Consider the following 72,089-nt stretch of genomic DNA (forward strand, 5'->3'; position numbering starts at 1 on the left):
CTCTGTTTCATGTTGGTAAATTACATCTCTGTGATGAAACAAAATCAGATTTCAGGCTATCCTCCATTTCATTTTTCATATTGATTCTGGAACTGTCTAATTAGACTGAAGGACTGTGTAAACATCAAAGAAAAAGGGATTTGTTGCTAACTGAATTGTGAGAAAAATCTGAACTGAGAAATTGTTAGAAGTTCAGACTAATAAAAATAAAAACTGAATACAACTTCTTATTTAATTAATAGACAAAAAACATTTTCTTTTAAGGCAAAAAAAAGCCAGGTTAATTTACTTTTAAAATAGAATAGGACAAAATTTACAGAAAAACACAATTCACTTAAGTGACAGGAGCAAAATTTGTTAAAAATCATTGAAATCAATGCCTGCTGCAGAGTGGCTCTTTAGCAAAAATTGTGGGTGTATGTTTTCACAGAATCATCAACTGAAAACAACTGCTGTTTCATGATCTTTCTGCAAACTAAATTGTAAGGTGGAATATTCCACATTCAGCAAGAGATTAACTGCTTTGTGCATTGTGGGATAAAAGCATGCAAATGTATATATATCACATAGCACTTAACAATATATATAGAGAGAAGCCTCCTTTGTGTTAATTTGTTTGTGTAGCTATATCCCATCATTCATGAGACATACTCCTGAATTGAAACACTTAAAAAAAAATCCCAACCCAAAACAAACAAAAAATAATCCTCTCAAAACCCTTTAATTTGAAAATTCAGGACCAAGTTACTTAGTAATGTTTTGTACAATTAGTGACTTGAAAGTGACATTAAGTTGGTACTGGGAGCATCAAGTAAATGAGGTATAGAATTTTCTGCTGTGGTCTTTCCCGTCTAACTTGGGCTATGAAGATGACTGAAAATATTTCTGTGTGCAGGATACTCAGTGATATTTTTTTTCTTTTTAGTGAAGTACGTTCACTTTCTAGCAAATACCTATGTACATAATGGTCCATGTCCCATTACAGAGCTTGAAATTAAATTTTCTCCTGAATATTCACATCCTTTTATTACTACTTGCCTAGGTCTGGTTATCTTTTTTAACCCAACTATTCTCTTGAAGTTTAGAAAGTTCTAGAGCTATGCTACTGATAGGGACAAAATAATTAATTCTGGGATCCTTTCAACAAGGCAAATGTAATAAGCTGAAAACTAGACTTTGGGAACAAGTGCAAATATATAGAGAATGTTCCAACTGAAACCCTCAACAACATTCAGGGGAAAAAACTGCAAAGATTGCTGCATGCTTTTTTGATCAAACATAGGCACTTAAAAAGACTGAGGCATGATTCTCTGAAAAATCCTTTCATTTCCTAGGCATTGACATTGATCAAGGCAGTATTAAACAAGCTCACTTTTTTTTAGCAATCTGTTATTTTGCAGTGCATTGCAAAGTTTTTTGCAAGAATGTCATATATTTGCAGTTGTCACCAAGCTGCAGTGAGGCAGAGAACGTGGCACTGTGAGGAATGATTCCCTGCCACTTGTCTCACATCTTAAACGCATGGAAGAGGAGGAATATGTCCATGTAGGTTTAAGAAGCTGGAACTGCCTATTGAAACATACTCACATAATTAAGATAGTGAAGGCAAAGACAGAAGCACATGCTCCATTCCTAGTGACATGGACAGTATGTACCTATACTAGGTAAGTATGACACTTTTGATATGTCACCATCAGATCCAGTGTGTCCTGTGTTAGTGTGTAGTACCCAATCACCTGGGAGATGTTATAATGTCTTATCCATTCAAAATTACCTGTGAATAATGATCTTTTTTCCTCATTTGTTTTCCTTCTATCTATATCCTCTGTGAGTCTTGTTTGGGCTGCCTGCAGTTTCCTTCTTGGCTTACTCCTGATGCCTTGGGAAGGCTGTACAGAGCTAGAGAATAAAGTAGGTATTTATTAAAGGGCCTTTAAGGATACACCTTGGGCAGTACAAGAACCTGGCCAGGGCTACACACAGGGTGGACCCAAAATGATCACAAAATGGATGAGTGGTCATGAGGTCTCACTCTTTTATAAGCTTTGGTCCATCTGCATATTGGGTTTAATTGTCCAATTACAGTTTCAGATTATGAAGTCACATCCTTCTTTTCTCTCTTCAGTCCAGTGTTGTTTATGCTTTTGCAACTGAAAATTTGTAACAGTTGTCCTTGGTCTCCAGCAGGAAAGGATTTGCTTTGTCTATGTACTCTCTGAAGAGAGCTCACTAACACTTAATGTGAGGCTCAGAACTACACACCTACACAGAATCTGGAAAACATGAAAGCTAAAACTGAAGGCATCACTCCCATGTGTCCAGTAGCATCACGGAAATGGTCTCCCTGTTTCTTCTCTGGTTGAGCCCTGCACACTAACTCAGGATACTTCAAGTTAACCCTGAGCGTACCACCACAGCTCATCCAGCTGCTGCTTAGACACAACCTGTTTGGTTAGAGATTCCTTTCTTACATCATAGTTTATTGCTTTTAAAACATCATTAGCAGTGTCAACCATGTTCTGCTAAAAACTGATTCCGTTTTTCTTCATATGATCAAATGAAGTAATCAGTAATTGTAAAGTGACAATTTTAAAAAAGCCATTTATGTCGGCAGCAGTTTAACTTTTAATTTTTATTGTCCACATTAGTGTTTCTTTTCACTTCTTTGTGATTAGCTAATCCATGAGATATTTTAAGTATAACTTGTCCCAAAGTTAGGATACATCTGTTGTAGGGTACACATGGTGACACTTTAAGGAAAGAAGCTTAACTCATCTGTGCAGTTTGTGTAACTGCATGTGCATGCATTTTCTAAAGATTAGTGCAAATTACCAATGATGTGTAATCATTTAAGGAGCAAATATTAGGAGCTAATACTGGATTTGTGTTTGTAACTGTGACAGTGGCCTAGACAGCTTGCAAATTTGATCAGAAAAAAAATGTAGGCATAAGTTGACATCTGCTCTTTAACTATGAGAATTTTATTCAGATACATTGCTGAAAAACACACACAAAAAAATTACTGCAACAGAACCCAGACTGGAACACTGCAGTTGGCAAAACTTTTATACATATCTATGCTGATGAAATATGTCACGTATTAGTGGTGAATGTGAATTCACAAATAAGTTCTTAAAAACTGAACTTTCTCATTATTAACATTGGATGTAAAAATTAGATTTCAGACTGGGATCTGGGAGATATATTCCCTGACTATGTGAGACCACAGTATGCACTGGATTTTCACCCAAAGATTTCTGAGAATGTACAGGTCTGTCGGCCAGAGTATAGCTGAGCCAGGTCACTTTATCCAGGCAATCAGGGAGTCACAAGGACAATAACTCATACTGTAAAGTATTTCTGTCCCCCCGTGTACAGGGAACCATATCAGGTACCTTTCTGTTTGACGCTATCCCACATCTATATGTTGTGGAAGAAGTAAAATCTTATATATCCTTTGTGATATACAGTTTTGCAAAGCTTCTCCAAGTCTCCCTTCATGGAAAATTCTGGGGTGGTTAATATGGCCCTCAAGCAGTAAATTCCACAGTTACCTACATAATTATAGGAACTCACTTTGTCAGATGTTTTTGATAAAAGGAGCTATAAAACAAGCCATGTAATCAATACATGAATTCAACACATTCAGATATGGATTTGCTAGGAAAAAAAACCCACCACCAAACTATCATATCTTTATATCTGTTGCAGAGATGTTCCTGTGTAATCAAAATCCTAATGCAGGAACAGAACTCTTCCAGAATGCTCTCTGCACTCTTTTACTGCTACTGAGAGTGCAAGGAACAGAGGCCTGGTTCTCTGTCATGCCAGTCAGGTTCCAGAATCCTGTATCCTGGAAAGGAAAAGCAGCTAAGGCATATAAATGCCAGGTAGCTGCTCCAAGCATTGGCCTTGGATGAGAGAGAACACACCACTACCAAAAATCACTCAAACCAAGTAGAACAGGGAGTGAGTTAGATTTAATACAACACAGCCTTTCAGAAAGATTGGACTTCCCTACTCCCACATGCACTATCATGAGCCACCCCTCCAAACAGGGAAATCCTTTTGAAACGAGTACTACCATGGTCACAGAATTTTTCTAGTTCTTTTTCTATTTACAGCTTGACCTCTATTTATTTCCTTCCTACCCACCTCTACCCGCCCCCATCCCACTCCTCCTAGACTCAGAGTAAATATCAAGCATAATTGAGTAAACTGTTTCTTCTTTTGGCATCTTTTAAGTTAGCTGGAGCCTAAGGGGCATTACAGAGTTAAAAATCAAGTAAGAGCAGTGGAAAAGAGAAAAATTTTGTAGTAATAGATGAGGAAGGAAGAATAGAGATTTGAACACAGACAGAGGGGCAATGAAGCAGTGAGATATAAGAAGGCTGTTCCAGATGGCAGAAGCAGCAGTTGGGAAGGCTCTGGCACCAACAGTGGCAAGATTGCGGGCAGGGACAGTGAAGAACCAGGCACTCTGCAGAGAGAAGAGGGAGAGAAAAATACAAGGTCAGGGAAACAGTCTGGCTCAGCTGCATGGAAAATTATAAAACCCAGGCTGATGATACTCTGTCACTGAATCTTGTGCTGCTGATAAGCACCTCTACAGACAGAACTGTATGAAATGGTGACTGCAAGGTACTAATCATTCACCACTATGGCAGGCACCCTGCACTGGTCAGGAGATGTTGAGCAGGGCAGCAGTCATTCAAACCTCAGAGATGCAGCTGGAGAAAGTCTTGAGGGAGGGATCTGCTCCTTATGTTTGTGAATGGAATGGAACAAAATATCTAGATTTAAGTAAGAGGTTTAGTAAGATTTTTGAAAACAGCTATTGCTTTTTCAGCTTTGAAATTTGCTCTCATATAAGCCACTTCCACAAGAACGTCATTGTGTTACACAGGTGATGGGACCATACCCTCTAGTAAGGTCATTTCCTCTTGGATGCTGTAAAAAATACCATGTCTTCACTTTAAAAGAAACTGCTTTTTTTGTAGCTTTTCTATAGCTCAGGCAAGTGTAAAAGGCTTTTCAAATGCGCATGCAAGAAGTTTCCTTATTTGAATTAAACAAGTGGTATATTGTGCACAAACTCAGGAAAGAAACCTCTTTGAAAAGTCTGTGGATGATTTTATGACAAGTTTATTGTCTGCAGCACAGTTTTGCATAGATTAGTCTGCACTGTCTGACTGCTTCACTCATGGCTCTTGCCAGAATAGCACCAGGGACCTTTCAATGGAATCTGGGGTCAGGCTCTGCTGGGATCTTCATTTCACCACTGCTGACTTAGGAATCCATGAATCTGCATCTGGGCACCCAGCAGATACAAACAGCACCATTATGAACTATCCCCTCCTAGCTGAAATAAAGGTCTGAGTGTGCTGGTCAAATGCCAAGACCACATACGTGGTGAGGTTCTGCCCTGTGCTGTAAGCCCTGTGAGGCAGATGTCAGGTAGGGATGTGTGTGAGCAGATGGATCCTTCCTCTCCTGGCAAGACAGACCTTTGAGGCTTTAGCACTTGAGGCTAAGTCTCAGCCCCACAATCTCTAAGTGTTTAAAACTAACATCAGAATGCAGTCAGTGCTACACTAGTTGGACCACCATGTTTATAGATTGTACTGTACTTTTTATATGACAGCGCCTAATAGACAACTCAGAAAATGTACTTTGCAGTTAAGAAGCTGGGAAATAAGTCATCCAGACAAAAAAATGTGTTCCTAAATTGCTTTTTACTTCGGGTATTTTTTTGTATATCTGAAACTCCTGATTTTTTGGAGGAAGTGCCTACAACACTACAGATGTTGCAAGCTTTCCCCTTGATTTAAACAAGGGTTGGAGTAAGTGATTAATCTTTTTTGTCACATTTTGAGATACTCTTGTTTGCACATCTGTCTAATCATATTGCATAAAATGCTTAAGAACACAGAAAACAGAAGGAAGGAAAGGTTGGATATGTTGATTGTGGACTTAATTACATTTAACTGTTGAGAAACTATTTCTGATAAGATAGGATTTTGCATGGGGTATTTTTAGTGTGCTCTCAGGGAGTATCCCAGTTGACCTGGACTCTGGAAAGTTGCTGTCACTTACTCAAACAGCAGTTCTACACTCTATTGTTTTGGGAGTTTCTTGACAACTAGGAGGTAGCCAAAAGTTTCAGTCTGATTTGTGATGTCAATTCTGGCTTTTAAAATAAGAAAGTTCGTTAAATAACCTTTGTGCCTATGTATCCCATACGAATACACAAACGGATTATTAGTGATACACTAAGGAAGAAGGGAAGCTATTATCTGGTGCTTCATAATTTTCTTTTGGTTTAAACTACAGCTTAGTGTAAGTCTGACATGAATTTGCACTTATATGTGTATGCAATAGGAAATTTTATAAAGCATGAGGACCAAATTTTTTCTTGAAAGTGACTGATGTAGTTAGATTGGCAGATCCTGATGATGGGTTTGGGTATTCATAAGAATTGGCTTTACTCTTTGACTTCACTGGTCCAAGTAGTCTTACCTTTCTTCATATGAAAACTCTACGTAGGATAAATGGTGTCAAATTTTCCCTTATCTCCCACAGAACCAATTAAGCAGCATAGTGCAGCATCCAGCACAAGAAATGGCCAGTAATGACTACTGCACACCATTCATTTCATACTTTCACTCAATTCCCTCTGCAACTGTAATTTAATTAATTTCACCTCGTCTTATTAATCTTCAGATAACATCTTGATATGGACTAGAGTACAGCTTCATCGTGTTCATTGGATTTGTTCTAAGTGCCTCTTTGTGAATAGTTTTTGTCTTTTTCCTCCCTGGAAGATTATGCAAATAGATGTTTAGTTGTCTGAGTTCACAATTACTAATGTCACATCTGTAATACTAGGCCATGAAAAAATGCATTTATACTTCTTTAAAATATGATGCTAAGTCTACTCCTGCTTTTTTCTCTCATTTTGAATTTGACTTAGTTGCCCAGGGTGCTGTACCACTGGCTTCAGACACTGATTCAGTGCCTGCGTGGCTTGAGAGGGTTTGGAGAACTGTTGCTGTCTAACAGTGCTCTCTACTGATGAAGACTAGAAAAAACATTTCATTTTGTGCTTTTCTACATGTTCTTAATTTTTCTCAGAAACTGTGAAGTTGAACTAAAATAAGTATTTTAAGTATTGTGACAAAGTAACAATTTCAAGCTGATCCATACTACTTTTTGATTTGCTTTCATTTAATTATATATGGTATATCCATATCTTATGCTTGTGCAATAGTCACAGTAATGTACCAAAATATTCAAGTATTTCCAAGCAGGACATAGGTATTTGGGAAGAGCAGAATTCCCACAATCTGTGTTTCCTAAATGCTTGTAGGTTTCTAGGCAAGATTTTCCCACCATTTAAAAGTTTACAGCAGAGATAAATCAAATAAATATTAGAGACCATGCTCACTTTTCAGAGAAATCTACCACAGCACACACAAAAAATTGCATCTGCTGAAAGTTGTGAAAGTGACTCTCTTAGTTTTCCAAATACTTAGTGTATTTCAGCTACATGAAATCTTCAAGATTAGGCACAGCATGTGGCTTTAAGTAATCTCATTAATTTAATATGGAGTCAAATTGAAAGAACTGCCATAGAATATTGCTTGGGCCTTTTATGACATCAGAGGATCTTGTAAGAAGTTGGAGAAAGACTTAACTAAGGCCTGTAGTGACAGGAAAAGGAGCAGTGGTCTTAAACTGAAAGATCTCAGATTTAGGCTGCACGTAAAGAAGACATTTTTTATGGCGAAAGCGGTGAGACCATGGAACAGATTGCCCATAGAAGTTATGGATCCCCCATCACTGGTCAGGTTGGATGGGCCTTTGAGAAACATGGCCTAGAGAAAAATCACTAGATCTAGAGAAAGGGGCTAACCTTTAGAGGTTTAGAGGTCCCTTTCAATCCAAATTTTTCTGTCATTCTATGCACAGGAAGAAAGAGACAGAAACAAAGAGTGGGACAGCCAATATAAATATATGAAATCACTGTTTTGGGTCTATTACTGAAGGAGACACCAGAGACTCCAAGTCACACTGGCTCAGATGCCCAGCACTCAGAATCTTACTGAAACATCAAGCCCAAACTGGTAATTATTACTGGGAAGGAGGAAGGGATGGAGATGCCAGAGCCTGTCCAATGCTCCACAGAGCACTGGGGGTCCCTCTGGTTTTGTCTGCATTCTCCCTGTTGCATTAATATTGTGCAGGGCTTCTCTTTCCTGGGGGTGTTACTGTTACTGCTTTTTGTTGCCCTTATGTGAGAAAGATATTGTGTGTCTGCCCACTGCATACTAAACTTGCTTAGTCATTTTCTGAGAGCCTTTAAGCCATCTTCTGTGAGGTGATATGTAAATCGGTTGGCAACATGGGGCCACAGTCCTAATGATAATACTCAATCACATTTCTCCAATTGCTCGTCCCTTTAATGCCTGATTATGAAACCACGTAATAATAACTTCATAGTCTTTGGCAAATCAGACTGAAATTGAGTATGGGGACAAAAAACAACACAGCACAAGCCCTACCTTATTTGCAGTACTGATGCTGTCTGAATGTGTTTTATAAATATTTCTTTGCATTGATTTTTGTAGTTTTAATCTATTTCTCTGTTTAAGTCAATACAGAAAAAAGAAGAGCTGGATCATAACCTCTTTCCTTGAGTAAACTACAATCACAACAATGCTGAGACTTCTCCTCCCTCCTCTTTTCATTTCTGCAAATGAATTTAGTCTCAAGCACACAAATTCCTTGGTCCATTTGGAATTCATGTGACATTTTGCATGAAAAACAGTATGAAATGCTGGGGTTTTTTCTGCTCCTATGCTATAAATTATTCATCTTTTTGATTTATCAGACAGCTTTTTCTTGTAGATAAGAAGTCACCTCTCATTTGCTCCACAGATCACATAGCCTAAACAATAGAAAATGGCTTGAATCCAGCAGAAAAAAAGGAGACCTGAGTATCTGTAGTTTGTGTTAGGATTATTAAAAGAAAACGCTATAGCTCCAAACCTGCTTACCTTTGAATGAAGTTGTTTATGCATGAACTAGGTTATCCAGAGTGCAATAAAAATGCAGGTGGTACAAAAGTAGATGTCCAGTTTTGAAGGGTAGCAAAAGAAGTTACAAAATTACTGTGCAATAGCTATGGTCTGAGGCTTATAAAGGGGTCTAAATGTAAGTATATTAAGATAAATAATGACAGGAGGATATTATTAATTCTAGGCAGGTTTTCTTTTGAAGACATTTCAGAAGATTTTTTTTTTTTTGCTATTTTATTTTTGTAGGACATTGTACACAACATCAAGTGGTGACCTTGCTAAAAGAATCACACAAGTGCCTGGAGATCTGTGGTGGAAGGATTGTCATGGTTGAATGCTCAGTTCTTCCTCAGACAGTCCCTCAGTCAGGAATTGTTTTCCTTGTTCTTCCACTGTTTTCCACATTTCCACTGTCAGTTTCTGTCTGAGGCATGGCACAGGGCCAGCTGCACAGTTAGCCTAAAGCAATACCATCATGTTTCAGTTTTGCATTTCTTGAGATTTGAAATGAATACTAAAATATTGTGTGCATGGAGAATTCTTCTTGCTTATGAATTTTCCAGCTTCTGACAGATGTTTTGGTGTTTCTCTTCATAATCCAGTTGATGCAGTTTCCTGCTGGCCTTCAGTTTCTTATCCAGCAGTGTGTCAGCAAGCCAAAGTGGCCCCTGTTCCCTGGGCTTGATGGCATATAGTAGTTCTTCAAGAAGAAAAATTCTCTTGTCCCCCTCAAAACAGTCTGACCTTATTCATTCAATTGTGAATGATACTTGGGTTTGGCTATCCCCAGAGTAAACTTTGCATTGCCAGGGAAGGTGTTAACAGGCATAAGTCAAAATTGGATTGTTGTTGACCTATAGTAAAGCTGTGCTTTGATGATGTTTGGCTTACTGACATAGATGTACACCAGTGGGTCCAGCAAAGAGAATCCTAAAGGTTTCATCATCTGGAGAAATATATTTTGTATGCAGTGAAACTGAGGCTGGGTTGTTGAGGAAATACATAAAATTAGCATCAAATGTAGAAAACCATAGAAGCTGTGTGCTTTCTCCACAGCTTTCACTGAATATTAACAATAATTTATGTAGATAATATGAAGACAGTAATATGCTCTTGAATTGCTCCATTTTTTCTCTCAACTCAAAAGCTGCTGCTGCAGCTGTTGCATTTTACAGTAGTATGACAGAATCACAGTCATAGAATGGTTTGGTTACAAGCAGCTTTAAAGGTCATCATATTCCAGCTTTCCTGCATTGTGCAGGGACATCTTTCACTGGACCAGGTTACTCAAAGCTGCATCCAACCTGTTTTTGAACACTTCCAGCCATGGGGCTTCCACAGCTCTGGGCAACATGTTTCAGAGTCTCACCACCCTCAAAATAAAGAAATTTTCCTTCTATCTAATCTAGACTTACCCTCTTTCAATTTAAAGCCATTTCCACTTGTTCTAACAATACAACCCCTTGTTAAAAGCCCTTCTGCTGCTCTCTTGTAGGTACCGAAGAGCTGCAATAAGTTCAGCCCAGATCTTTCTCTTCTCCAGGTTGAACAATGCCAACACTTTCAGCCTTTCACTGAAGCAGTGCTCCAGTCCTCTAACCATCTTCATGGCCCTCCTTCATACTCACTCCTACAAGTCTATGTCCAAGTAGATTTTGCTGTCTGTGGTTTGATGAGAAGCTGTGGTTTCTTCAGTTGAAATGGTGAAGGCGCCTCAAGTTTCTGTCAATTTCCATAAAAATTTCCTTTTGAGTACTGAAAAAGATTAAACCTCATGGAAGCTGCTTGAGGAGACCACTCAGAATCGAAAAACTACATAGTTCATGGTGCTGGTGACAGCAGCTAAGCAAAATATTTTTCATCTGAAAAAAAGAAATATTTCTATTCCTTTCCAACAGTTGCTTTCTTTACATCTGTGAATTACTGAGGCATTTAAATCTTGTTTCAGATTTAAAAAACAACCAAAGCTGTTTGTTGTGTCAGTCAGTGGAGGAGGGTTGTGTCATCATGTACGCATCCCATGGATAATGACCTCAAAGAGAAGACACGGGCAAAAACTCAGAGAGAGCACACTTTGGTCAGCAGCAATGACTGGCTATCCAACATTAACATGTGAAGAAGTGAGTTTTGGCCAAGAATTATATGTATTTTTCTCAATTTTTACACACAAACAGGATGAAATCAAGACCCTGTGAGACAAAAGCTTGATATTTAAAGTTCTTAATGCTCCTTTTTTTTTTTTTTTCCCCCAGGTGTATTAAATGGGGCTTACAAAGACAAACTTCACAGTGGGCAGTGGGTTTAGTGTAAGATCCCAAATCTAAATGAACTTGCAAAATGTGCACAACAGGAGACAGATTTGAATTCAGCACAGGCAACAGTGCAATCAGGTCTTTTGTATCAATGATAACTTTTTCTCACTGAAAGAGCTGTGTAACATCATAGGTAGAAATATTTGTACAGCTGCCTTCAGATATACTGTTTTTAATCCTCTTTCTCATTACTTAAAACTGTTAAATTTTAATTCCTCAAGGCAGACATTTTCCATGCCATGTGTTTGCCTGAGGACACATTTTTAATTGATCTTGAATGTAGATTAAAGCAGGTTTTTGGCTTAAAAGTCTTGGCTATTTCTCAGAATGAATCACAAGCAAAATATGCTTTCCTCACATTAAGATGCCCGAAGTGCCAGCACCTCTGCATTTGAGCTGCTGACTCAGAAAGCCTGGCAATGGATTCTACTCAGAGATGCATTTTTTTCTCCAAAATATTATCTGCAAACTTACCACAAAATCAGCAGCTCAGGAGTTACATTTTTATAAAATTTTGTTTACTAAATAAGTTACATGTTAGTCATGTTAACCTCCCAGAGACATTTTTTCTTTAGTGTTTCCTGTCTAAAGGCAAGGAGAGCTGATCAGAGATATTCTGATCTGTGAATCTCTACAGCTTCCAGGAGTAACAAAAATTCATGACGATGGCTGACTCCCTTGTTCTCTAAATACCAGCCTTAGCAAAAGGCACTGAAATAAGATCATGATGCTGTTGTAAGGGTAATGGACAAGGAACTTAAGAAAGGTAGAAGCAAAGAAAACACATAAACATATAAAGTGTAGAGCGGCAGAATGATAAAAAGTAGTGATAACAGTAAAGAAGATATCAAGCCCTTGGGATGTGCTGAAAAGAGTAGCCCATGTATTGAATGCAATTAGGTAACCAACTTGCAATTTTACCAGCTTATTACCTCACCCATTCTCTGCTGAAATGGGGTCTTACAAAACAAGCAGTGTACAAACCTGTGAAAATATTTCATATGTCTATGTTAACAGGCTAAAATAAACTCATCCATGCAAGCTTAATTCTACATTTGCCAAATCCACACAGCTTATTGCTTAATGTGGTTTTAAACTCACAGATATTGTTTTGGGAGTTAAAGACTCACAAAGTTCAGATAGAAAAGCAGGAGTGTTAATAGTTTGTAGACAACTAGTTAACATGGAAATATAAGAAATATTTGTAGAGCATGCTGTGATAGTTTGTAGCAGTTAGACACCATGGCCGTTTCCATAGAGTTCCTAGATCCTAATAAGTATTTTTAACAGCTGAATCCATCCCAGCTCTTAACCTTTTGAATGGCCATGGAAATGGACTGTTCAGGGACTGATGAGGGGCACCAAAGTTTAAATGTTATGATCAGTGAGTGTATCAATATGGCTGGCATTTCACATTCTGTGTTATATAGACCAAAAAGTTTAGCGTGTCGCTTCGTTTATTTTCTTAGTGCACCGTGTATTCAAAAGCAGAGCTACACACAGCAGCTGACTGTGCCAGTTCCAGCAGGCAAAGGAGAATCAAAATTGCAACACCAAGTCAGTAAACACAACTGCGTGCTAGGTTGCTGAGGCAGGAACATAAAACTGATTGCTGCTGTATTTCAGTATCTCGGCTTTTTCTCTCCACGTCTTCCTTCTCTGAGTGACTGGGAGAAATATTTAGTGCCCTGTTTGGTTTCTCTTACTGAGACTGGAAGAGAGGGAAAATTTGAGAAAAGAAACAGCTGCTGGACTGATTTTTGAAAAGTGTGGGTAATTGAGCAGGTTTGAGGCAGTTATTAGAAATAAATGTTTTAAAAATGAAGTAGAAATTCACCTAACAAAATACCTTAGTGGAACTTATAAAAGAATAATATTTCTTGATTACCTATCAACAGATAGGTAATCAACAAATAGGTAAAATTACCTTTCTTTTACCTATCCAGCTGTCAGCATGTTTACATTGTTAATTTAGCAGAACAAAGAAATTATTCCCTTGGATTTCTGAGGTATTGATATTTTTCCTATTAGTGAAATCATTGTGGAATTAGTAAGAATCATCAAGTATTTTAAAAAAGAAAAAGATTGGCACCAGGATAATTTTTTTTACTTATTCAGAAAAAACTACATTTAAATTTAAAATATATGGTTTCATTTAAAATACATGGATTTTTTTTTAATTATAAGAAATATATTGAGAAATCTTTACAAGTACTCATATGTATTACAAGGATTTCAGCAGGAATCATTATTGTGCCTAGACAAAAACACAAAAATAAATCTTCCACATATGTCTGTACCTCACAGCTAAGGCTTTTAAATTACAATGAAAGCTATTAAGTCAAACAATTCAATAGATGTGTCCTGGAATCTCTCTGACCTTTTTTCAACATGACCTATTATTTGTATCACCTAATCCCACATTAATATTTTAATACACTTTGTATGTTAGTGTAAAGTCAGCACGTTAGTGTAAAGTCAGCAGAAGGGTCCAATCCAGGGGTTTATGGGATTTTTTTTCCTCCTTATTGCTGTGCTTTTATTTCCTATTTGAAAAATAATCCCTATTTTAAAATGCTAGATGCATTCTTCCATAATACCTTGGTACAGAATTACACTAGGTAATTCTACTGACATTATTGAGCAGGGCACCCAGCCTGTCATTCCGAGGTGACTGCTGGTGAGGATTTCCCCATGGCTGGGGTCTGCAGAGCTACATAGATTAGAACAGGTGTTGCAAGGTGCTGAATGGATTAAGCAGGTGATTCTCTGTTTCCCAAGACCATCAGGGAGAGCATGAGATCAAAACATAAAGTAGGATGGCTCTAGGGCTGCATAATATACACCAGGAGTCAACACGGGTCAATGGACAGCATGCAGTGCAGAGAGCACAACTGTGCTTTTAAGGGCCTTTGTTCCCTTCTTTATGTCCACTCTAACTATAAAAACAGCAGTTGAGCAAAGGCTCGATTTTATGCAGCCATATAACATCCAGAAGATAAAATGCCCTTCTTCTGCCCTTTTCACACCCATGAAGAATTCATTTCATTAAGTCTACCAGACATTATTTGGTATAAAATGAAGGATCTGTTTAGGTCTGATCAGAAAAATGCTAGTAACATATTTTTGGCAGAAAAAGTATGTTATAGTTGTACCATGACTGCATATAATTTTTAACTAAAATTTCATCTTACAAAATTATATATATATATGTGAAATGGATACCTATTATTTTAAGAAGTCATAAGAGAAATTATATTTCATTATAGAATATTTTCTTTCTTATTTTGTTTGTTCTCAAATAGTCATTCTTTTCAGTGCAACAGAAAAAGGTTGCTCTTTGACATTAAAAAGAAGAATGAATATTTTGCCTACCCAGCATGACAGTCCTCCCAAGAAAAGGTAGATATTCTGAGCAGATATTCAATATTTCAGAAAATCAATCCTTTTAAGACATTAAGCAGCATCTCCCAACTTTGAGCTCTCTGCAAAACATCCAAAGACAAATGAGTGTCTGCAGGAAGATAAACGAGGTTGCAAATGATTTCAGGGATATTTTAAAATCTGAATTATATTAATGTGTGAAGACAGAAGATCCATATGCAGTGAATTCTTGGTTTCCTGGTAAATTAGAATTATATTGCCATGGTATATCCTGAGCTGCTAGGGACCCACAAAGATCACCAAGTTCAACTCCTGACTGCACAAAGGGCAACCTAGAGATTAAACTATATGCCTAAGAGCATTTTCCAAACACTTACTCTACACCAGCAAGCTTGGGGCTTAGGACCATTTGTTCCAGTACTTAAACATCCACATAGTGAATAAATTTTTCCTATCTAAACCCCTGACATAACTCTAATCTATTCCCTGATATCAGCAGACATCAGAAAGAAGTGATCATAAAATCATAGGACGGTTGAAAGGTTTGGATTGGAAGGAGCCATTAAAGGTCATCTGCTCCAAACCCCCTGCAATGAGCAGGGACTTCTTCAGTGAGATCAGGTTATTCATGCCCACATGACCTTGAATGTTTCCAGGGTAGGGGCATCTTCCACCTCTCTGGGCAGCATGTTCCAGTGTTTCAATACTCTCATAATAAAAAAAAATCCTCCCTTACATCTAGTCTAAATCTACCCTGTTTTAGTTTAAAACTATGACCTTTTGTGGGGTAACACCCTTACTCTTACCTTTGTGACAGGCCCTACTAATATGTCTGACCCCATCTTTCTCCTAAGTGCCCATTAAGTATTGAAAGGCAACAATAAGGTCACACTGGAGCTTTTTGTTCTCCAGCCTGGACAACCCCAACTGTCTTAAGTCATAGGAGGGGTGCTCCAGCCCTCTGATCATCTTTGAGGCCCTCCTCTGGACTCACCACTCATTCCAAGTCCTTCTTATGCTGGGGGCCCAGAGCTGGATGCTGCACTCCAGGTGGCGTCTCATGAGGAACAGAGGTGGAGAATGACCTCCCCAACCTGCTGGTCATACTTCTTTCTGTACAGCCCAGGATGCTGCTTGCTTTCTGGTCTGTGAGCACACATTGCCAACTCATGGCAAATCTTTCATCCACCAGTACCTCCATCATCTCCCTCTGCCATGAGATCCCCTCTCAATCTCCTCTTTCCTAAGCTGAACAAACCAAGAATCCTCAGCCACTCCTAATACGTCCTGCCCTCTAGTTCTTTCATGAAATATTTTTCATGCTTTCTTTTGGACATATTCTAATTTTTCTGTATCTTTGTCATATTGTGGAAGCCTGAACAGCACACAGGTGGTGCTGCACCAACAATGAGCACAAGTAGACCAATGATTCCTTTTGATCTGTCATCTATGCCATGCTTACAGCACCATACACAAGGGTTGGCTCTTTTGGCTGCCAGGTCAAATTGCTGACACACATTTAAACTTACCATCAACCAAAACCCCCAGATGCCTGTCAGCAGGGCTGCATTGCACCCTCATGCCCCCAGTCTACATGTACACCCACCAGATTACCCTGCTTCAGGTACAGAATCAAGCATTTGTCCTTGTTAAATTTCACACGGTTAGTGAGTTCCTGGTGCTCTAATCTCTCAGGGTCTAACTGTAAACCCTCTCTAATCTGTCCAGATCCATCCGTAAAGCCTCTCTAGCCTCTAGGGAATAAACAGGTTGTCCTAATTTAGTATCACCAGAAAATGTGCTTAGTGTACACTCAACTCCTATGTCCAGGTCACTGATAAAAACATGGAAGAGAGCCAGCTCTCAAACTGAGCCCTGGTGAATGAGCACCACAAGTAACTGGACACCAGTCAGGTGTTAGTTAACTCAGGGACTACAACTCTCTGGGAATTGAACCACTACCACATTTTGTACATCTAGTTGCATTCTAGACATTTTATTCTGGAGGATACTGCGAGAAAAAGCGTTGCTAAAACATGCAAAAATAAAACTTTATATTTATATTTATAATATATATATATATAAATAGAAATATATAAATATATAAACATATAAATATATAAAACTTTATATGAGAGTTTCTGCAGTGTTTTGAGTGAAAAAATACTATATATAGTATGATTTACTATTTCATGAGAAACTTCAATGGATAAATATAGTTTTAAATATAAAACAGTACGTCTTTTTCAGTGGAGGAGAAAAAAGGAAGCTTTTCTTTGAGGTATTGGCCTGTTTATGCCCTTTTCACCTGAATACTACAGAGACCACAGTTTATCCAAGTAATTGTTCTTTTCTATGAATTTCTAGAGTTTGAAACACTGTCTAGTGGCTTGTGGGAGAGCTCTTTTAAGAAGTGCAGTAATCCAGACTATTTTTTGTAAGGCAAATATATGTCATTCAGTCAGTGGATAAGAGAGACTTCAAATGGATTCAGTCTTCCTATTACTGCAGCAGTGAAATGTAAATATCAGGAGAAATTGATTTGGAAACCTGATTAAATTCATCCTCTATTTAAGACATCCAGGTGTGAAATGTGTAAGAGTGCTTTATGGTTAATGATGTCACTTGCAGTATAGGAATCTCCTCAGCAGGAAAAAGGTTATTCTGTTTTATTTCTTCAGATAAAATCTGTCCAAAGAATCCAGACAGGGAAGAGTTTAAATGGAGCCAGGGAGAAATATAAGTGGAGTACTTTACAGCAAATAGAAAGAATATGTAGCCATTCCATGAGGAAATAAAGTCTCTTCACTGCAGCTCTGCACTTAACAGAAAGGGGAGTTGGTTTTAATTTTAAAGGCTTCTAAGCATTTTTACAATTATCATCATCATTATAATTATTATCGATAATATCATTTTCCTCTTTTCTATCATACTCTTTTAATCTTAGTACCTGCCATTAAAATGAAAAAGTCTTCTGGCCCAAAGTCATTTTTCCCACACATCACTGACTGTGTTGCACAATGTGGCTCTTGCTTAATTTTTTTTCCACTCCCCAGCAACTTCATGTTTCTTGTGAGGTGAAAGATGCCTAATGTACCTGTGAAGTTTCAGTTTGTTTTTTAATTTTATGCTCACAGAGAAGTTGTCCCTCTGAGGAATATTTTAACAATTAGTCATAAAGCTTTTTTTACGTCCTTATTTTTCTTTAATAAGAATTAGCAAGCACCAGTCTTGTTCTATAAGCTTCTACTGCAGTGTCTGTACACACAGGCAAGTCACACAAAACTTTCATATGGAGGGGGAGCAAGAATGAGGCAAATGTGTTGTACAGTTGACCGTCTGCCAAGATATTGTGACACAAGAAGAAACCCTCTTCTTCAGTGGGTGATGTGGTTGGTCCTGGACCCTAGGATAGAAAGACCTTCCTCTTTATAGCCTTGCATAACTGGTAGAAGGGAAATTTGCCTTCATGGCTGCTCTACTGATAACCGTGATTTGAATCACACAATGCAATTGTCTTCATGTCTCGGGGCACAGAATCTGACAAGATGAATTCTCATTCATTAAGTGTATTTTCCAGAAAGAGCTGTGAAAAAAAAATTATTTTCCCCTGATTTGGTTGAGCATATTTGTACATCCTGGTTTAAAAACCCTATATCCCACTGAGATGCCCAGCTGTTTAGATCTGGGGCTTTTTTTCCTTCTAGGAGACTGCACACCTAATTAAAAACTGTCAAAGTAGTTTTTATTTAAAAACAATTGTAGGTTTGAATGAACTTGATATATTTAGTATTCTTCTACTTGTCCAGAAATTATCTCTACTTGCTGCAGGACTTTCATGAAATAACTTGGAAGATGCATCACCGTCCATTTTCTATTTCCAAACCCTTCTTCAATGTTACGTATTTATCAGATCCTACCAAAGCTATAATTTTCAAAAAGTCATGAACTTTCTAAGTAAACAACATACAAATAGGGTCTCAAAGCAAAAGTGAATATGATTATGACTTGCTTTATCTGAACATATTCTGGAAGCCACTGCTTCAAGCAATTTCAGAGGACGCTTTACAGTTGGCAATAAGTTTGCATGAGAATAGTGGAAACAATCAGAGGCAGAGTAAAGTTCTTAGTAAAATAGCAAAGTTCTGATCTAAGGGGATTCTCATTCACAGTAGAATTATACTTGAAAACAGTTATCTGCAACATTATCACAAATGAGGTCAGAGATTCAGTGAATCCAACAGACTAGGAAATTTTCATTTTGGGTTAATCAGTAAGGTGGATTTTACTTTAAGAAAGATTTGGGAATCTAGGATAAGTAGCCTATATGGAGATATTTTCTATGGGGAAAACATCTTAATTGTATGTCTGTACCTTCATCCTTTGATACCAGCTCAGCTGACCAGTCTGTACAGCACTGGGGTGTCATTATCTACTGGGAAAAAACTCCAGGTTCTTGTGAAAGCTTTAAATTTCTTAAACAAAGAGAGATATATGCCTTGGTATTAAACCAAAATGCCTGTTGCTCAACCGTGGGTTTTTAGATTACAAGAGATTAGATATAAACAGTATATTATAAAATATAATAAATACCTTTTATGAATACATAGTCAGGAGTGGACTGGAGCATAGATTTGTGTAGGTCAACACTGACAGAAGTTAAGCTGCTGTGAAAATTGCAATGTGAATGGCTTACCACTGGGATGGTCCCTGCACAGCTGATGGGACATCAAGCAGCAGCTCCAGTGACAGTCAGAAACTGAGCTTGAAATTGCATCCTTCACCACTGCTTTTTCAGGCACTGCTTTTGCTCGGCTAATAACAGTGTTCATATTGAGTCAGTTAAGTCAGTTCAGTTTTTCTTCATGGATCTCAATTCAAGACATGGAAAATATCTTCTGGCATCATCTACCTGTGCAGTTCTTTCCTCTCACAAGTCATATATTGCACTTCCAAAGCTTTGTACCAAGCCAGGGTCCTGGGAATTGAAAAGAGCAACTATTGACTCATTCTTTTGAGAAGGCTAGCAAAACTCCTCTTTCTTACAGGATGAGTTGCTGACCCTTGACATCAGAGCAATGCATAAAAGTGCTGATAAACTGCATTGATTTGTGAAACAATCAGATCCATCCTCTTGCTGCTGCGGATTTGAACAGAACAAGAACTATTACCTTTCAGATAGGCTCTTCTACCACAGCTTGATATCTTGTTTTTCTACATCTGCCAAGAGAGATGAAAACAGATATCTAAAATCTTAATGTTTACAGTGGTATTACAGTATTAGGAAACAGAGTGAGAGAAAGCATTTGAAAATAAAGCACACTTGGAAAACTGAGAGGTAGGTTGCCCCATTTTCAAGAGGCATAAGACAGGGTTTACAAAAGAAATATATAAAAGACAATTTGCTGTGATACCAGACAAACCTATGGTGCCAAAGCTTTCTGAGTGCAATGTGCAGTCCTTGTCCTCATGTCACTCAAAAAGATCTAGCAGAAGGAACAAAAAGCAGTGCAACAAGTAAAACCAGAGCTATGAAACAACTTTCAAACAAGGAGCGACTTAATAAAATAGTTTTCTTTTTAGAAAAAATACAGGTGAAGCCATATGTGGCAGAAACCTGCAAAACTGTGAGTTGCAGAAAAAAAAAGATAATTCATTATGTTTCCAGATCAGGATGTAACTAGTGGGGGCTGTCCCTGTCCAACACTTCCAACACAAACCATTCTACAATTCTATGATTCAAGGAAAAAGTAAAAGCAACATGCAACAAGCTGCACATTCAAACCACCCTTCAAAAAGAAGAAACTTCTTTGTGTGGAGAGAATCAGCTGTGAAACTCCTTGCCATGGGTGCTGTGTACGCAGTTTTTGCAGCAGAAGTTGTACAGAGTTACAAGGGAAATGCACCAAAAAGCCATTAATAATAATAATAATAATAATAAAAAAAAAAAAAAAAAAAAAAAAAGTGGTCATCTTCTCAGGAAATTTGTAGGAAATCTGTTACATATGATTTATTGGAGCTTCTTCTAGTAGTGTCCAGGCATTTTTCATGTTTGCAACTGTAGGACATGTGACTTAAGCAAGATAGACTAGTTCTTCAGTCCAATATGATCATTCCTACTTTCTTCTGTTTAATTATAGAAGTAAATTTAAGTAGCTGAAACCTTATTCATACTACTTACACTTCAAGTGTATTTATATACATTTTGCATTGGAATTTTTCATCAAAGTAGGGAAAGGATAATGCTACAAAGTAAGACAGCAATGAACTTCAAGGATTGTTCAGTTATATTCATGCATGTTTCGCTATGTCACTGGCACCACTTCTGTATAAAAGTAAAATGTAAAGTTATTTAAAAATACTGAAAAATAAAAACTTTCTCAGAAAAAAAAAAGGAAGTGTCACACCAACCAAATCTATTGTCCCTAATTTAGCCGAGAATTAAAAAATAATCTGTTTCCAATAAAGCAGGAAAATGTGTAAGTTAATTTAAAGTAAATTGGTCAAAAACTGGTCACAGGAAAACAAATTATTAGTAAACAAGTTACAAAAATCTTACGGTGTACACCCATTCCAGATTTAAAAACTATTCATCAGAATTAAGGGTGTCATGCTTTTTCTGTATCAATATTTATGCCTGCACTGAGAAGCAGATGCAAATGGGATGGAAATATAAAAATCTAATTTATTTAGCATGTCTACATGTTTAGATGTTACAGAATAGAATTTGTTACAATTACCTTTACAATTACTTATATGTATTTCTCTGCTCACTGTTTAAAAAACCCTAAGGCTGCCCAAAACCAGTGTAGAATATTCTTTACTTCAGTCAATGAGCTTTAACAGAAACCAATGCATTTTAACTGAATTTTTGTTTATCTCAAGCTGCACATTTTAATGAAATCAATACATTCTTGCTGAAAGCCTCATGAATCCATTGGAAAGAATACATTTTTTGCTGAAACGAATATACAGTTTTATAATGTCTGTATGTTTTAGTGAAAGCATTGCAATACATTTTAGCTGAAACCAATACATTTCTCCAGGGGTGATACCAAAGAAACCTTATTTTACTCTGAAACCAATGCATTCTTGCTGAAACTAATATTCCATATGCCTGAGCCAACATTGTCAGGCTGAATGAAAGCTGTTTGATTTTACTAAAGAAGTTACACTTTCAATGGTACCTTAACACAAGGAGTTTTGCAAAGCTTATATTTTAGTATGTACATAAAATAAGAAGCATATCATAAGAAGTCATTCTGAGATAGATCTATCTTCTTGGGGATTTTTTTTATGTAGTCTTGCAACACATATTCATTCTATCAAATAAGTAATGATATAGATAGGAGTTTATTTTCATTCTCATTAGACTTTCACTAAATCTTTTTCTTTTTTTTTTCACTTTATATGCAAACTGACTTAAAATAAGTCAACATTAAGGGTGATTTACACTTCAGAGCAGATGAAGAGAACAGTGGTTAATGATTTTATTGTAGACTAGATGTGATTCATTATGCAAGGATTTTTTTTTGTATGAATTGTTTCCAGTATATCAGCTTTGGTATTTTTCTCAGCATTATGACTAAAGACATGCTGATCTACATTACTTAGAAATGTTTTGAGTAGTCTGGTACATGTAGCTAATGATTTGTTATCCTTCTAAGTGTTTTAATCGATGCAATTAATGTGAATTAGAAGGCTCCATCTGAATTTTAAAGATCCGAAGAAATGTGTAATCTGCTTAAAATTTAGATACAGTTTTTCTTTCTTTATCTTTTCAATATAAAGATACAAAGTGGACTGAGCAAGAAAACCATCAACACTGTGACTTCCAGTAATAAAAGTGCTTTGGCGTAACATGATACAGCAGAGAACCACAAACAAAGCCATTAAACAAAAAGGACCAATTTTATACCATTGCTGTTCTCACCACAGACACATCAAAATATTATCTTCAGTTAAACCAAATATACCATCATTTCCTAATGAAAACTCAAATGCAATGAAACAATAAAGGAATTTGCCATCGTTTATTAAACTGAAAAATTAATTGTGTAACTGCAACATGTTACAAGCGACAAGCCCAGATGCTAAATCTGATCATTTCAAAACTGAAGAGTGCAAAGAGTTTCCCCAACTCCCACAGAAAATGTGTTGAAATTATTCAGTCTTTATTAGCTAAGAGAAGCAATTGATTGCTTTAAGATGACCTTGACTAAGTAATTATTAGGGCTTTGTGCATTACAGTATTCACTTCTGACCCTACTGTTCAGGGGTTCCTTGAAGAAACAGCAAAGATACTAGCAAGCAACATGGATCACTCCCAATTTATCAGCTCCGGTTCTGCATTCCTATCTGTGCAGATGAGATCCTGATATTTCAGGGACTAATGAAGCCACAGCCTTGCCATAGCAAAGTTTGCTTTGCCAAGCTTGCTGGTTTGCAGAGCTGACCTACTTACAAACCTTATGAAAACAAAATGGTCATTTTATCTCTGAAGTTATAGCTAATCACGTCTTTAAAAAAATTCTTTCCCTACTAATGATGCTTGAGAAATAATGAATAAAATGCAAATGCAATGGAAAGTCAGAGGAAAAATGTAATATTGAGGAAAATATATAGTCCAATTAAAATTATTAGCATAGAAAAGGGTAGACTATATTCCTACTGCAGCTGCTTGCTCACTGAATAGTTTTCTTCATGTACAATAAGTTGCCTTGGGGGTGATTGATCCATTTCCAGAAAGATAATCATTGCTTTCCAAAGAATCTAAAAGACAAAGTGTAACAAGACCATGCACTCTACTAGTATTGGATTTTACTTCTCCTCATTATTTAGGCCCCTCTAGCAATTCTCCTTTAATAAGTTCCTGTAGTGCCTTGCCAGAGTCCTTTTTACTATAACATATTTTATTCGTTCAAATTCATATGGTCCACTCATCTTGACATGGCTTCTACCTCACATCTTTCTAATTACTGTTCTTTCTGCCATACCTTTTCTAGCAAGCATTTTAAAATACATGACATTATTATATTTATTTCAGAATCCCACACAATGAGGAAGGATAATGTTGGTTTCTCAGTTTTGTCCTTCTCAATGCCATTATTAAAACATACTTGACTTTAAAAAGGAGTTCAAGTTTTGGACATTTCAAGAGTAATAACCATACTACATACTACATTAAATGTAGCTGAACTAAACCAATGCAGAAAAGAGGTACTCCACTGGAGACTCAGGTACCAATTGTGGGTACTCATGACACTGACACAAGCATGTTTTAAATTCATGGTTAGTTTTAAAGGCATTTATTAGAAACCACAGGGAACTGGGAGTCTGGTTTTCAGAATCACATTAAGTGCATGTTTAGCATGAATTTTTTGTAGTGCTAACATTCAAACAAGACTCAAAGTGTCACACAGGATGTACAGACACTTCATGTCACAGCTTTCTGTTCTTATCTTAATAATCTCAACAAAATCATGAAGGTATAGAAAGAAGTTGAAAGATTCATTTAGATCTTTGGGTACTTGCCTTTGGATGATTATATGCCAAGCATACTGTTTGTAAACAGCAGGGGAACTTGATCATGGTCCTTAAAGTCAAGTCAGGGAATGGAAGAATCCTACAAACCAAGAACAAAGGGGAGTCAAATGTCTAAAAATCACATTAAGCATGAAATGAAGGCCAGAAGGAATATTTCTGTGGGATATAATTAATGACTGAAACAGTTAATATAGGAATTCAAATCCGTGTGTTTTGAAACATTTCATCCTGCACCAAAGTTAGTATTCTAGCTTGACAGGGAAGTGCTAAAAATATTTATATTTTCAGATCTCAGGTATTTTATACAGAAGTTTAGTTTAACAGACACACTAGTTTTTCCTGTAGGTCATAAAAATCAATATAATCCACTTTATTCCATAACAGATACTCGCTGAGATTTATAATCAAACACTGTTAATATTCAGATGAGAAAACACTATAGAACAATCTCGAAGATGTGGCTGGATATAACAAAGCAAGAGGGAAATCAAGTATCCAGATTGTCTGTATCATGTTGCATTGAAATTAACATTTCTGTTCGAAAAGGTTTTTCTGAATTTATTTATAAGACAGTAATTAAATTTTATTTTAAAGCATAGTCATCATTTGGGATTGTGTTTCTGAAGTTAATAAAAGGAAAAACAGAAGTAAAATATGCAGAAAAACTTCCCTACCTTATTCCACACAGGGTTAGACTGACCTTGTCCATCAACATCTTGTTACAGTTACAATCTTAGCTCCTTAGGCATGTTTTTCCAGATTCTGCTCCTATTTCTAACACTATTGACTGGTTTTACTTACAACATATTCACCATTTGTTGCTCACAAAGATAATTCTTATGAAGGCAAATTATTTTTGAGATGGAAAGATCACCCCTCCTTTCTCTTTTGCATTTGCTTTCCACTAACTGTCAGCAGTCTGATCCAAAGGAAAATACACTTTATTCCTAAGTAGTTAATGAGTAATTCAAAACTAAAAGAAAGACCTAGAGAAACTGGGAAAAACTAGAGACCAATAAGCACAAAAATATCATCAACAACTGTCATCATCTTAATAAGGGAGAGAGCACTTCACATTGTCCTCTTCTATGTCAACCAATATCACACCCCTTTCCTTCATCAGTTGTCATATTTATGGCATTGGTAGCCTCTAAAAAATTCTCCTCTTTTGTTTCTACCTTCAAAAAGCCCTTTCTAGCTCCCAAAATCTTTGTTAAGTAATTACTCCATCACTAAGTATTATCTCTGCTGCTAGGTTGATTTGCAGAGGTTAGATTCAAGGCAGATCACATGATGCAAAATGTGTGGGTAACCAAATTAAAGGAAATGGTGATATTTAGGTGCACTTCTGCAAGGATAAATGCATTGTATGTTTGTGACTGACCAAACTCACATGAAGAAATCTAATGCCACATGCTGGAAACCCTGTTTTCAATTTATCAGACACAAAAATCTGCTGCTCTTAGGTTACTCCTTTATGAAGCATTTAGATTTGACAGTTGTCTGGTAGAGAAAAAAGCAAAACAGCATGGGTAAATGTAAAACTACCTAAAGAGCTACAAACACAGAATTTGAGATCTAAATGAACTACCTCCTCTAATAATAATGCACTGAGCTTTATTAAAAATGCTGAGCATTTCATATCCCACAGAGTCCTTTCTATTGAAGCAGTAGCACTGTAAGACCTCGCTCCTCCTGTCAGAAAAATTACTTCAGATACTCAGCATGTGCACTTGGGGATGCTCATGCAAAGGTATGTCTTCAGTTGTTGTGATAAGACAGAAAAGTCTTTGTCGTTAATTAAAATCTCTATTAAAGGTGAATGTAACTCTTCTTAAAATCAGTGAAAATATTTACCTCACTTCAGAAAGTCCCATATCTCTCCATAAGTGATTTACAGTATCTTCTTCCTCTTAATTTCTGAAGGATGCTTCATAGAGGGAAAAAAAAAAAGGGCACATAGCATCATGTCCCATGTGGTACTTGGAGAATTCTGACATTTCCTGTTCACAGAAATTGTCTCAGTTGAAATTCACTTTTCAGTTATTTGGTCCCTGTATAATGTCATCTGTGCACATCTAAGACTCAGAAAAATTTGCTACCCAGGGAAGCTTGGTGACAAACAAATCAGTGGTTTCCATTTTGCTCTTGCCATACCTGACAAGGCTTGTGACTGCTGGATGTCAGATTCCTTTTGGACTGGATTTATTGATCAAGTCTGTCCAAAACATTTAAAGTCTTCCCTTGTATTTTGAAGAATACAGAAAATGCTTTGCTGCTCAGGGTTCCATGGAAGCTGAGTTATCTGTTTTCACTGATCATTAATGCACTTACAGGTAGCCTGCGTGCCTTTTTTTTCTTTCAGCCAAATTCTGTCAAATATCCTTTCTCTTACTAAGTATTATGACATAGGGTTTGCAAAAAGTTATGAACAAGGTAATTATGGTGGTTATTAATAATCATATTTCTACTATGTCCTGAAGAGCTAAGAATATTTGTTCTTAGAGAACAAAGGAATGGACTGACAATCCTTAATTTGCTCTTTTGCATGTTCATTCACAGATTTTCAGGATAAAATTTTAAGTTTTTCTCACTAGAAAGCATAATCTGGAATGCTTTTGACGTCCCAGCCCTCTGGCATTTCCATTTTATGTCAGAAGTGTTGCCTACCCAATTCTGTTATTCTTTGAATTCACGGTAAGCTGAAGTGTGTCAGTCAGTCCTGCATCAACACAACATTTGTCATGGGATTCCATAAAGGGATCTGAGCCTGTAGCAAACATCTGTATCTTTTTTTGCTTTGCCTGCCTCGCTTCGTATTTCACAAAATGATCTACATTTCTGGTAACTGGCTCTATTCTCACAACATGTACATTATCAATAGGACCATGAAGAACAGCATGTATTATTTAACACAGTCAATCCACTCATGTTGGCATGTGCCCTCAGATTTTCTGGGTCAGCACAATCCCTCCTTCACAAGAGTGAGGGATGGCATTTCAGCACTTGAGTTCTCTGTCTTGAGCATACTGTGTGCCTGTCCTTATTGTTCTATAACTTGCTGCTTTCTTGGCAGCCTCTGACAAAGGTGAATTCAAAGAGTTCTGGGGCATGATTCATTTCCAGGAGCACCTACAGGTCTGCTGTGCATTGAAGGCTCATAGAGACTGTCTGGGAATCAGAACAGATGGATCATTCCTTGGTGTCATCTAGATGGAAACCAAATTCCAAATTTTGTAAATCCTCCTCCAGCAACAGCTTCTTCCTTTCTTTATACATCTCTAAGAAGCAACTTTTTTTTTTTTTCCAAAACTTTGTCTAATTAAATTATGGTTTTCTGACTTTTCACAGAAAGCATTTATGTCATGTACCCAGAAGAAGCAGATTCCGTATTAGATTCACAAGAAAGCTTACAAAATAGTGCGGTTTACTTGGCTTCACTCTTCTTTTAATGTGCCCAACAGAATTTTCATTTTAAAAGTAAATACAGTGATAATAACTAGAAAGGGAATATGCATTGGAGTTCAGCCCTACTGTCATGGCTCCGTTATGGTCGTGTACTTTGTCCTAGTAGAAACCAAAGGCAGTGGAAAATATTGAATCCATTTGGAAGTATCATTAGCAAACAAAACGTACCGCTCACGCCCATGCCTTTGCATTGTAACAGGATACTGGAAGACTTGAATGACCTCCCCACTTCCAATTCCATCAGTCCATTAGCTCAGCTGTGAGAGGAAGGATATACAGGTGAACTAATACTTGCGTGGCCCTGTTGCCACCAGAAAGAGTTTAAGTAGATTTCACATAATTCAGAGCGCAAAGAAAGAGATATTGCATTCACCTCGTATATTTTACTTATTTTTACAATGCAAATGGAGAGGCTGAGGTGTTCTGGGTACAGTTTTAAAGCTATACACAGTTTTAAAGCTACACCCTAGGTTTGGGTCACAGGCCCATTGGAAGCTGCTCTGGTGCACAGAATTTGTCCCTGAACAAAAGCCCCCTGAAAACACTGTCCATTTCACAATGACACATTTTATGAAGCAGCTGAAAATGGGGGAATCTTAAGTTAAACCCCATACTGCTCTTCGTGTTTTCTACTCATAGCCAAATAATTATTCTCCCTAAGAGAGACAAATTACCAGATTCCCCACACTGCAGTTTAATTACACAGACAAAAAATCGTGAATATCCCTTTGGCTGACCCTGCTAAAAGAATAATGAGTAAATGAAAAATCTGTTTAAAAAAATAAAGAACAAGAATCACATTTTGCCCCAGTGATTACTCAAGCACTTTAAGTGTGGATGGATATATGTATAACTATATAAAAGCATACATATTTATGCCAATATAAAAATGTACATGTATCTACATATGCAGACTTACACTGAAGGTAAGGACTAAGAATGAGATATTTTTGTTAACACTTTGAGGGGTGATGTAAAAAAACCTTAATAAATAACATATCTGTGATACTGCCTCCCAAACTCCAGATTTATTTATCTGAATTCTTAGGAGTTTTCTACTATGTTACCATATGATACAGGAAAAAATATGTGAAAATATGGAGTCTGATTCTTTTTGAATGTTTAATTTTGCTGAGATTCAAAGCCTGTTAAAATACAGTAATGTTCTTAAATTAATACCCAAATTATATTGGTTTATATAAAAATAGTAAAATTTTAAGTATCATTTATTTATTTATCAAATGAAGACCAATGTATTGACATAAAGTATTTATAAATAAATATATCAATGCATTGGCATTGACTACAAAAGCCCACTTAACTTTTTTACTAAAGTTCATGTGTATATGTTATGCTGTACCTTTATTCCATTTTTCTGCCAGCCCTATTTCAAACTCTGAATTTGCTTTTTACTCTCTACTTCACTTTTCCAATTTTGCTTGCTAACTAAATTTATTCCTACTGCCTGTTGACCATTTTGATTTTTTAGCCTCTCTTTATTGAAATGAGAGTCAAGTGTTAAACTCTGAGCTTCAATTTTGGAACTATTATGCTGAAAGGAGCTTGAAATTGGATAGAATTAGCTTATTCATTCAGCATTGCGAAAGGAAAAATACTAATAATTCCTGACCACTTCCAATTTCCAATTACTTCAGAGCAAATTTCACATATTCAGCATGTGCCCAGCTAGAGTTGCTTGGGAACTTCTTGGGAAACATTTTCCTTGTCTGTGAGCAGAGTCAATGCTGTCCAGACCTGAAAAAGAATTACTCCAGTGATTGCAACCACAAAACTGAAGAAAAGGACAGCATTAGCCTAAGACTGGGAATGGATGGGAGGTCTACAATCACTGTGTTTTCTTATATATTCTAAAATTATTTATGCATTTTTGATATGATATTTGAATACACCTCTTGGTGTACAGGCCTATACAAGCTGTGGACACTATTGCTGTGGAGGAGAACATGCAGCATGCTGAGTATCCAAACAGGGCCGAAAGAATCTATCATATTAACTGAACACTGGGTTCAATAAGTGCTTGGTTGATAAAATCTTGCACGTGGCCAGAATGGAATAAGCTACATGAAGATTTATCAGGTCTCTGAGGGTGTCTGGCACTTCTCAGAATGGCTTAAAATAATAGTGAGACTGCTCTTCAGGGGTGTTTTGTAAATAAATAAGTTGTAATAAAAGCAAAATAACAGACAGTACAAAAATAAAAGGAAAAACCAAGCACAGGTGTCAGAGAAGCCTGGCACCTTGCTACAATGCCCCAGAAATCCCAGAGCACCTTCATGCTCATCCTTAAGATCTGAATGACTCGGGAGGGTTCTGTTGGCAAACTGCCAATAGAAACAACTGCAAGTTTTGAGAAACATTGCTAAAGCCCAACCAGGGCCACTGTCCTGGCACTGTCCCAGTTACAATGAGAAGACAATGGAAAATTCTAGTTTAAATTCCTTGCATATTCCAAGGCAAGCTGAAACTCTTTCTCTTATGTAGAAACACCTGCTTGGGTGTGGGAGTGCATTGCTACACTTGGTGCCTCAGAGTATGCCTAGCTGGGAGGTAAAAAATTAGAGCAGTCTAAAAGTTCAGGTAAAAAATATCGGTAAAAGAATTCATGCTATATATGTAAAAACTGATAAAGCTCATGCTAATGGATAGCTGTATAGTGCATCCTGGTGTTTCAAGCTGCTGGGAAATTCCTCCTTCTGACCCAGTTGGTGTCCTGTACACAATGCTGTGTCACTCACAGTATTGTCTGAATTAAGGGTTTCACTGTTCATTTGTTCACAGAATATGCTGAGTTGGAGGGCACTCCCAAGGATCATCAATCCAACTCCTGGCCCTGCACAGGACAGCCCCAGTAATCACACCCTGTGCCTGAGGCTGTTGTCCGAATAATTCTTTATCTCTCTCAAGCTTGTTGACCACTTCCAGTCAATTCAGACACAATTCTTGTTTTGCAGTGTGGCAACTACTGAGAAAAGACAACTTGCTAATAGCAAGAAGTATTTTGAACATAGTAATATTCCTTTAAAATCGCACCTCAACCTGAGCTGCCAAATTCCTCTTCAGACTCCTAAATAAAAGAACAGATGTTCAGAACTAACACGCTGCAAGTCAGTCTCATCATGCTTGTTAGAAACAAAGGAAATTTGAACACAGAATATTTTTCTTTATGCCTGAATAGGGAAACAGGATCTGAACTTTTGAAAAAGAGATTTCAAATATCTTTCTTGTACTTTCATTAACCATTATAGCTCTTAATTGCGTGCTGTTAGGGGCATTGACTCTTCTGTTCACGTACTCTTTCCTTTTCATTCTGCAGTAGGATAGTAGTAACTTTTATATGACATGCTGCAATGATCAGACTTGATCTGCTGGTTATTGCAAATTTCCTTAGGAAATCAGATTTTAGTCATAAACAGCACCTTTCAAATTACTTCTCACGACATCTTTATGGTGCTCCAAATCCAGTGCACCTGTACTTCCAGTATTTTGAATGAGACCATAAAATAGATAGTGATTACTTAATATCATAATAGATCTCTAAATATTTTAACCAAATTTATAATTTGTTTGAGATGGTCAACAAGATTTCTCGAAGAACTGCACAGCACAGGTATAGACCAATGGTGACATCAAGTGGTGATTTACATTTTGATTGGTTTTGAGAATATTCACAGGTTTGATGTCAAAAACTGGCAGAGGGGCATTCCCAACCTTTTCTTTTTCTTTTTTTTTTCTTTTTTTTTTTTTTTTTTTATTTTTGCTTTATCTGCCATGCTTTTTATTTTCAGTTCTGCATTATCCTGTGGAAAACACCAAGTACCATCCAGGCCAAACATTGGCTGCATGTCTCCAAAGATCACAGGTTCGGGTTTGCTGAGGCCATCAATAATACGCAAAAAAAAATACTAATACTAAATACTAATAAATTAAAAGCTTTTATTCACCTAGGTATTTCACTTCTAATATGTGAAAGTCTCTACTTCGTTCAGGATCTGAATTAAATGTGAACTCTGAAGGATACAGAGTCTTGTTTTCTGCAGGCTCCAGCAGTATACTGCTCCTCAGTAAGCACTAAGGACAACCTATTTCTTTTTAATTTGATCCAATATCAAATACTTGCCTTGAGGCTTTCCATTTTAGACTACATCAAAGGCTGTTTTCATTGGTCTTGCTAGTTCTTATCAGTAGATGATAACTCTGTTACCAGAAAGTCACCACATTTAAACAAGCAAGATATTTTTCAGGTGTTTCAGTGTTGTAAGCAGCAAATTGGATGTTGTCAGTGTCGTAGGGCACAGAAAGAAATAGCAACCAGAGCCTGCAAACACAGGACTACAGCAATGGCATAGCTTAGGTTTCAGGAGTCAGGCGACCTGGGCATCCTTTTGCTGACAGAGCAGATGTGATTCTGTGCACCTCTGCATCCTCTCAACAGCTCTTTCCCATGAGCCCTACACTTACAGTGACATGGCATATCTGGTTATTCCCTATAAAATGTCAAAGAGAATCACAACCCTCCCTATCCAGTGCTTGGGAAATCACTCTGCACTGCATAATCAGGCTTGAAATCAGCTACAGTGCTAAACATCTCCATCTGCAATGATCTTTTGAAAAAGAACATACCACAGTTAGTTTCAGTAAAGGGTAAATATTGAAAAAAAAAAATTCATGGGTTTTGTTTTGGGGTTTTTGGTTTGGTTTTTTATCTCAGTCCAGATTTTTGGAAGCTTACACTGCTGAGATGTCAGAATAATTGTGAAAGTGTATACAGAAAGTGAAAGGACAGTTTCTTTTCCTTTAAAATGGTGGATTATCTGACCAGTTTCAGTGCATTCCTAGTTCATGACGTGTCTAAAACAGTAGTGTGGAGTTCCAAATGAGTCCCTTCTCCAGGCTGAACCGTTATAATGTGCAGGTTTGTCTACTGGAGTATTGGGTCTCGGAGCTGGTGGAACATAAAGGGAGGGAAATATTTCTAGCAGAGTTAAATTGGGTGGTCAAAAGGGATCTGGCATAAACTCCCAAATCCTGTTTATATCATTACATCCAGGGGAGATTCCTGTGGAAGCTAGAGAAGACACCTGACATCCCAGTGCCAAACTTCTGAGCCTTCATTACCTCCTTTGGTAACAGAAAATAGAAATTAAATTATAGGATAAATTTATCTCATGCAAAAGGAAAACCAAAAACTCACATACCATTCCAGTCTGTCTCCCAGGCTGAAACTGGGACTTAAGTAATACACAAACCTTTGCACCATTTTTTGGTCACTATGAACAATTCACCAGAGCATATGAAGTCCTTGAAAAGATGGTACACAAAATAGTCCTCCCAATATAAATCTTGGCTTTGTGTCACCTTCATGAGGAAGTGTTCTTTTCTCAGAGCAGTGGTTCCAGACCTTAAGAATCCACTCTTTTAAAAGAAAAAACAAAAGACAGCTTAGGTATATTGTGATATCTTAATGTGCACTGGCCAAAGTTAGACGGACAAAGAAGAGAGTAAGAGACATCCAGCAAAGCACATCTTATTAGCCATCTAGAGAGGATTGCTATGGCATTCAATGTGATGGAAAAAGGCACCACAACAGACTGAGTCCTATCGATAAAACCCTCTTTGCCTTAATTAGAAAGACCTTGACACATCACCTGGAGGGGTAGATGAGCAAGAAAGCAGGAGCAAGTTCAGCGCTTTCATAAGCACATTTTAAATATGCCTGCATAATCTTAAAAAGTGGTATAGTAAAGTAAGTCTGGACAATCTTGTGACATTTTCAAACTATGTTCTTTCACATATATTGAATGTATAAATGGTGTTTATATGCATTTCTATTTTTAATTCCATGCTGTCATCACTTGTTCTGCTTGTTTCTTCAAATAACTTTGCCTCTCGTTTTCTTAACATCAGTTGTAGACTCATGTTAGAGCTGCTGAACATGTCAGAGCAGCAGCAGAACTTGCTTTTTAGAGATCTTCTTGTGGCAGTGTGTCATTCTTACTTGAAAAGACATTCTGGTACAGACCTGAAGCTGTCCTTGACACTCTGGAAAGTCAAATGTTACAGGGACCAATACCCTCGGAGATGTTTAAAGACAATAACTGTTAATAATTCACCAAGAGTAAAAACTGTTATAATATAGGACCACATCAGAATCCAAACTAAGAGCACAACATGACTGAAGGTTGAACTGGAATCTAAATAATCAGCTATTGGTTTGGAACTTATATTTGTGATGCGCAGCTTTATTTTTATTTCTTTCCACAAGAGGGCAATAGTGAACTATAAATATATTTTCCCTTCATTCAAGAGTGTTGAGAAGATAGTAACATTATTTTTCTTTAGAAAAAATTAGATGTCACGCTACTATAATTCAAAACCACTTTCTGAAACTAAAAAAAGCTATGTCTGTAATAAAATCTTCCTCAAAGAAAGGCAGATTGTTTTTTCCATAAGAAGGGAAAAAAATAGCATGTTTCATCCTGAGATGCTGAAAATTAGAATTAACTCAATGACTAAAATCTTTACTCATATTTCTGTCATCTGAGGACTTTTGTCATAATTTATGCTGTGGTGGGTATTCAGTTTTTATTGTTTTATGTTCACAATTACTTAATTCTATGTTTAGATTTTTCCTTTCCCAAGCAAGATTTTCATTTATTCCATCCAGGCATTTTCTGTTTGAATTTCAATAGCCTTCTTTTAAATTATTTTTTCTTGTTTCAATGTATTTGCTATAACTATTTATGGTTATAATGTGTGTCTTGAAAGACTTACTTGAGTGAAAATATTTATGAATTTCTTTCCAATAAAAAGAATAATATTCTGTGAAATATTAAAGAGTAATATTCTCTTTTTTCCCATGGTGTATCGCACCAAGCACTTGATTTCTGTGGATTAGAAACCTGGTTTTATTCCAATCCTTTATTTGATTTTTTCACAGAAGGGGAAATTTTCAGTTCAAAAAAGGTTAGAAATTTTGTTCACCCACAACAATATTTCTGTGTTTGCTGCTGACTCAGGATAACTTTTTGTTTGTGATTAACAGCAATAAAGGGAAAAAATACAGCTGTAGTTTTCAGTTCTTGCCCACACAAGATGAGCAATATTATTTCCTGGAGTAAGAAACAATTTTTGTGCACATCAATCCAGAAATATTTGAATATTTGAAAGAAGTTTCTGTAATAGGTTTGCAACTGAGTTACTGAGTTTTATCCCAATGGAATTTGTCTGAGTAATGTGATGATGTATCCTGAATCATAGAAAAAATCTTTGCTTCTATTGAAGCACTTGATATGAAAGAAAACAACTAAGAAGTGGAGCACTGTTTCCTCACCTGACAAACTGTCAACAGAACATTCCTGAATTTTGTGTAGTTAAGAAAACAATTCAGTTAATTCTCTGAATGGATTACAATGTCGGCCTTGAAGACAGAATTTTTCCCTGCTGTGTTTTTTAAAGCTAGTTTACATACAAAATCTTGCGTGTGTTTTGGTGCAATGAATTGTACATGGAAATACCTGGATTAACAGGAGTGGTTTATGCCCAATAATAATGCACAGGTCTTGCTCCAATATCTGCAGTCTATCTCAGTTCTGCCTTCTCCCAGCACAACTCAGTTCTTCATTGCATGGAAGAGCAAGGAACTAACCCTAGACCTAAAACATCAAATATGAAAACAGCTATTGAAGTCTAAGCTGAAACATCTGAATGTGTTTTCTTACTACATCCAAAGTTGAATACGAACAGCCATTAAACAAAGGATAACATTTATAGGCAAAAAATCAAGTGTCTTGCTCAAGATAATTTTTCTGAGACTTCAGAGTTTTGCGGGCTTGGATTGCCTAACCCTCCTCTCAAGCACTTTTCAGAAGACAAAGCGATCACATGCTGGTATGTAGGCTACAGCCATGTAACAAGGCTTGCAAATTTTAGAGGTGGGGGAGGAGATGAGAAAATAAAAAAGAAGCATCTCAGAAGTATGAAGGGATAAGGATTAGAATTTTTGCACTAGAGGAATCCTTAGGACAAAAAGTTTGAAGAGATGAAGCTCACTGATGGTAGGTCTTGGTGACCTCTGGAAGTGCTTAAGCCCTTGAAGAGCGCAGTAGGAGAAGTGAGCACCTCTGGGTATAAAGCAGAAAAAGGCAGCAAGATGTTAAAATGTAGTGTCACAGTAAGAGAGATTCAGGCATGACCCTCTTGTAGGTCCTTCAGCTCCCCTTCAGATATCTTCCTAGCACTACAAGCTATCACAAAAATATACCCATGAGTCATTCACTTCAGCGCTTGTGCGAGAGGAGAGGGATGAGCCAAGGTGACTGACATTTAACATTAGAGGACAAAGACTTTTAGATTTCTTATGAACAGACAGAGTGTAGAAAATCAATAGAACCAAGAGAAGCATATTGCGAAGATGAAACATTTCAATTTAGCCATGGAAAGAAGATATTTGAAGTAGTACAGTGTCATATAAAAAAAGGCAAGCCTTAAGCAAATTGCCTCTTAATTCATTTTAGGACTCTACTTTCATGACATGAAAGAAACAAGCAAGGGCATGACTATGACACTCAGTCAGGCTAAAAAGTTAAATTTATTTGGACATTTGCGACATTGACTGCTGAGTGTACAGGAACCAGTTGGACTCTTTGGTGATCCCCTGTATGAAAATCAGAGATAATTTTATATCTGATGAGAAATATAAATGCAGCCCAAGAATAACTGATAAGGGAAGGCCCAACAATTTTGGCATATGGCTACCAATGACTAAAAGAGATAAAGAGGAGATAAATGGAAACTTAATTGAAAGCATCTATGTGAATCATTATATAAACCAACAAAGTAGTGAGGGAGTTTATAAACATCTCAGATAAAGTGAAAACTAAAAATCAAGAGGAGAATGTACATATATTTGGTAATGGAAGAAATTCTGATTTAAAAAAAATAGAATCTTCAGAAGATGAATGTCCTTTATTTTAAAAGAAATTGAACTTGTCTGTTGGTGAAGAAAATTAGCTGCAAGAGTTTTCTGGACAGCAGGCCTTTTTTCCAACTATAAATTAAGTTATTGCATGGAAAATTACCCAGAAGCTAAAATACTGCTATTGGGAAACATCACTGCAGTTATCCCTATGTATAGTTCAGTTACTTTATACTCCATTTCTCTTTTGGTCAATTCTGCCTCTCAGAATATACTCCCAAAGAGATCATAGTCTGCTCCACTGATGAAGAAAAGCAAAATATTACACAATTACCTGGCCAAAATACTTCACATTGAAAGATAACCTAGTCAAAATGCCTGTGCTAGATAGGAGAATTGGGAACAAACAAACTTAATTCTACAGCTCACTACAGCAGCATCTTGAATCAATGTATTTTAATTTTAAAATATTCAGTTTAAAGCTTTTCAATGATAAAATAATCACAGAAGAGATGTGTTCCACAAAGGAACACTAATTGAAAAAAGTATGTATTCAAGCAGCACCAGAGGAGGGAAAAAAAAATCCATTAGACTTTTAATTTTTTAGAACTCTACCCATTGTATGGAATGTTTTAATCACATTTTCATGATTAATGTAACATCAAACTTTGTGCTGATTTTAAGGTCTGAAGACCTGTAGCAGGGAGAATCAAGCATGTGTTCACAAGAAACGCAAATTGTAAACTCTTCAGGGGACAAAATTAATATAGTGGGAATTCAAAATTAAATAAGTGGCATGGGTTAGATTAAAAGTGTATTAAAATATATTCAGTTTCTTGTATGATGTGATATGTCATGATATCATACAGATCCAAGAGTTTTCTCATACGGACAAAAATCATTACTCTAGTGCATATTCAAATAGTATATTTCTTTCTATTTTTCTTCATTATGCCATTTCCTGTTACTTTATTTATCTTAATCTTGCTGTTGTTTGTTGTTTCATTTGGGGGAGGGCGGGTTTGTGGTTTTTTAGATTGATGGAAAATATATTAAATTAAACAAAAGTAATAAATTTTAATTTTTTTTTTCCCAAAACAAGTATCATTTCCTATTAGAATACTTGGACTAAATACTCACATTTGAAATAGCTCTTGGATGCATACATTTGAAATTATGTAGTTTCTATTCAATCCCAGTGACATTGAAGCTGGGATAGTTTCATGTAAATTAATTATTTTCTATGTTGTCTGTATTTCTGCACTTCCCTTAATTTACTCTTCATCTGTAAGTGAGAACAAATTTAGAAGAAAAATGTCACCCAAACTAGAGAAGGGCTGAGCTAGATTTTGACACGGGCTAAGAATTTTAATGAAAAATAACAAGAAATGACAGCTAAACACTTACAAAGTTAATAGAGAGTACCTGCAAAGTCAGATATGTTATCTGCAATTTCTGGCAGCTGAAAAGTTGTCATGTAACAGATATTTGTGAAATATGTCAGAATGGAAAAACCTGTTTGCACACTGTCACACCTTTGCATAATTTCTACAGGATGGATAGATACAACAGATACAGAACTGGAGAAACAGTTTGTCTCTTGGAGGACACTATAAGATGGAACTAACTATTTCAGGTGGAAGAAAGGCCCCTACAGAAGAATCAGCCATTGAGCTACATAGGAAATGAGTATATTATCTGTTAAACTACATCTACACTACTATGCTATATATATAGGGTGTCTCAGTGTAAACTGTTTAGTACAAACAGCAAAGAACTGCTTATTTTCATATTTGAGGAGCAGACATCAGTCATCAGATAAGCAGTATTAAATTGGAACCTAAATGGTCAGAGACTAGAAGAGGTTTTTTCCACCCAGCAAAAAGAACCTGCAAGCAACTGTAATTCTCTGAAAAGATATCATGTGATGAAGAGTGTTTTATATTTAAGATAATATTACTACAGGAGCAAGGTAGTCTAGCGTAGTGATTATACACTTTTATTTATGCAGGTCTTCCACTTTTGAGCTGAGAAAGGCTCAGGAACAGAAGGCACAAGGATGAGAACACCTGAGCAGTTTTAAAACAATGCTGCAGAGATCACCAAAAAAAACCCAAGACTGTTTTTAATAGCAAAGAAATGGATCCACACATCCCAGGTGACTGACATACGCCTGACATCCTCTTGTCTTGCACGCTGTAGCTGCCAGCTGCCAGGGGTCTTTGGAAACTCTGTCTTGTACTGTCAAGCAAAATCCTGAACTGTGTGGATAAAGCAACTGATCTAGAGACAGTGGTAATTATTATGCTAATTAGAAGTGAAAGGAATTATGAAACTAGTTACAAAAACGTTATGTCATGAGTGGATCATTTACCAATTTAATATCTGGTTTAAATTGCCTGCTATTTTTCATATAAATGTAATAAAATATAATGAGTTATGTGTCCTCTATCTAAAAAGAGGGTGGATTTTTCCTATTCCTCTGGATATACATCATACATAGGCTTCTAAATGAGGCAATGAAGATTTAAAATATAAATGTCAGCACTATATTTAAAATATAAATGTCAATCCAAAAACGGAGTTGCAATATCTTTCACCTTGATTGTGTTTCAAAATTATGAAAAAAACATGGTCACAGGAAAACTATCATAATACTTAAAATGTAATCTGGTGGTTATAATCCCACTTTTTGAAAGGAAGGATTCTTTCTATACTTGCTGAATGAACCTGAATTCAAATGTACAGTCAGTAAGCATCAGAGAATGTTATCTTCTATCCACTCCAGGTACCCACCAGGAAAAGGATCCAGCCATAAATGAAATATGTTCAACATCATTCCCAGATGCTGAAGCCACCTGGCACAGACTGGGAGAAAAAAAGTGTTTCTAGCCCAAGTATGCCTGGGATTTACTGGCATGCAAAAATGGTTGAGGTTGGCCATGAGAGCAGAATAGAACCTTGTCACCACCCTACAGTGTTCATGATCACACAGGTGTACCCAGAAATGTTTCCGTACATTTTAATTTACCAGTATAAGTACAGCCGTGGGAGGCCAGAACATGTTCAACACAGTGTTTCAGAAAGATAATTTGGGCAAATGCTAGTGGCCTATAATGGCAGAGGAAAGCCTACTCTTTTTCTAATTTCAAGCTCTAAAGCAAGTACATGGTGACCACAAAAGAAAAAGGAGGGGGGTTTTAAATATATTTTCCTTGTTGTAGCCTAGAACATTAAAAAAACCTAAACAACTGAAAATGGGGATTTGGAGAGTGTGAGTCATACTACAAGTTCTATCAAGCAAATGTCTTGTGATGTATTAGTTTGGAGGTATGTATTAGTTCCATTGGTAGAAAATAAATTAGTCAAATTATGCAGAAGGGTTATTTTAAATGCAGTTTCAATTCTTTTAATATGGAGACAAAATTGGACCTTAAAATCAACTCAAAAAAACCAAATTATCTGAATACCAATCCAGGAAATCAAGACAGGCTAGAGACTCATCTGGAGTAAATCTATGTAATTATTTTGATTTCAAGGTAGATTTGATTTTCTTTTCTCTTTTAATAACTGCAATCACCTCAAAGAAAACAGGAATTTAAACAGAAGTGACAAGGCTAATGCTGAGAAAAGAAATGAGAAACCTTAGTATCTTTGAGATCTTCATGGAGCAAGTTTTTTTTTTATTTCTATATCTGCTATTTAAATTAGAGAAGAAATATTTCAGAACCTTTTGAATCCCATTCATTGCTATCTTTATTTTTGTTCTCTACATCATTAAATTGTCTCCTTCCATCACAATAAGTCAAGAGCAAATCCATCGAATTTAGCATTTTCACAGCATTCAGGAGATCCACATCCAGAAATAAAAAGGAAGAAAAGGCAGATTCATTCCACTTGATAAACCCCTTTCATGATGTTATGCCTATTTCTTGTCTCAGTTTGATGGGAAATAACATGTAAATCTAGATTATAGATTTAATTAGAAATAGTTTAAAGACAGCAAAAATGTTTAAAGAATTTAAACAGATATTTAAAGAATGCAAATAGATATACTAGTTTAAAAAATGTCAGTGAATCTTAATAAATATGCTAATCCTAATTAAATTAGCTTAAGACAAAGTTCTCTAGATCAGTGCTTTAAGGGAATTAATCTTCCTGATAAAATAGATTGCATCTTCAAGGAGCAGTCTTGATTAAAGAAAATCTGATTTTCTTGTGAAATTCTTTTATAAAAAGCTATATAACAGACTTCAGATCACCATTTGGGAAAATGCAAAAAGAGACCTAAGCTTCCCAGTTCCTGGTCTCCATAAAAACTTGCCCAAACTTCAAAGCCAATTCAATCAAGTTCCCATTTTCTGTGCTTTCTCATAAGTTGGTTGGTAACTCATGTCCTGAACAGAAGAAAGATCAATAAGGTATGACAATCACAACATATTGAAAAGTACAGTAATTTCATCTAGTTGGGGCCATTATCAAATACAGCTTCCAATTAAAAGTCAGCCAAGAAATCAATAAAAAACAGAATAATGGCCAAATGTGCCAAAAACAATATGTGAGAGAGTGCAATCATTTATTAACCATTTTATATATGTGGAAGTGGGATCAACATTTTTGTCATTTAAAACATTATTTTTTTTTCTTTTTTGCTACATTTTCATATAAATAAAAAAGCAAGATTTCAGCTTCTTCACAAATACTAAAGGAGCAGTGTGGTACATTTAAATCTGAGGAAAATATTCACCTCCTATAAACAGCTTTTTCCCTGTTCTCATTTTTTCCAATTATGTGAAATTTTAGCAGATAAATCTAAGTAAAACCTGACTGGCATGTTCAGAGTGAAAATTCTGCATCTGTGCTCAAATTAGAATATAATTTAGTTTTGCTGGTTGCCAGCACATCAGCAATTATACATTCATCAACCAGCTCCTAAAAGCAGAGGGAATCATCTTGGCTTTCTTAGTAAGTCTGAGAAAGAGAATGCAATTAGATACAATTAAGTACATGCAGAGCTTTTGCAGCATGGATCATTCTGTTGAAGACACCTCATCTCATTAATTAGAGGTTTTTGTGGCTATATTTTGGACAGAAAACAATGTAAAATTTCTCACATTCCTATTCAACCATGGTGTGTTTCCTCACATTCCTATTCAACCATGGTGTGCTTCCAGCAGGATAAATTGCAGGATCCAGGAAGGTCCAATTCACACAGGTGCATTGTAAATGTTACCATAACCAGAAGAGTGAAGGAAAGCAAGGGAACAACTCAAAAAGAAAATTTGGTTGACCTTCCATTTTACTGCAATCCTCATAGCCTCTGTTTCAACCAAGAAATACCATCTTTGTGCTGACCTCTGCAAAGGTCAGCTCAGACAGTACTTTGACTATTCCAGCATCTGTCCCTGAGAAGCAGATACACACCATCTATACCAGAAAGGCTTCCCAGAAAATGTGCAAGCCAGCATTCTTAAACTCATTAAAGGAAACCAGTTAGAGCCCAAAGGGTCAGAAAAGTAATTATTTTGTGTCTAATTCAATACCCTAGAGTCTGTATACAGGAGCCTGCCAAAGCAGAAGCAGAGGGATGTTATTCAGAGGCAGTACACTTACCTAAAAAAATGTAAATATATACATATAAATTCCAGCATTTTGCAAGATTAAATCTTTTTTCTTCCCCAAAAGTAAAACTAATTCTTTACTTCAGCTCACTACTACAAGGTTTAATTCCATGACCATTCTTTGCAGAATGCTAAAAACAAGGACGTAATAAAAACAACCTTTACAAGAAAGGAATTAGAAACAAAAATGTCAAAATCTTGTGAAATAACATTTTTGTAGCATTAACAACTAGTTGCTGCAACTAGTTTGCAATTACTAAGGGAAATGATCCACGGTGAGTTAAAATCTGTTACTTTATGGCCTTCCCTCAGCAGTGCATATTCCAGGTTATAGACACTGGAATCAGTGAGACGACGAGTGATACAATGCCAAGCTCAGGTAGCCCAAACAGTGACATCACATTGAAAGCTTTATATGTCCAGTTTTAGGAATAGCTTTTTAATGTCAAATAATTATTCCTATTTCCCTTCTTTCTGTATCAAACATCCTACACAGGGGCTAGGAAAACCAGCATTCAAATTTTGAAACTTTAGTTTTCACTATGGATCTTTTTCACTGCTGAGGAAAGGCACTTTTGCCAGAAGATAAAAGCCAGATTTTAGTGTTACCTGCTGTTAAATAGCATATCCAATAAGGGACTTAGGAATTTAGAAGTAAGATCTGGCTCCCACCACAGAAAGCAGAGGCCTGCATGAGGGTGATGAGCATCATGAACTGCCTGTGAAAGCAGCAGCCGTCAAGTGCTTCAGCAGGCGACGGGAACACGCCCGCATGTGGCACCTGGGTCGGTGTGCACAACACAGGAAGAACACAACATTGTCTGTGGGAATTGATGCTGACTAATCAGATTCTTCATAAACACTCGGGTGCTTAGAATCAGATTATTTTAATCCGCTTAACACTAATGGAACATTACTTTGGTCATTAGTCTGTAAATTCCATCTTCACAACTGGCGAGGATGTTCTGTGCCTTTCCCACACTGACTGCACACCACTTAAACTTTCTGAGTCAGAACTGATCGGTAATTTTCAGAAGCAGAAGAAAGAAAAATATTAAAAAGTGTGTGCAATTTCTTTACAAACAGGTTTTTAAGTACTTTGCATCACCCATGACACCAAAAATGCCCCCAGAACTTTGCTGTGATTGGGTGAAGGAGAAAGGAATGCACTGAGGACACAGAAACAGACTGTCCCAGAAAAAGAGTGAGCAGGAAAATACATAGTGGGTAAGGAAAGTGGTGTTAAAGTTTGTTTGCCAAGAAAAGCATAAATGCTGTTAACATGAAGGCTTTCATCAATAGGTATTCCAAAATCTTTGAAAGACCCAGAAGAATTCTGGATAAATAGAATCCGGTAACCCCAGCTCCACAAAGAACTACAGAAGAGGTAGGTGGTGAATAAGTCAGAAAAGGCTCTGAGATGGAGACAGCTCCTGGGATAGGGATCATCTGCTTCAGGACACACTGTGTGCAGTAGATGTGGGTTTCTCTTGTTGAGTTATGCAGTATAATTCTTATTTGAAAGGGCAGGGGTCTTATTTTAAAATAGTAATGATGAGGTAAAACATTGACCTTTGCGTTAAAGAGTTTACTCTGTGGAGGAATCTGACCTAGAAGAGTTGTATTTTGGCTGCACATTGGATACAAGATACAGATTGGAAGAGCTGAACTTCTAGACATCACAGGAGATCTCACCTCTGTGTAATATAAATGAACTGACTGAAGGTGAATGATTGACACCTTACAGATAATAAAATAGAATCTGAGATGTGGAGACATTGTGTCACTGGTAAATCTGCTTTAAAAAGCATGAAGACTGCTGACAAGAGTGCTACTGGTGCTGCAGATCTGTTCAATCCAATAAAAATACTATAATCTATGTTGGCTATTTGTCTGACAGCTATTCTTGAACAAAGCAATCTGAGTAGGTTTATGAACCTCTGCCTCAAAGTCTGTGAAAGATAAAAGAAAATTTGGCTCACTGACAGGAAACAAATGAGAGTGGGTCACAATCATGAAAAATATCCAGAAGTTATAACTTAGGAAAAGGGAAAATTTTACTCATTTTCTGAGCAGCAGTCACCTCTACCTCCTTGTACAGGGTAAAAAAGAATAAGAGCAGATTTTGATGCAATTAATAAGGGACCTGAATTAGTAAAAATGCAGATTTTGACCAGTTGTTTTCCTGAAACTTTGAGCACTGACTCATTCCCACAAGAGCCTTACCTGAGAAGGCACCTCTTAAGGACCTAGACAATCGAACTTATTCTATTGAAGATTCTATTACAGATAGATTGTGAGGGTCTTTTTTTAAACAAACATTACTTCATGTCAGGAAGCCTTCCACTTGTCTTGTGTTCAGGGTACCATTTGTCTTCCTTCTGCCACAGACCCAGGTATGACTCAACAGTCATTTTTAGGTAAATGGCCAGGAAAATGCCCCATGATACTGCAGGAAAGATCCCGTGCTGACACATCAGTAGCTAGACACATTTGAGATGGTTTCTTTTGTTCGTGACATCCACTTGGATTTACATCATTGAAAGAGATAAGAAGCAAGCCACCAAAAACTTCATCAGGATTAATCCTCTCGATGTGGTACTCTCTCACAAGCAAAACTATAAGCAGAAGTTTATCATTAATGAGGGGGAAGATGCTGCTTTAATTTAGTCCAACTATTTGGTGTGAAACAAGAGACAACAAGAGCAATTGTGTGGCAAAAGAAAGAAATAAAGCTTTGACAGCAAGAGGATGTTGAAGAGATGAGGAGAATCTTGAGGAATTTTTAAGATATTTACAGAGAAAAGAGAAAAGAAATATTATGCCAGCAGGGTATTTGCTAGCCTTGCACTGGGTAAAAAAAATTGAAAATGTGGAGTTGGCTGAGAATAGAATCTGTTTCTCCCCAGAGGAGATTAAACTCTGTGAGCTCAGGTGTTTAAGAGAATTATGCACTCCCAATTCACCGCATTTCAGTAACATAAAAACTTACTTTCCTCAGACCTCTTGTGAACTCTGACTTCTATTTACACTGGTTGAGATATAAATAGTTCACATTAGCATTTGGAAATTACTGTGCTACATGTGGCTCATATGCATCCTCCTGCGCTGGGCAGCACTCTTACAGGAAAGGACCTCTGTTACAGGAACCTTTGAAATAACCTTTCTCTGTATATAAGTTGGTCCTTTTCTTAGTATGTATAGAAAGTTGCTATGTAAAATTCTGATTTATAGCACTGTTTAGTGTAAACTAGACCTGTGCAAACATTAGGAGGAACACTGAAATATATTAACCAGACGATATTCTTATCATTGATGCCTTGGAGTGTCTACCTAGAACAGAGGCTGCACCCAAGATGGTCAACAATCACGAGTTTTTCAGACAGATATAAATTTGGTCTATTTGCCTATCGAGGGTTAATTCTCCAATTGCAGCTTCAGGTTATAAAGTCATGTGCCCCCAGTTTCCCCCCCAATTCACTTTTGTTTATATTTTTCAGGGCCTGAGGCTGTAGGGTATCCTTGTGTTCCAGGCCCAGAGGAATCGTTTTGCCTGACCAAAGTGTGAGGACAGTAGCTAACACTTTATATGAAGTTTCGAGTTATGCACTAATGCAGCACAGGATTTGAAAAATAAAAGGGCTAAAATCTTAAGGCATCATCATGACTAACAGAACTGCATTTCCTTATGCGCCCATCCTCTGCAGACTAGACTGGCTCCTACAAGTTGCAAAATATACTGCAGCAAGATTTGTTTAGGGAGAAGCCCAACAAAGATGAGAAGATCTGCATGTGCAGCCTTCTTTACTCTAAAATTCTCTAGTATTTTTATTTTCATCTTATATGAGATATAGCACTTCTTTTTTCCTACCCTCTTATCTCCATCTCTGCCTTGTCACAGGACAAATTTTCTTTTAGCACTCTGTATTTGTCTTGTAAGATTTGATTCTTTTGGAACCATACTGACCCATTCATGTCACCTGTTTGTGATTAAAACAAGGACAAGGAATTTGGTAAGCTTGTATAGTGTACTTCCTTAAGAAATATCCTGGTAGATGTGGTTTTTATATTAACTAAGAAAATAGACAATTTTCCTTCATTTTATCTGTACCACATGCTTGAAGTATGCCCAGCATGATTTCTCATCTCTAGACTAGTTGGCCCCAACCTATTCCATATCTCACAGGGAAGTATTATCAGAGCTCGAATAATTCACGTTTTAACCCATTCTATTTGAGCCGTATTCTCTTTTTCCGTTTTTATAAGACAGTGATGTTTACCAAGCATAAAATCTGTAATGGGGTAAGTACAAGTAAAAGGCCATGGTTTCCTACTGACCTGACAGAGCAGGACCTCAGGACATGTCTTGGCCTGACCCAATTAAATACCTGTTTCTACTATCAGTTGCCCCATTGTTTCAGTGTAAACCCTGCAAACACCATGTGGGTAAAAATGGAAACTGAGGCAAGGAATCAGCAGGTGACCAAGAGCAGCCTCTTGAGAAGGGCTGGGGCTGCTAGGAAAGAAAACATATAAACCACTACAAGTCCAGTGATAGTATTTCAGCTTCTTGTAAATCACTTTAACATTGTTTTAAGTTATTCTTAGCATCTTTGTGTAAGGAATTAAAGAGTACAATTGCCTGTCTCAAACACTGTCAGGGCCACAGAAGAAACTTGCCTTTCTAGGTGCTCAGAAGGCCTGGAAATCACTGAATCCAAGTCCAAAGTGCAAAGGATTGTTCCTAGAGTCAGTGGTCAGCCCGAAAAATTTGTAAGGCTGCCTATCCTGCTTTAGCTGGGACTAGGGATATGTTTAAGTGGTGGCTGAAAAAAAGGAATGGCTTTAAGTCATTTTGTATTTTCAGCCTATAGCAGGGATTTGGATATATACACAAACAAATGAAAAACTTATTTAGGAAATTGGCCATCTAACCCATGGACCTTGGAATCTCCTGACAGACTGTCAGGTGTTTTCCATTGGTTTAGAGAAGAAAAGAGCACCCTACTGAATAGATTTATCCCCCTTCTGTCTTTTAAATCTGTTTTGTACAGCAAGCCCCATTGAGCTGTGCCCTAACCATATGGATATCATTCACATAAAAGATGGAGAAAAGGAACATCACAGTGCTTTTGGAATTTGGCTGCAGCTTAATAAAACGTGGGGAGTACCAGAAAGAAATTAACCAAGCTAATGTTCTGAGAAATATTCTCATTTCCAGATTTTTTTTTCTTCAGAGTTTTGGTTGGTATCATTTTTTAAAAAATATTTCTTCCATTTGCTTCTGCCTAAGCCTGAAATTTCTGAGTTTTTTATGTTCGCCTAAAATGTCATCAACACAGTTTGCAGGTAATTTTGGATGGTTTTAACCATCTCTAGATCAGTGATTGGCCATAATACACACCTTGCTTACTTTTCTTCCTTACAGAAACAGCTCACTGCAGATGTTATAATTCCTGTTGCACACTACAGGAGGAAAATATTCTTTCCACAACCAAATCTCTTTTTTAAAGCTGGAAGCTGGTTTGTTTACAATGTAGAGAGAATAGTAGTGAATGTCAAGAGGAGAACAAGCATCTGTGTGTGTGTGTGTGTTTTCTACTGCCACGAACAGCAATCTAAAGAAACAGATCCTTTCCAGGGGAGTAAACAATGCATTGACATGAGATGCATGAGAAACTATAAGATTTGAGGGATACTGACTTTTTCAGCCACAGTATATGAGAAATCAGGGGGGAAAAAAGTAAGTGTTTTCTCTGACATAAAGAGAAGCTCTCAGAAGAATTCATTAAAACTGTATAAAACTCACTTGTTCATCAATGTACCCTCCGATTTGCCAATTTCTCAGAACATAAGAACATATTTGGACTTCTGAGAACCTGAACTTGCTAATTAAATGTTATAAGAGAAAATTCAGCTCTTGTTTGGAGGCCCAGTCTTGAATCTGCCTAGAGTCTGTGGCCTAAGTTTTTGAGTCATCATTTTTAACTGTAATACATACAGCTAAACATTTAAATAGCATCTAGTGAGAGGATAGGAACTGCAAGCCATCATCGTTAGGTGAAAGGTTTCTTCTTGAAAATAACAAAAATTACAGACATTAGTTCAGGAGTCCTTTGAAAGGAAAAAGTAATTGTATTAATATTATTATACATTATTGTATTTTCACTATACTTACATGAAAAAATTATATGTAATCTATTAACTTCATTATAATTTATTAAGAAATCACTATCCTCACATACTCTGTTTACCTGCTCTGAATTATGATAATCATCAGAAGTTTTTTTATATACCTCAGTACACAATTTTGCCATAATCAGGAACACTTTGCAGACTTTATTCCCCCCTGACAGTAGAGTTTATCCTGGCTCACCATGGCCTCAGCCTGCTCTGCCATTTGTCAAGAGGAGCAGAGCCCGTGGCCTCTCCAGTTTTAGCTTCACCCGGTGCCCTCCAGCGCTGGCCCCACTGACCAGCTGGGGAGTCAGCAGGTAACAAACAGCAGCCCTCGAGGGCAGCTGGGGCTGGGCCAGGCGACTCCACCACTCTCTGCCTTCAGCTGCGAGCCCCTGAAAAGAAAACAGAGGCTGAGAGGGGGAAAAAATAAAAGGGATAAAAGAAAAAAAAAAAAGCAACAAAACAACAGAAAAATAGCCCAAAGTAAACACAAGACTGGGAAGGAATATTAGCAACTTGTAATCATCCCCATTTCCCGCTGAAGGGACTAAAAATGTCATTCTTTCGTCCTAGTGGCACACAGGAAGGGTGAGCATCACAGCAGGGTAAGGGGTGAGATAGAAGTAATCTTTCCAGCACGACAGGTCTGATGTTAGTGTTGATTGGGCTTTGTATTATTTTATATTGTAAAAGCATTAGTATTGACTGATAGCAGCTATTTGCTGCCCTTTGATTAGATTATTAGTACTTCAAATAAATTAAAAATAAAGACTTGGATAATATATGTTCCCTTTTTTTACTTATGTATCTTCTTATATTTTATAACTGAAGTTATTTTACAAATAATGAGTTCATTCAATTGCTTTTTTATAAAAAAATCACACACAGCAAGTTCAGGACAGAGATGATATAGAATCTTGTTTATCAATTTACAGGATCTGGTTCTATTATAGAACTCTGATGAGCACTTTAAGTTGCACTATCTATAGAATATAACAGATGGCAGTAAGTTCTTTGGTCCAGTAATCATCACTTAAAATGTGTTTTGTAAATCATACATCCCAGACGGCCCCCGACTGGGTTCAAGCCTCTAATGCTGCAACAGCACAATGATGCAAAACAGCTCAGAGAAAAATCAAGTACTATATATATATAAATGCTTACACTGTACAAGCACTATGTTTATCAAGTGCTGAACTGTACTTAATAAGCACTCAACTGTAGTTTGTATCTCTTGTTAAGAAAGAGAACAGAAAGGGAATCTATAATTAAAAATAAATTTTGGTCAAAAGGGAAGCTAGCAGGATTCATTTATAAAGCAAACACAATGAAACATTCCTCACCTCTCTGATGGACAGCAGGTTCTAAACAGGACCTTTGAGTTAAAATGGCAAGAAAATCCAAACTTCATGTACATTCTCTTCAAATTCACCCAGCTGACATTTTGTGTTCATTTCCCGCTCCTGGGTACTCACACAAATGAAAACTGTACTTGATTATATTAAATTGAGTACCTTGATGAATAGAAATGGTGTTTTCAAAAGAACAACAATAAAAGAGATGAATGAGATAACAATTGGCTGATTGGCGAGGAAATTAACAATTTTTTAAAAATATTGAAATGTGAGTTCTGGCATACATCACATTGATCAATAATGACTTCAGGGAGAAAATCAATTATAATTAGAAGTAATGGCAGCTTAGATACTGCAGAGATTTACTTTTGTTTTGCTTCATATTCTTGTGTGTGCCCTAAGACCAAAATGAATCAGTTTACGAATGACAATCATGCTTGGACCCAAAGGCTTTTATTAATTGCTACTGGCTCCTTCATGTCTCTGTTAAACATTTGCAAGAGAAAATAACACTGATCCTTTTATATAGATCTGAAAATTTCATACATTATCTTTTTGCTGGTTTTTTCTCTTTTTACTTGAAAAGCACTAACTTAATGCTCTGTTTCCAAGTTAGGAAGTCATTTCCACACTGCTTCTTTTCTTTTGGCATTGCCAATTGAATATTCCAATTCTGGTATCAAGCTAAGCTTCACAGCAAGACAATTTAGATTCCTATTGAAACTCAGTGTGTAGCAAATGTGCTTCTCTTTGTCTATGGAAATAGCTGCAGAATGTTTATCTAACACAGAATTTGTGTTCTCACATGGTCTGTTGTATATGCAAGCCATTATGATTATGCTTCCACAAATGAAAGAAGTTATCTGATGATAAATCACAACACAGCAGACATGTGTGAACAGGTGCACAAAAGGGGACTGGAAATGGATGAAGGCAGCAAGGGTCCCACTGCCATGGAGGTGATGCTCCACAGGACACAGTTCCCATCATCCACAGGGCCAACTCCCCCAGCACAGTGAAGGCTTCGACCCAGAGCGAGATCCGAGGCAGGATGCAGGTCTGCTGGCCAGCACCTCTTCAGGCAGGAGGCCTCAGCCTCAGGGAGATCACATTTACACCCGTGGAATTCTCTCTGAAGATGAAAGACTCCTGGAAACAGATGGAATCCACCTGAAAAATTGGAGCAAGGACACCTTTGCCAACAGGCTGGCCAAGCTGGTAAGGGGATATTTAAACAAGGAATGATGGGAGAAAGAAATTGCAGACCATGAATAAAAAGAAAACAGTAGACAGAGGTAGAAAACAAAGGATGAAGGACAATGGGAACAAGAGAGAGCTCAGGAGTGGTCAAAGAGGGTGAAGGAACATCAGCCTCTAACGTACAGAAAGGAAGACAAGCAGGGAGAGGGACAAGGGAGCATGTTGACCCCTAGGAGCAGGAACAACTTGGATATATTCAACTATTGTACATGATGGAGAGAAATCTGAGTGAGAGCTTGCAGGTTATGGTCAGTAGAGAGGCCAGGAATGGTGTCTTTAAGGTGTCAGTTTTTCACAAACCATCCAGTCTGGAAGACAAAGTTGTTGACATCCTGTTTAAACAGTGAAAGTCACTGCACTACAGACCTTGGTGCTTGCTGGAGTCCACCAGATCCTGGAAGGGCAGCACAGTGGGACCCAAACCATCAAATGTTTCCGGTGGGCATTGGGAATAACTTCTTGATGCAGGGTGTTCACATAGTTTATGGAATGTCCTCCTACAGTACATTTCTGTGCATGTGAAGAAAGTGACTGGGAACAGTCAGCAGAGATCCTTGTGGGTCCCTTGCAACTGAGAATGATCTGATTCCGTGACACCTGACCAAGTGGAGAAGAGCAGTGGATGGCATTTACTTTGCATTTAGCATGACTTTTACCAATAACTCTCTCATATACGAGCTGGCAACTTAGGGTCTGGATGGGTGGACAAGGACCTTGGTAAAAGACTGTCTAAATAATCGATTTGAGAGTAAAGATCTGTGGGCAGTGCTCACTTATGGAGTACCACAGGGATCTTTGATGGGACCTTTCCTGTATGACATATTTATTAATGACCTGAGGAAGGCAATAGAGCACAGTAGCCTTGGCATTGCAGGTGCCACAAAACTGGAATGGGGCAGGGGGAATGTCTTGGTTTTGATAGACAGGTATCTGCCAGGGAAGATTGGAGTCTCTCTTGGAATGCAAGTCCCACACCCCCCCCACTCCCCCTTTCCAAATTATTATAAATTTCCAATTAAAAGGCTGTCTGGCAAAGATTTGGGGAATAGGTATTGCAGTTCTTTACTAGGGATACTAAAAATACAAATGTTGTAGTACAGAAGAATAAGCAAGCAAACAAACAAATAAGAAATCCTAGAAACCTCTGTCAGAGTCAGAAATATAACCGGACTCCCTGTTGGTCAAGGTGTTGGAAACAGTCCAAAAGTAAGCCCTCCTGGAGTGGCAGATGTGGTCTTGTTGGAAGCAACCATGATCTTGTGGAGCCAAGGGTCCAGAGATGAGTCCAGTCTTCCTTTGGGAGTCCTTTGGGAACACTGGATGTCTGGTGACACTTGTGGCTCCTTTTTGTCTAGGTGAAGATGGTTTGGCTCCTCCTCCCTGGGTAGAGCATCTTACAACAGGATGATGTAATGTGTCATGTGTTAATGACATTATGTTAATAGCTCATTAACAAAGAATATGTCCATGGGGGTAGTGGAAGACTGAGCAGAGATAAGAAACAATGCCCCACAAAGTTTTAACAGCTGGTTTGTTATCATAGAAGGCAGTTACCCCCTCCCTTCTGGAGGGGGTAACAGATAAAGAAAATCTCCCCATCCAGGTTTCAACAGGTGGAAGAGAATAATTTTTTTTTTCTTTTTTAGTTACAAAACCCAAGACAGGGAAGCAGTCAATACATCTCTGCTCAACAAAAGAGCTGCCATTCAGAGACCTAGGCAGGTTGTAGGAAGGGGACAGCAGGGACTGAACATAAGGAACTGAACAAGGGCATGTGACAAGTCCAGAAATAAGGCTGGAGTTTGAAATTACACAGTCTGAAGGCAGAGGGATCAGGGAAGGACAGATCTGCAGGATGCAATTGATGGTGTCAGGCTCCTCACAGTAGTGTTTGGTAGGAGAATGGGATAAAAAGGAAATAACTTGAAAGAAGTGAGGTTTAGACTGGACATAAGGCAAATCTCTCTCTGTGAGGACAGGCAGGCATTGGCTCATGTTGTCTGGGAAGACTGCAGCTGGTCTCTGGATGTTTTCAGAACATAAATAAAGCCTTGTGTTCTGCATTGGAGAATCCCAGAGGACCCTTCCAACCTGAATTTTCCTAAAATTTTATTATCCTCTGAAGAATGTGTCCTACTTGGATGCAAATGCTTTACAGATTTACTTAATATCTCATTCATGTGGCTACATTTTACATTGTATTGGGTTGTCTTTGCTGCTTTGAGGTGTTTTGATGAATGGTTTATTGTTTCAAGTGTTCTTTCCAGCAGCATAAGAGCACTGTGCTGTGTTGCAGAATTCTCAAGAGAGAGAAAACAGCAACTGCTCTACAGCACCTTCAGCCCAGGATGGCCTGCCTGCCTGCCTGACTGTTGTACCACTTCACAATCACTTCCATCCACTCCACCTATAAAGAAATAGCCCTGTCCTCCTACCTTTCCAGCATGTGTACCACTGAGTTTTATCTTTCTCTGTGCACAGTACCTCCGAGCAGAAGGCAATGCATCAGTGTTTCTACTTTCCTTTTAAAGAACTTTTTTCCTAACATTTATTAACAAGTATCATGTTTATGTACCTGCTCACTAGGAAGCCTTTCTGGTTTGAGGCATTCCCTTTGAATGGGTTTTTGGCCTGCTGATGACTCATTTTTCATCTGTTTGGTCAGGGTAGAAGAAAAAAAAAATCTAGTCACTTTTTCTCTTAATGTTTGATTAGAAGGAATTCTAGACAGAAATTAAAGCTTTTGAAAATATTGAAAAGCCATGGAATATTTCCTGAGAGAAAACTGCAATAAAAGAATGGCATGAAACTCAGCAAGCTTGTAGTATCTTTTCTTTAAAGAAAATTTCTGTTGGGAGAAAAAGTTTCTCTCTTATCAAATAAACACTCAAATACAGCTACTTTTTGTAATATAAAATGTTTGTTTTAATTTGCTGGTTATCTGCACACCCTACGCCTTCCAGCTGCTCTAATAACAATAAGAAAGTGCTAAGCCAGCTGCAGCCAGGGACAGGAGAACATAAAGACAATACTTGGTGGCTGAATTCAGCTCTCAAAAACACATTGCTGCAGTGAGGTAGCTGCTAGTGCAAGAGTTCTACAGAATTACTTTATGAGAAGATCTTTCCCATAAAATAAGTATTTCAAATAAGATGTCAGAAACAGTAACTTCAAAATGTCTACAGGAAGCAGCAGAGTGCCTGGGGTGTGAGGAGGCGCCAGAGGAGCACAGCAGGATTCCACACAGCTGCCTGGCTGCTGCAGGCTCCCCTGCAAAGCACTTGGGAAGGTGGATGGAGGAAGCCTGCCTGGGCCAGACTTCGAGTGTGTTTTATAAGGGGCTGTAAAACTCTTGTTCAATCACCAAACAGTACATAGCAGAGGAGGCTTAGCAAGTTTTAAAGATCCTCCAATTAGACTGGGGAAAGGATTATATGGCACCTTGTCTGTGAGAGAGAGCTCAGAGGAGATGTTTGTTTCCACTGCTCCCTTCAGCACAAGACACATATCCTTTTGCCTGGCACCAAAGATTTTTATCACGGAAATAATATTTGTTTTATAAAATGAACAGCTGGAATACATCTGATTAAGCTCATTTGTTGCATAAGCATTCATGGACAAAAGGCTAAGTGGATAACTACTATTGATTTTTGCTCCCTTGACAATGCTGAAATACAAAACCAAGCTTTTTCCAATTGTTTTCCTCTGTATTTTCCTTTTTCCCCCCCTCCTTTTCAAAGTCTTCAAACATTGATACCACCATGTAGGATTTCCTGTAGGCCCAGCAAGTGTGCAGAATACAATTTCAAAGCCACACACCATGGGTTTCAGTAAGTACCACATGGATATATATATACTGACATGTGTGCCAAGTATCCCCTAAGTTTGGCACAAATGTAGGCATCTGTAGAATCACAGCCTTATAATCTCATCTTTCAATGCACTGCTTGAACAGTGACATTCATCTCTCTATAGATCAGAGCCATATGTAAGAAATTAAGCACAAAATCATTACGATGTGATGCTGATAACTTTTTTAATCCTTGAAAATTTTTCCAGTGATGTTCACAGTCTGGCAGATCCTTAGTTGTAGAGAAAAGATAGACAGGTAGTCAGAACTACAATGCTCCAGCACGAACATTTCTCCCACAGTGAAGGATAGTTGATGACAGAAGGAATCACTGTGATGTCTCTTTCTTTCCACATTCACCTGTGAAGAGCTTGACCCTACTGAACTCTCAAAAAAGCACTGCCTAATTTCAAGGCAAAGATATTACTATTCTTCCTGTTCACTTCCAGACAAGGATTCTGCTGCTCTCTCCTGACATCTGCGTGAAACAGTGGGTGAATGGTACTGCCCAGTTCTAAAGAAGGAAAATAATAAAACCTACCATGTAAGCCTTCTTTAAAACTGAGTCTGTTTACATGCTCAGAAAAGTAAAGCTGTCACTTAAAAAAGTATCCTAGGTCAGACCCAGAACTCATGATCCATAGCAACTGCAAAATTGCTCTTGTTCCAATGCAATTTTGTGGCTTCAAGTAATTTTTCTCTCCTCAGTGCTGGGATTTAACAATTTCTTCTTAAAATAATGCAATGTTAACAAAGAAACACTGTGCGGGTTTTGGCTGGGTTAGAGTTAATTTTCTTCACTGTAGCTGGTATGAGGCCATGTTTTGGATTTGTGCTGAGAACAGTCATTCAGGGATGTTTCTGTGACTGCCAAGCAGGGCTAACATGGAGCCAAGGTCCTGTTTCTTCTCATGCCACCCCACCAGTGAGCGTGTGGGGGGTGCACAAGAAGCTGGGAGAGGACACAGCCAGGACAGCTGACCCCAACTGACCCAAGGGACGTTCCACACCATATGGCATCATGCTCAGCATATAAATAGTGAGAGAGAAAGAATGAAGGGGGAACATTTAGAGTGGTAGTGTCCCCCAAGTCACCATTATTCATGACGGGGCCCTACTGTCCTGGGGATGGCTCTTGCCTGCCTACAGGAAGAGGTGACAAAATTACTTGTTTTGCTTTGCTTATGTGTGTGGCCTTTGCTTTCTCCATCAAATGGTCTTTCTCCCATGAGTTTTCTCCCTTTCACTCTTCTGATTCTCTCTCATCCTGCTTCAGTGGCAGTGAGTGACTAGTTGCATGGGGCCTGGTTGCCAGCTGGATTTGAACCACACAGACACAAAGTTCTTCCTTCTATTTTGAAACAAAAAAGAAAATTCCTGAAGCTCTGTGTCACTTTTCAGGCTACTGATCAAAAACTTGCTGCCAAGAAGGGCCACCAGATTGACAATTTCCCATCTCTCTTGGAGAAAAAGCTTAAGGTTTTTCTATTTTTCACTCAGATGACTGAAAAATAGAAGTCCACTTCTGAAGTGGACACGCATGCATGCAGGAATTTTGTCTTCTGTGATTACACAATATATTTTCTGAATATATTTTTTCTTCTTCTCCTGAAATATTGCCTCAAGTCTACTAAAAAGTTCTTTTTGGCCATTAATCATGCATTAAAGGTTCTGAAGAAGACATCAGCAGAAGAGCAGAGCATCCCCAGCATCTCCAGGCAGACCTGAAAGCTCTATTACTGAATGCTCTCCATATTTCCATGCCTGCAGACAAAAAACCCAAAGTCTTAGCCACAAGGCCATGAATACATACGTTAAATCATTTGCTATTCTCAACAATTTTTCTTGAAAGAAGTTCCTTTTCTCTTGAACTGATGAATGCCTTTTCCCTTTATCCTAAATATCCTTTCCTTTGGCAGTGCCATAATGGAATATGTTCCATTCCAAACTCCATCAATCAAGTATTACCAAATTATTCTGTACTCTTCCCAAGTGCTTCACATAAAATATTCACATCCAGGCATCTATTACAATTTACTGTAGAAATGTTGTCAAGTGACTGTTTAAAATCTAACTATCCTCCTCAATAACCCAGATGGCACAAGTTTTTCCCAAGTAAGTCATCTATATGAAAACATGTCAAGTGTCTGGAATAACAATATGATACGCAACTGATAGAATTTTTATGCCTGAAAAATACTAAAGTATCTAATAATAACTTTCTACAGGTTTCTTGCTAGTGAATATGTTTTCTCAATTTAAAATTGTTTAGCTTTCTCATTGCTTTACCGAAGTGTTAATATTTTTTAATTCGAATATTTTCTTTTGGGAAAAAAAAAAAAAAAAAAAAAAAAAAAAAAAAAGAAAAAGCAACTGCAATGTGCTTCTAAGGAAGTCAAAATACCTAAATTTTTACTGAAGAAATGAAACTCTTATTTAAAATTCCACTATTCACCCCTCTACATTTCCTGGGCCTTTGATAATCCCCTGCTTTCCTAATCCAAAATCTTTTAAGGGTCAGAGAGAGCATCTCCTGACTTGGTTGATGAGACTCTGTATTTTTTCTCTTATATATCCTACTAATTTATATTCTTTCTTTAGGTACCAGCAGAATTTTAATTACTTCTTTTTTCTCCTAAAATCTTTCCGAGTAAATTTTCTTTCTCTCTCTGTCTTCAAACACACACACAGCAGTGACCCATCTTCAGTGATCCCCTGGTTATTATTTTGACTTTGAAATTTATACAAGTACCCTTACTGCTGATATCCAGTACAGACACAAGACAACTTTTGTGTTGCTTTTTTCAACAATACAATTTTAATGTTGACTTTGTATGATCATTTCTTTTCTTTTGTACTTCTGGAAGAAGACACTTAATCTTAAATATTCAAAGATTCTTTCATCTTGGGCCCTTTCATCCTCAGTGATCCCATATTTTTAGGATCAGGTTGTGCGTTGGTTTACCTCAAAGTTAAAAACAAAGAATGAGTTATTGCACATAATAAGGGATAAAAAACATTAGGTCCCCACCAGCAAGAGGAAGTAATGTATGTGAAGTATCTATAGTTATTCTCAATTGCTTGGAAATGTGATGAATTAAATAAACCCAAAGTTGATTTCTCATCTAAAGATGAAGTGAGGCCACATGTTATCATGGCATGATGGAATCACAGTGGAGCTGGGTTTTGTTAAACTCCTTCCTTACACCACGTTACAAGAGCAGGATGTGACACTTCATGCTGTGGTCTGACAAGGAGGTGCTTGGTATAAGGTTGGAGTTCACAGTCTTAGAGGTCTTTTCCAACCTAAATGATCCTCTGATGATTCTGTGATGATTCTGCAAGTCTGTGACTGTGTGAATGCCAAATTTCTTATCAACAGTAACCTGTTACAACCTTCCAGCACAATCTTTGCTTCCATAGGGTTTTCAAACTGCCTTGTTATTTTTTAGGCACATTTGTGAAAGACACTATGGGTGACCTAAAAATAAGAACATGATAATTCCTGATCTGAGATATCTTTCCCAAATAAAAGCTTTATTAAAATGAAAAGCATATAACAATATCTACAATGTCCAACACCCACAGACCCCACAAAATTATTTGGCAAAATAAAATTAACAAATTGGCAAAAAATACATTAGCATAGAACAGAAGAATCTGCTCTACTGCTTTCTGAATGTCACATCTATCTCACATACCTATATTGATCCCTCTATAGCAGAATATTGGTGGCATTAAAATCCATGGGTCATTTACAGTGAAACAACAAATACCTTCTTCTGAAAAATGTGAGATTTCTTTTAGGTTGGGGGAAGGGAGGATGCCAGCATTAACCATATGGAAAAAATTGTCACAATTTTGTGAAAAGCTTCTCCAAAACTCACCTGAAAATATAAGAAGGAACTTCACTCTAACAAAACAAGCTGTAGCTTCATGGACACACCATGTTTGTAGGGAGATTCTAATTCCTGGTGTTCAAGCAGTACATAAGGAAACTGTTAACTCAACCTCTGTGCTTAAACTATGAAGGCATTCACACTTCAGATCTGCAGCAAATAGGAACTTTGAAATTAATTCACTGAGCCAAACAATCTTTCCTCTGACAATGAGAGTACACGTAGTTAATATTCTCTGTCTTCATCCCCTATTCTCAAGGCAAGGCTTCCAACCTTCAGAATTGCTGTCAGGATGGTTTGGAGATTTTGTTGGTTTGGTTTTTGCTTTGGTTTTAAACAATTCCTTGAAGCTCTAACCTCATAAACTAACAAATATATCCCCTAGGGTAATCTTTATTTACAATTTTTCCAAATGTGTGGTTTTCAGTTAATTCTCCTGGGCAAATACCAAAAGATTATGAAAGCTCCAACAACTTTTATGAATGCATTATAGCCCTAACCCAGCACATTCCAGATCTTCTTACCAGTTGGGGTTTCTTTTTCAGTTTGTTTTTGGGAGATTAGGATTTGTTTTGTTTTGCTTTGTTTTGCCTTGTATGAGGGGTTTGTTTGGAAGAAGGGCAAGATTGCCACATACACCATACTCTAGGGACTCTAAGACACTGTCTACAGGAATACTTAGTATTGAGAAGGGATCATCAGACTGGTATTTCAACCAATCTTCAGAAAACAGACAAAAATTAAAATAATAGAGTGAATAAAGATCATAATGTACTCTGCTTCACAGACCTTAGGATTGCAGTATTTTTGGGACAGCTTAAAACTTACCTCTCTTGAATAATGTCTTCCATTGGCTTACCTGTAGTTAGGATAAGTGATATTAAGTTTTTTGGCCTTAGGACTGGGATAGGGCAGTTGTTTGGGTTGCTTTGGGTTTTTAAAGAAGACATAATAGCAGAAGATGTCAAATTAATAAGCTTCGCATTCTGAAGAAAGAGAAACTCATCGCATGGCAAGACACTTTTCTTTAGAAAATAGAGACATGGAAGTAATTCTTCAAAACAACTACAGAATTGGGAATAGTGCCCTGGAAAAAAACCTTAGCAACCATTTAACATTGAGAAGTTGTCAACAGTTGCTGGTGATGACAGAAAAGTTATAGAAACAAGTTTAAACTCTATCAGCTGTTAATCTTTCACAAACCATTTAACAGGGAAATCAACAGAAGGGAGAGGGCTTAGAGGGACAAGCTGGGAAGTGGTAAATCCACCTTGCATGCAATTATTTTCTGCTACCCACTTGTACAACACAAAATTTTCAAGAACTGCAGGAAATTAACTTTCAGAGTACTTTGTGTGTACCATGAATTCTGAAGCAACTACAAAGAAAAGAATACTATCGTTTCTTCTTAAGACAGTTTAACACAAAAATAAAGTACTTTAGAAGTCTGAAGTACACTTGTAACACAGGAAAAAGAAAGTCTTCATAACTTTTAAGATTATTGTTTAAGAGTCAGCTCTCATTTGAATGTTGGGTAACTATTTTAGGCAATGCATATTAGCTGAGGTTGAAAGTGGTAAAATATCAGCTTTTCTGATTTGCAAAAACTCTTCACAGTTCAATCAGTGAGTACCCTACTCTTCAAAGCCAGGAAAATATTGGAGCCTTTGGATCTGTAGATGACTCTTATCCCTAGCTACTTGTAAAATGAAGGCTGTAGCTTGTACCCAAAGAAACAAAAATACTGGAGTCAACACAGAAAGTATGAGCTTCCCAAAGGTCTTGCTTTGTATTGAAATTGCCCTCCACCTAGTCCTACGTAAGTCAGACAAAACATATGAATGTCACCTAACACTTTGAACTGATGTTGTTGCCTCCTAAAAAGGTTTTCTATGACCATGCACTATTTTTCCCTCAAGATATCAACAGGAAGAAACCACACAGTTTCACAGAAAATGCTATTGCTAATAGGTTGAACTATTTAAAAAGAGAACCAAACTAATAACCTTTCCTGAAATGTCTTTTGTCTCTTATTATTATATATAATGACTGCCTGGAAAAGGGCTCTATTACAGATGTATAAATATCTTATTAATATACCTAGACATTTTGACATTATTGATTTGTTATAATGTCTAATCTCTGCCCTGGCAGCTTTACCACTCACTAACTAAGAAGAAAAATACACTCAGAAATACTAGGAAGCCCGTAAAAAATGTTTTCATTTCATTTTGGTGGGGTTTTGGTTTTTTGGTTTGGTTTGGTTTTGGGGTGGGGAGGGGTTGGTTTTGTTTGGTTGGTTGGTTTTGGGTTTGGGGTTTTTGCTTGGTTTTGGTTGGTTGGTTGGTTGGTTGGTTGGGTTTTTTTTGTTTTTTTGTCTGTTTATCTTCTTGCTTGTTGAAAGTTAATGAGGGACTGCAATGCCTGAGAAAGCATTCCACCTAAATATTTGAAGCAAAGTGATATAGAATTTTGTAAATAAGTATTTCAACACTGTACTAACATAGATATATTCAGAACATAGTGGTGGGAGAGGGAGCTATCCATCAGTGCATTATAAACCTGATCAGCATAGGCTGTGAGTCTGAGGGGCATGAAGCTGGTGGTGACTGAGAACATTGCTTTCAGGAGACACTTCCAAAAACTCTGAGACAAGGGTGAGATGAAGGCTATGTTTCTGTGCCAGTACAATATATTTAGCAAGTGTGCCTTTAGTGCTAATCTGCACACGCCACATTTTCTCTGGGAAAAACATCCCAGAGGACCCTAAAACTCCAATGCAAGTGCCAGAACACCCAGCAGCTCCTCGCTTGAGAACACACATTCAGACAGGTATACAAAACCTCCTCTATCACAATATTGTCCCTTCTCTCTTTATTCTCCAGAATGTACTCTATCCATGGAACAGTATGAACTTTTCTTGACTAAGTACCTTGAAGAAGGAAGTCACTAAGAAGAAGTAAAGCAGTCAGAGATAATGATAACAAAAATAATACATCGGAACAAAGGAGACAGAGGTGACTAGACCTACAGCAAATGAAGGTGTCACAGGAATAAGAGAGATCTCAGAGGAAGGAAATGAAATTTTGATACAATTTCAGATTTTTGTATGCTCCAGATGACTCAGGTGCCTTGCAATCACAAAAGCCTCTCTGGGCTGTGCAGTTAGATCATTCTTCACCTTAAGTCTAAAGGACTTTATTCCTACTTCTGAATGGATATACAATTATACATATATAAGTACATAATTTCTGAACTACTCTTGAGTGAATGAAATGGTATTACATTTGAAAATAATGCATATAAATTAATTTATTACAATAATGTAAAACTAAATAGACCAGTAATTAATTTACTTTTTTGTAAAACAATAAATAATAAGTAATTATTACTTAATTGCTATGTTTCTCTGTATTTACTATTCTGGAAGTTACAAAGCTGAAGCTGTGGAAGCCACTTTTTTAACAACCAGACAACTATTTATCTCAAGGTAATTAAAACTAGCTGTGAATTTAAACAAAATTTTGGCAAGCATTGGCAAAACATCTGACACAAAATGGATTTGGACACCAAAAATACATTTATATGTTTTTATGAATGGATATGGATGATTTAACAGTTTTAAACCCACGGCAAGGTAAGATCATTTTAAAGGAAGAAATTATTAGTAGGCACAAGTGGAAATATTTGAAGCAACCATTATAATGCAGAACATAGGGTATTCACGTGGAAGGGTAAAAAATCATGTTCATTATATTAGTCAAAGTTAATCATGGAGGGAACATGTTCAGGTATTGCTTCTTCCATACAAGTTCCCTGATCCCCTGGTATTTGTAGGAAGATAATGTCCCATCCTTTTTTCAATTGTCATCTCATTGAAACTCCCCTTAAAATTCCAGTCATTCTATTTAAATTCTCTTGGTTTTCATTTTAAAGAGTGTTTTAGTAGGCTTTGCTTTGAGCCAATTAAGAAATAAAAATATTATATTCCCACAAATCTAAGGTACATCCACACTAACTTCTTGACTGCAAAGTATTGCAGAACTTTATGCAAACATCCTCACTGCAAACTTAGATCTTTTCCATTGTTGAGAGCTTGCACTCTGGGGAATTCAGGACAAGATGCAGGAAGACTATATCTACATCCAGATGTAATATCAAGTATGGGAGGTATTAAGACTATAGCAAGAGCCAGATAAACGGCCTTGAAACACCAGAAATGGCAAAAGTACTACTGAAGTCATTGCAGGATTACAAGGAGTGTTATTTTAAAGCATTTTCTCTCCATGTCCAGAAAGGGCTGTCTCTTTGGTCTGGAAGGGGAGAAGGGAACTGAAGGTGCATCAGTCATATCCGCCTTCTAGGGTGTAGAATTGTGTCACCAGCACTGGGGTTTTTAAGTGCTCAGAACTGCAGGATGACATGCTTGTACATTTTATCTATAGTAATTTAAAGGACTAGTGGGAAATCTTAACACCTAGTGATTTGTCAAGCTGACAGCAATTACCTCTGGATGAGCAAATGCTACGTGCTGTGAGTTGTAAGAACGAGATGTGATTCTTTTCCTGCTTGGTTCCATATTCAAGCAAAATATCAAACAGTTCAGTGAAAGGACTTTAGGTAAATAGCTTTATTTCCAATACAGCGGAAGTGTTCACATGAAAATATTCTAAAGTTTACTAGTTTCTGTCACCCAGTAAAAAAATGAGTGAAACCCAGATTCAGTTAGCACAGTAAAAGCTTTTATCTTCTCTCTTATTGGACTGCTACTCCAGCAGATTCCATCTTAAGAGGGAAAAGTAAAGCATTTTTTCAGAAGAATATATTTCCATATACTATGCTTCAAATACAAGCAGGTGCTTTTGAAGAACAGCTCCTATCTCCATAACTTTTTCTACTAAGAGACAGTAAGAAGCACTGCACCTTCTTTCACAGCATTTTGAATACAGATATCTCACCTGGTATTTTAACAGCAAAAGGATATGCTCTTCCCCTTGACATTAAATGTTTCTAATTTTCATTTAAACATAGGTCAAAACATAGGTTTTCAATTTCACTACTCTATAATACTTCTCAAATTAAGATTGAGATTTCAGTAATTTAAGAAGAAACATTCATGTATGGGTTTGAAGTTCCTGTATATCAATAATGACTAAAACTCCCAAGAATAAAGCAGTTGTTCAGTGACCTGTGTGAAATAGAGATGGGTGGTGTCAAAGCAGCTTCCTGAAAGACAAGCTGTTGTCAGTGCTGCTGCTAATTGGCAGTATTACTGTCATTCACAGCAGAAATCAAGGATGCAGTAGACAGAGATGTGCTTTTTTGGACAGTTCACCTACGAAACTATATGTCCAGTGGCAGCTGAACAACAGCAGATGTAAAGAGCATTTTTTCTGTTTCAATTTACTTTTAATAAGATATGTCTGCTGGGTTCACCTGGGATAGAGTTAATTTCCTCTCAGTAGCTCTTAAAGGACTGTGTTTTGGATTCAGAATGGGAATGTTGTTGATAACATGCTGATGTTTCCTGATCTCTAGTCAAGGACTTTGTGCGTGTGTGTGTCTCCTGCTCTGCTGTGAGGAGGTACATAAAAGAAACAGAGAACACAGAGCGAGGACAGGTGACCCAAACTGCCCTCAGGGATATTTCACACCACAGAACATCATGCCCGTGTATAAACTGGGGGACTTACTTATAAGAGGGGGAAGATCTGAGTTTGGGAACAAAGTCTAGTATTGGTCAGGGGGTGGTGAGCAATTGTATCGTGCATCAATTTTTTGTTTCTTACAGGATTTCTTCTTTCCCTTTTTATTATTATTATTTTCTATTACTATTTTTGTATTTTAATTTGTTTTAAATTCTTAAGCTGCTTTTATCCCAATCTACAAGTTTGACTTTTGATTCTCCTCCTCATTCCATGCGGACAGGCATGGAGAGAGAACAAGCAGCCACATGGTGCTTAGTTTCCAGCTCCACTTAAATCACAAGAGCATGTTAGCTTAAAGGCTGGAACTTTTTTTTAAAGATAAAGATGGCTGGAAATTTTTTTTTTAAGCAGTAATTTTTAAAAAATAAAGAAAAAAGAAATAATTGTGCTAGTAATTTTAATAATCTCAAAGGTCTTTTCCAATCTTAATGGTTCTATGATCCTATTACTGGAGTTGAAAGTAGCCATGGAGACAAAAAAATTATGACTCTGTAGCTGATTTGTGTTTTTAAAAAAATTGTGGCTATAGTGGGCTGAGTACAGTACTCTGCACCACTGAGAGATGCAGACACCATAAAAGGGTAGTGAAAACCTTTATTGAGAAAAATCACTGATCTTCTGATCTAGATAATACAAACATTCATTTCTTGACCATATCTTTTAAGAATTTTGAAGGTAATGATTTGTAATTCACTGAAGAAAAGTTGTAAGTGCACTTCAGCAGATTTCTTGCTATGCTATTCTGTACTACTTCAAGCAAACCAAAGAATGGAGTTAAATGTAAGACACACACAATTGTTCAATCGTAGAATTTGCACAGCAGGAATAGGATCTGAGTGTGACTTTCAAACATTCTGGTAGCTGATTCACTCGGTGAGCTACCCACTCTTATAACCTGACTAACAGTAAGGCAGTAAATGGATCCAAAGGGAGAAAATAGAACCACAAAAAACATGCGGCTGCACAAATGTAATTTCCAGAAGAAAGCTGGATAAAGATTCAGCTAAATTCCAGTATTCACTCTACAGATAATCTGTGTTATTTTATATATTTTTCTTTAGCTTACTAAAAGCAAACAAATCGATGTCTTCCAATGTAGGCTAGAAGACAACACCAGTATTGAATTGAGGAAGATTACTAAAAATGTGGACACTTAAGACAGCTTTCCTCACACAATGCTCTCCACTCTCCTCTGACACAGATTTCTCATCAGTGGAAGGATAAACATAATCCCTGATGTCAAAGCTTTTCTCTAAACTCTAGTTTTTAACTACACTCTGTACTGCTGTGGTGTTGCATGGTGACTTGTATCTACCAAACACAAATCTCATTTAGTTATCAAAGACAAATATATATTCTTAAAAGTATGTATTTTATGTCTTTTGAATGTTCTTGGCTTTTTCATACTCAGAAAAAGTAGTTTAAAAAAATACAGAAACAAGAAATAATTGTGCTTGTAATTTTAAGATTCAGTCTTTTCCCTCATTCTTCTTTAAACTTTTGACGAGATTGTACTGTATCTTATTTGAAACCTCAAAATGAGACCTTCAGCTTTAAAAACAAGCAATATTGAAAAAATACCTAACTAAAAAGTTTCAATATTAATAATTTAATACAAAACAGGCAGAACTAAAATAATTGGATATAATTGTTGAATTGATGATAATGATCCACCAGAGCAAGTGGATGCTTGAAGAAGGCTGGGACCCCATAGAAAGCCCATGCTGGAGCAGGCTGCTGACAGGACCTGTGGCCCCATGGGGGACCCACCCTAAAGAACTCTGTTCCTGAAGGGCTGCACCCAGTGGGAGGGTTCATGAAGAACCGTGTCTTGTGGGAAGAATTCACATTGGAGAATTCGGTGCAGGACTGTCTCCTGTGGGAGAAGAGTGTAAGGAGTCCTCTCCCTGAGCAGGAAGGGGTGGAAGAGACAACACGTGGTGAACTGACCACAGACCCTCTTCCCCATACTCCTGTGCAAATGAGGAGTGGAAAACCGGTTAAGAAATGGAGCAGACTGTGCCAAATGGCTCTCAGTCACTCAGAGCTGAGATTTCAAAGCTGATCTCTCAGGCCACAGGCATGTGCTACAAGTACTACACTGTCACTTCTTTGCAGCATTTCTTCAAACTGAACAAGAAATAAAAGGCAAGAAGAGTCTATTCAAAAACTTGATCTGACCTCTCTTCTATTCAGAAAGCCCTTTCCTGCCTCTCATTCAGACTAGGTGCTTTCCTGCATGGCTGATTTTTAAACTTGGTTTTAAAATCCCACTCACAATGGACACCCTCAGGCATCATCCTCCTTCCCTTAGACAGAGAAAAAGCTTTTATCTCCATGTGCAGCTTTACAGGTGACCCATACGATGACAGTCCTGCACACTGGGAACACACCACCCACAGTGGTGGAATTCCCTCTGGGTACACATACTCCCTCTGATACTCCAAGTACTGCCTACAGTGTGCCTGTCCACCACAACCATCCTGAGCACAGATGGTGAATCAGGACTGATGTGTGGGTATGGTGCCCCTGCAGCCATGGAAGGAGCACTGTGTGGGAACTTCCAGTTTTGGCAACACTGAGCAGATTTGAAATTACAGATGTGTTTTGAAATGTGTATCTGTATCCATTTTTATTTTGTTTTACATGAAAAGTTTTCTGCAGGAGACTTGGGTGGAAGTGACTCACTCAAAAACACCCATCATGAAGAAAATTACAAAGCAATCACAAGGAACATAGTTCCAGTCTTCTTTTACGTAAAAGACGGGAGGAGAAATAAATTGGTTTTTAGGACCAGGTTTACTTCTCTGTTAAAAATCATGGAATAAAACTATGAGAAAGCAGAGGATGCTTTGAGAAAAGAGGTCTCCTCACAAATCCAAGAATAAAAACTTCTTCTGTACTAATCAAAGAATCAAATTTTGAAAGATTTTTGTAACATAAATGTCTGAGAAGCTGTACTACAGGATTTTTGTTTAGGTTGTGTTTGCCCTTTTGAGACAGATAGTGCAGTTCCAGGTGGAAGTACTGAAGCATGAGGGTTTACATTCTGTTTTCCTAAGACCAAAATACATGAATACATGAAAGACCAAAGTATGTCAATGCTATAATGAAACCACAAGTGAAACTTGTTAAGTGTCACATTTAACCCCATCCACTACACTGGCAAAGACTGCATCACCAAATACACGGTCCTGGTCTGCGGACAGATATGAATGGTGAAACAGAGCCCATGTGTTCACGTTAGCAAGGTGCACAGGGTGAAGATTTCTTGCACACTCCACTGTTCTAGCATCTTATCTTTCAAGTTTATAAGAGATATTTAGGATTTCTCAGTGAAATGCATCACATTTTTATGAGATAGATCATTCAACATTTTAAGCGGGAGCAAGAAGCAACCTGAGTAAGGACTTAGACGTTGTTCTTGAAAATGTTATTTTTTACTGGGGAGTTTGGACTGAGTTGCAGTATACAATAGCATATCAGTGGAAATTACCACCTTAGATTACAGTGGCTTCTGGCTGAGTGTCTTTGTTTTTAAATATAATGTGTTAATCATCATAACAAAAGATATAAAAGGGAAGTTTGCAGAAGAGAAATACACTCACTGACAAGAGGAAAATAAAAAAGAGCATATCAGTAGGTCAGATAAGATGACTAGCAATGCCTCTTCTGTAAATAAAAAACAGATTGCCCAAAGACATCCTTTACTCAGAAAAAGTTCAAAATAAATCAGAATGCTTGCAAAAGGATAGAAGTAAATATTCATAAGGATCATATAGTTATTTAAATGATGGAGGTTATTTTCTCCCTCAAGTGAAAGAGAGAATAAAAGTTGCAGTTTCCCTAGGTAGATAAAACCCAATTTTTGCTCTTTTTTGCCACTGTTTGTCACTGTTGAGTGGAATCAACAGAGGAGTCTCCATCTGAGGACAAAAACCTTCCACTTGACTTTTAGCAAACACAAGGCAATTTTGTAAAGAAGGACATTGCTTCTCTTTTACAGCTTACTTGTTAAGAAGCCTTGAATCTAGCAGTTATTGACAAATAACTTTTCCAGACCTCTGGAGTATTTTAAAAGGGTCTGCTTCTGTGAAACATGTTGAGGTTTCTTAAAGACTGCTTTGCAACAGTCTCCTGCTTTTGGTCACTCATAAATAGTAACCTGAGAAGAAGTCAGTTACTACCCCCTAGTCTCACAAATAAAATTTTGGTAATGCATCCCAAGATGCAACTAGTCTTTTTTGTGCTAAAGAGGCACCCTGCTTATTCGTAGTCAACTTGACTGCCATGTCAGCCAGATCTTTTTCTGCAAAGATCTTAGATATCTGAGGACAGATCAGATTAGGAAAAAACTGAGGGAAAAAACCCACTGAGTAATCCCGTCTTCTCTATGACTTATGTCCTTGGGTCCTCTACCTCACTGAGCAATGGGCTTGTTTTCTTTGGTGCTTTCCTTGCTGGCAATATACTTGCAGAAACATTTCTTTATTGTACTTCACATCCCTGCTAGCTTCAATTCCATATGAACTTTAGCTTTCCTAATTTCATCCCTGTACATTCAAGCACTGCCACTAAATTCCTCTCTGCTTCCACCTTCCGTAACTTCATATCCTGACTGAGCTCTGAAGTAGTTCCCATTTTATCCTTGTTGGCTCCTGCTGTACTTCCCCAACTCTCTGAAGATCATCAGCTCTCTTAGACTCCTTTGTCCTTCGTGCACCAGATTGCAATGCAGAAGTTTCTGTTCAATTTTAACCTCAATAAAAAGAAAGTAAAAAAAATTTATTTTCATTACAATTGTAGGAAGAAAATGACATATATACAGTGTTTCTTGTGTTGCTACTTGTCAGTGCCTTCTGCCATTTATAGGGATTGCCACAAATCTTGGGTTTGTTAGTAATGCCATTTTCAGAAATACTGGTCTTGAGTTATATTAAGATGACCTTGATCTTGAATACTCAAGTCAGAGACAGTCCTTCCAGTGACTCCAGAAGCTCTTGGTCAATTATCCTTTGGCAGAGAGTAATGAGTTTAAGGTTTAGAAAGTTATGGATTGAGGATAAAGTGGGCTTTGCTCCATGTTTTGAAGAAAACAAAGACCCTCAGATTACTCTACTTAAATACTTTGTTATGTTGCAATGCGTATCCTGCTTGGGAACTGTCTACTCATGAAGACCATGCAAGGAGGATTCTCTTTGCAGTATTGAGGTAATCAAGGCTGAGTTGCCTTTTTATATTCCATCCTAGTCACAATCTTTTATGAAAAAGTAGTGGGGCCAGACAACATCTATCCTATTCTTTTCCGGTTTGTTCAATATCCTAAGATTCTATTGTAATGTCAGTGTGATTCTTGGAGAAGTGGGGAAAGGGGAATGGAAAGAAGATTACAGAATTCATAAGTAAGGTTGGACCATGCGCTGTGGAGGATAGATACATATAAAAAGGTTATTTTTGTCTGATTTTGTTTCAACAGCTTTCATCCTCAACTGTAAGACTTTCCAAAACCAGTTGTATTTGTACTTTGATGTATAAATATCTGAGAAGTGAAATTTTCATAAGCCTGGACATCAACAGCACATTTCATGACCTCTTGAACATGCCCCAAAATAACATCTGACCCTAGTGACTCATATTTGAAAGTGATTAAATAAATACAATGTTGCCTTCTGGGCTATTGGAATCTAAGTAATTAATTCGTAGCTGACTTCTGGTTTTACTAAGGAAGCAACAGTGGTGTAGAGAGGTTGCAGAGGATAAAAGAAGCATGAGAGAAAAACTCTGCTGATTAGATAATTTGTAAAAGCATAAAATAGCAAGACTAAGACTGTGATGTTTATGCATAAAAATACATTTTCAGTACAAAAGGAGAAAAAAAACAGAGTGAAATATTGTACTTGAATTGGGAAGATGGGTGCATGAGAGTCTTTAGAACTTAGAGGGAAGCTTGAAAAACTGACTTCATATATGTATTGTTTTAAAATGTCTCTTTGAAACCATCTCCGAGAAATGGACACTGTGCTGTAGAGAGAGAAGGAGCTTTGGAAAAATCATCTGAGAGAGGAAGCAGAAAGCCCAGCTCCACCATGAGAGAGGTCTATATCACATGACATTATTGGTTCTTGTATCATATCAGAAAGGACAAATAATGCTAGAGATATTTCACCAGGTCCTTAAGACAGCAGGGATTTGGCTACAACAAAAATTTGTTTAAATTCCTTCTTTATTAAAGAGGAGGAAAAAAACATCTAATTTGTTCTAAAGTGGATCAGAAGAACCCATAAAGAGACCAAAGAAAGAAAACCTTAAGTATCTGCCCACAGTTAGGCTCAGAGGATATAACTGTTGTGTTTCCTGCTTTTGAGATCACACTGCGAGGAAAGAACTACATTGGCAAACATTTGCCAGTGAATGCATTTCATGGTGACCAGGACAGACTATTTTGGGATCTTCATCTGCAGCCAGAAGTTTTTCCTAATACAACAGTCATTGCAGAGACGTTAAGTTCAAATTCACCAGGTTGGTGTAACTCACCAATTTCAGCAGAACTGCTTGCCTGATATTCTGGATGGAGATACACATACCCAGCAGATATTCAACATATGGACCTATGAATTTTAGCCCTACTTTTTGGGCAGACATTACCATATCTAGTCAGAATGACTGAAAGCAGAGTTGCATGACTAAAACGGACATTTCTAGGACCAAAGAACTCTAATGAAAGCTGAATATATCTGTGAATCAAATCCCTCTGACTATCTATTCTACAGGCTCTCTTGTACACTATATTAATTACAAATGTATATATTTATTGAACGTACACTATTAGTTCACCAGGCATATTTAGGTATTTTTAATTTCTAAATTGAGGCATCCATCTAGGCTTTTTTTCCCATCCCAGCTCAATGAATCCAAGGCACAGCACACCGTGTTGGGAGATGTAGATGGAAGTTTCAGAAATCATCTTCCTAACAAAGATGAGTTCTTGAAGGAAGTAGATACACTTGCATTTCCTCTGTTCCTCGAAACTTCTTGCTTCTGTGCTCTAAATGTCAGGATGTGTGGTCGTAAAAGGGGTTTTAACTGCAAGCCCCATAATGATTTCTTTGATTACTAGACAGACCCGACAAAAGTTTCACAAGCAGTAATGGGAGATAATTCTGTGCATTTTATCTCCTGCCTTATAATGAATCTATATGATATAAATCACGATTTTTGCTATATTAACCCTGAAGATTAAATACAAAATTGCCCTGTTGTGTTTGCTAGTGAGGGCATAATTGAACACTCAGTACTTCAACTTCTCTTTGTCCTTCAGGTACATGAAAACAAATTTATACTAAAGGAAAAGGAGGTATGAAAGAGGAATATTTACACGCCTGAACACTTGTAGCACAGGTACATTATAAATATTTTCAGATGGATGTCCTAAATTTTTTCTAATTACCGGGAAAAAGAGGAGAGGGAGCAACTCCCAACCATGTGACCCCC

This window comes from Sylvia atricapilla, chromosome 1, assembly GCF_009819655.1.
Source record: "Sylvia atricapilla isolate bSylAtr1 chromosome 1, bSylAtr1.pri, whole genome shotgun sequence".
In the NCBI taxonomy this organism is placed as follows: domain Eukaryota; kingdom Metazoa; phylum Chordata; class Aves; order Passeriformes; family Sylviidae; genus Sylvia; species Sylvia atricapilla.